The sequence below is a fragment of the Meriones unguiculatus genome, chromosome 2 (genome assembly GCF_030254825.1).
Source record: "Meriones unguiculatus strain TT.TT164.6M chromosome 2, Bangor_MerUng_6.1, whole genome shotgun sequence".
NCBI lineage: Eukaryota > Metazoa > Chordata > Mammalia > Rodentia > Muridae > Meriones > Meriones unguiculatus.
In genome coordinates this window covers 177,443,411-177,515,499 of record NC_083350.1, presented here as the reverse complement: position 1 = coordinate 177,515,499, position 72,089 = coordinate 177,443,411, and the positions used below count along the sequence as shown (strand labels likewise).

The window sequence follows — 72,089 nt, the reverse complement described above, 5'->3', positions numbered from 1 at the left end:
AGTATATTTTTGTAATGACCATAAAGCGATGAGGTTTAAAGACTTAACCAGATGAGACAGACCAAGCTGCCATCATTCAGGTGATGAACACATGCAGATATCTAAAGGCAACAAACCCATATTAAAACGTCCATAATATGTTGATTTTCAATTTTATTCTAATGTCTGTCATTTACATTAATGAATATTTTCATTATCTCCAGCAGTCACTGTTTTTGGAATTTATTTCCTTGTTTCATCACACCACAAATCCTAATTAACAACCTTTCAATGTTGTTGCCAAACCTTAGAATATTAACTAAAAATTATTTATGGGATTTAATGCTATCTCCAGTGCCTTTTCTTTTGCTCCAGAAACCCATAGTAAAACCAGAAGAATTTTTATCAAAGCAAAATGACCCAGGGTCCTCCGTCTCTCTAGACTGCTCTGAACTTTCAGCATAATGATACATGTCCCCATTTTAGCTGAACTAAAGATGCTGTAATTACTGAGGTGCAGGACAAGAAAAGAACTAGAGAATGAGTCAAAGGAAGGAAAATGAAGGCAACAGTTTAAAAGCGAGGACACACACACACGCAAGGCTCCAGCTGAGAGACGGAGTGCTAGAAAGAATGGGAAAATGTAAGAAGAATGGTGGATTCCTGAAATCTAACTTTTTGCCATTATATGTAGGCACTGAATCCCTACCAAATTCTTGCTGTGTGATAATGCATTTAGGTCAAGTCAGAATCATTGGATGATTTACATGAAAGGCTCAAATAACATTAGTACAGATAGCATCTTATGATAAGAACATTGAAATTACTAGTGTTACCTGAAGTTAAAAACTAAAATTACTTTGATATATTATCATATTTCAGGAAGACGACAGACATAAAAAGAGACTGACATGCACTTTACTATGTGCTAAGACTTCATTAGGTAATTTATATAAATTATAACATTTAATCTCACAAGGTAATATTAATAGAAAATCAAACTAAGATAACAAACAATAAAGCCAAAGTCTGAAGCTATGTGAATAGAAGTACAGCTGAAGTTTAAGTCCAAGATATACACTTTTGAAAAACATGTAGGCCTCAGAAGACAACCAGAGACATACCATTACAGAATTGTCTTAAATACATTTTGGGTGTTAACATTTAAATTAAATAACAGAAAACACTTAACAGTATCAAAATATAAATTCGGGGTACTATTCACAATATCAGAAACGAGAAAAATCATAGGCAGTGATTAAAAAACTGACTGAAAAAGAATCAAATAAAAGAAATATGAAGAAAAAACAATAGTTTTAACCGTTTTGCTTAGTGTTTTGTCCATTGCCTGTATTTGAAACTATAAATTAGTTGCTCTCAAATTTTATCAGATCCATGAGGAAAGCTTGTGAACAGTAATTACTTGGCTTGCATGTCAAATTTTCAAGTTAATATGTTTGGGAGAGAGATGGAAAAGTTTCATCCCCCAAAAGGTGTTTTGTTCTTGCTGCAGGCCCATGGATCTTTTTTTGAGAACATTGCACAGTGTATTTAATCTTAATGATGAGTGAAAAGATATGTATAAGTAATTTGAAGTAAATTAAAGTAGTAATAACTTTGTGAAATATACCTTTTAAAGACAAGTTCGAAAAGAATGAAAACACATATAATTAAATTTATTAGAAAGCACTATGCAAACTGTTTTCATGTGCAGCTAATGTTTCTCAGAAGGCCGTGGCTGTAATTCTGTTTCTTTCATTTTCTTTTTCTTTTTTTCTTTTTTATTTTATTATTATTTTTTTATCAGTTACATTTCATTAACTCTGTATCCCAGCCGTGTCCCGATCCCTCATTCCCTCCTAGTCCCTCCCTCCCTCCCTCATCTCCACCGTGCCCCTTTCCAAGTCCACTGATAGGGGGGACTTCCTCCCCATTCATCTGATCCTGTTTTATCAGGTATCTTCAGGACTGGCTGCAAAGCCCTCCTCTGTGGCCTAACAGGACTGCTCCTCCCTTCGGGGGTGGGGAGACCAAAGAGCCAGTCATTGAGTTCCTGTTAGAAATAGTCCTTGTTCCCCTCACTTTGGGAAACCAATTGGTTACTGAGCTACCACAGGCTACGTCTGAGTGGAGGTTCTAGGTTATATCCATACATGGTCCTTGGTTGAATGTCAGTCTCAGAAAAGTAGGAATAGTGCTTCCTCAAGACCCAGCTATACCACTGCTAGGTATATACCCAAAGTTTGTTCAAGTACACAAAAGGGATACTTGCTCAACCATGTTTATAGCAGCTTTATTTGTAATAGCCAGAACCTGGAAACAACCCAGGTGTCCATCAACGGAGGAATGGGTACAGAAATTGTGGTATTTTTACACAATGGAATACTACTCAGCAATCAAAAAGGAGGAAATCATGAAATTTGCAGGCAAATGGTGGGATCTAGAAAAGATCATTCTGAATGAAATATCCCAGAAGGAGAAAGACAAACATGGCATATACTCACTTATATAGACCTATAAGATATGATAAACATAATGAAATCTATACACCTAAAGAAGATAATCAATTGAGCAGACATGGGGTAAGATGATCAATCCTCGTTTAGAAAGACAGATGGGATGTGCATTGAACGTATGACAGGAGTCTACTGAGCGCATCTGAAAGACTCTAACTAGCAGTGTTTTCAAAGCAAAGACTCATGACCAAACCTTTGGCAGAGTACAGGGAATCATAAGAAAGAAGGGGAGTTAGTCTGATGGGGAAAGGATAGGAGCTCCACAAGGACCAAATATATCTGGACAGAGGGTTCATTTTCATTTCTTTTAATTTTATCCATGTGTTCTTTATTTACATCATTCCATCCCCCTCTCCCCCTTTCAACTCCTTCAGTGTCCCCATTTCTTTTCCTTCTCAAACTCACAGCCTCTTCTTCTTTATTACATACATCTATTATCTACCTGTCATCTAGAGCTCACTGAGTCCATTTAATGCTACTTATATGTACATGAGTTCATGGCTGACTCCTTAGGATTGGGAAATTGTGGCGGGAGAAAAACTGATTCTCTCTCACCCAGAAGCCATTGATTGCCTATAGCACTTCATCTAGGATGAGACTTATGACATTTCCCCCATCCTTATTAGCATGCCAATTGATGTTCTCATCATGCTAGCTTTGCTTAAGCAACCATTTTATTGTTGAGTATTCATGTGTGCAACTTCTCTGCCATCACTATTTCCCAGAAGGTGTCCTGGTCCTCTTGTTCTTACAACCTTTCCTCTTTCCCCTAAACCTTCCAGAATGTTATCTAAGCCCCAGGTGTAGGTGTCACAATGCGGAGGAAGCAATTAGAGTTGAGCCCACCATGGTAACCTATTCTCTGTCTTTTGACCAGTCATGAACCTCTGTGATAGGGTCAATTTCTTGCTAAATAAGATTCTTTGATGAGAAAGGAGCGATATGCTTATGTGATTGTATGAGCATAAGGATGTTTAGAAAAAGTTGGAAATTATATTGGTTTAAGAAAATGGCAGCACTAAGTTTATCTCTAAAGTCTATGACCTCTCTATCCATGGGTAGTTGACTAGGTGTTCAGTATCAGGCATAAATTTACCATTCCCAAGGGGTCCTTAAGTAAAATTAGACAGCTATTGGCTACAGCTAAAATGAAAGTGTCACTATTATACAACTGGGACTATTTAGTCAGGAGGATCATCATTGTGCTTTGCAGGCTTTGCAGATAAGTAGAGCTATTCTTTGCTTTTCTTCCTTGGCAGCTTGCAAGGGCTTTCCTACGAGAACCATTCCTCCATAAGGATAGCATCTGTCAGTTCCAACTCAATTCCTCCAAGTCCTGTGTCTGAAGTGGTGTCCTCAGAGATAGGGTCTTACCTTCATGATCTAGTGGACAACCAAGCACAAAAGATAATTACGTATTATGTTTGAAGTCTCTTAGACTTCCCTCACCAACAACGTAAATGGATGCTTCCCATGTTTCTCTCTCTCTGCCTCTCTCTGTGTGTCTCATTCTCCCTCGCCCTTCCCTCTCTTCTATGCATGTGTGTTCATGTATGTACACATATTATATTCTTCTAAGTAAAATTTGCAAAAAATGTTTTCCCAGGAGAGGAAATGAAGAGAGTTTGTAATTCAATTTATATTTGAAATACCAAGCACAACAAAGAATGTAAGAGACTTTTGGCAGAATTCTCTTTTAATGTAACTTATTTAAACAGAGTAGGCTCAGGCATTAAAAAGGAATGTTACTAACTGATTACAGGGCTTCAGGGAAAGTACTTAACATGAAAAAAATAGAAATCATTCGTCAATGGAACACCACTGTCAGTCACTGAAGTAGAGTGGGAGTGTGCTAGTATATACAAAATTAGATTATTCTGCTTGAAATGCCGTCATACAATCATATACATCACCAAATTCCAGGTTTAGTTCATACCTATTCAAGACTAATATTAAGAAAAACGAAGAGGGAGAGAAGGAAGAAATAGAGAGGGAAGGAGATAATGAAGGAGGATGAAGGAGAAAGAGGCAAAGAAGTTTAATATAAATTTCTGCACTGTGATGGCTGAGTGTTTCTGAATGATCTACCTCTGGAATCTATGTGACCCTCTTTTTCTTTGCTATCCTTGCTTTGAAGTTCATCCTCCATCTTGAATTTGTCAGTTCAGAGATACTAAAGCAAAACAGAATTTTTAAAATGCTAGGAAAGGCTACCATTCTTCTGATTCATAGAGTCTGCTACATGGACTCTGGCAAAATTAAGGCAGCTGAATATCTAATGTGGCCTCTCAAAGTTTTTGTTTGGTTGGCTGGTTTTGTGCAACATAGTCACACAATGTATCTCTGCCTGACCAGGAACTATGTGGACCAAGCTGCCCTTAGGTACAAACTGCCCTACCTTCCTCTTCTGGGTACTTGGATTCCACACCTGCACCAGCTGTCCACAGCAGCCATCTGCATCCTCTTAACTTTAATCTCTTAGAGAAAAAAAGGAATTCTTTGGGTGACAGTGTCCTCTGAGGGCTGTGGACGCTCCCTACTTATGCATTCTGTACAGCTGGGGAGGGAGACTGACAACTCATTTTCTAAATAAGAGTGGGGTATTAGTCAGAATAGCTTTAAGCTCTGCACACTCCTGCTAAATGAGCAAATTACACCTTGGAGGTCTTATAGCCGAGCCACTTTCAGTTCATGTCTTGTCAGAGAATAATTCTCAAGGAGCAGAGTGAGATGAGAGATCAAATGAGCAGGGAAATGAAAGATCATTTAAAAAGTCTTCTTATACTGGCATGGGCTTTAATCCTCTAAGCAACCCTGGAATGATGTGGCCAGTGCACAGGAATGTTAGATTAGAGTAAAGTTTAAAATCTCAAATTCTCCAAAACTGATGTTTATGTTGAATGAAACATTATCCAAGAAAAAAACAACTCCTAAATGAGATACCCGAAGCATCAGTGGGGTAAATCTCACAAGCTCATTGTCAGGTACTGATGCCATTAGTGGTTACTTTTCTTCATCATATTATCTACAAAAATAGTAAGGAAAGCATTGTTACTGTTTTAAAGGAGCCTGGTGATTTCATATTTAATGTATGACACAGTCTAGTTGTAAAAGTAATTATAAATACACAGACAAATGATTTAACAGGATTAGAATGATTAAAGATGGTCATTTGTCTTCAAATATTAATGTCCGAATTTTCTTTGAAAGCCTCTTTCTGCTTGCTTAAATAAACAAAACAAAACAACAACAACAACAACACTCAGGAAGTAGAGGCAGGCAGATATCTGAGTTTGAGGTTAGCCTGTTCTACAGAGCAAGTTCCAGGGCAGTCAGGACTATACAGAGAAACCCTGTCTCAAAAAAAAAAAAAAAAAAAAGAAGAAGAAGAAGAAGAAGAAGAAAGAAAGAAAAGAAAAGAAAAACCGAAAATAATTTCATATATATATGAAATTATATATATATATATATTGCTTTTTGTTAACATTTTTGGATGTAGTTAATAATGGAAAAGGGCATTTCATGCTCTCAAACATCTCTCTTCCCTTTAATGTGGCATGATAAGAGAAATGTATAAGAGAGATGCAGATGGTTTTGTTCAAAAGAAAAGACATTATTCTGTGTTTCATAACCTTCTTTTTGATTTGATATTCCATCTTCCATCCAATTTAGAACAGTGAACATAAGTTTCTCTCATCATCTTGCCCAGGACTCAGCACTTCTACATGGAGGGCCACCCAGCACCTTGTTTTTTTCTTTTGTTTTTAATTTTTAATTTTGTTCATTTTACATTCCATCCATAGGCCCCTCCCTCCTCTCCTCCCAGTCTCACCCTCTGTCCCTGTTTCATCTATCCCATCCTCTCCTACTCCTCAAAGAAGGGGAGACCCCCCCCTCCCATCCACACCAGCATTTCAAGTCTCATCAGGCCTCTTCTTTCTTATTAAAAGTTTCTTGCTGTATTTCTCTGAGATGATATATTCCGTTTTTCCATCCTGAACACTAAGATTCCTTATTCCAGAATACGTTCCTATCCCAGCCCACCCGATGCTACATATCTTTAAAATTGTCTTTTTCAGTCAGTGGAGGCCAACAAGAAAATACAATACATGAAACAAAGGAAGACATTCAAGAGCAGCTTTTGTTAGTAGCGTCTTGAAGAAAAACACAAGGAGGTGAAACAAGACTTTCAGCTATTTAAAAGCATTTGAAAATATTATTTCATATTTCCTGGGTGTTGAGAATTTATTATCTTTCAATTTATAAAGACAGACTTTGGCATTAGGGGGACACTGGTTATGCCCAAAAGTTTGTGTTACAAATTCACACTCCCTCCAAAGAACAACTGCTTCCTTCTTTAAATGTATTTATATTTGAGGAATATAATACAGAAGAAAGATCTGTTTTGTTTTGTTTTTTATAGAGTGGCGTAATAGGATACCTTACTCTACAGGATGATGTTTAGAATATCTTAGAGAAATGTGAACATCTCTTGTAAATCTATTCCCTTCACAAAATAATTGAATGTAACTTGAATTAGTAAGTAAAACCACTATTCTTTAAAGTCTTTGAAGCAAGGAAAAATAAAACAAATTATTTTGGTCTGTCATCCAAAAGGAACCAATGCTTGAATGAATAATTGTGGTGAAGTTAATTGTGGCCTAAGAGTTTAAAGACAAACAGACTTTAGAGATATACTTATGAATATTAATTAAGAAAAAACATAGCCACAATGAAGATAATGGATGGAAAAGTAATGAATCTCAGATAAAATGATTCTGGCATAGATTCTGGCATAAAACAGCGCCATTAATGAAATGATAATTGAAAATATGATGTGTGTTGCATGTACATTTTGGAAGGGGACAGAAGACTGTGGTGTAAGTTATAGTTTCAGTTTTATTTCTGTTAAGTCCCAGCAGAAACCAAGATTCAGAACACATGTCCGTAAGTTCACTCAGATATACACTTGTGAGGGGAAAAGTTAGGATGAGCTTTAAGTTTTCAACACAGGGAAGAAGAGGTTTGAGGCCACACAGTGGATTCGGTCAAAACCTTAAAAGCACAAAGAGAAAAAGAGCCAAGCATAGAAACCTCAGTGTCTACATACAGAAAACAGAGAGAGGAGGGAATCAAGTGCATTTATTCTTCAGCAATCACATGAGTGGACTGTCTGCTGTAGCAAGACAGCAGGACAGCAGCATTGCAACCACTTATTAGTCCATCTATCTCGTCTTAATGAAGCTCACAATTATTTTGAAGATATTAATAACAATATGTGCATGAGACATGTACTCATAAACTTCCAATTATGTGCTAAGTTTTCAAGGCACAAGGATTAATAAGACATGAATTTTACCTCCATGGGACGTTCTTCTTAGAGTGCTCAAACATTTTACTGTGACATGTAGTTATGGAGTGTGATAAACTTCCAAAAGAATTACAGTTTATTTACGAGGGTGATGAGGGCCTGTTCAGTTAGGAAAGTGCTTGCTACACAAGATGAAAGCCAGAGTTTGGACCCCTAAGATACACTGGGTTCTTGTTTGTTTCTTTGTTTGTTTGTGTCAGACCCTGTAGCTAAGCACCTGTAAAACTAGCCCTAGGAAGATACAGACAAGAAGTTTCCTAGAGCATGAAGCTCGATATTTTTGTACAGCCCATGAGCTCTAAAAAAAAAAAAAAATCCACCTCAAGAAAATAAGGGTTATAATTACAGAGGAAGACAGTAATCATCAACCTCTGGCCTCCTGATCACCCACACAAACCCACCCAGATATAGGATCTATATCTGTATTTATATCTATATCTATCTATACATACATATATACATATATACTGAGAGAGGGGGAGAGAGAGGTCAATTCTAAATAAAGAGTAGGCTTTTCCTCAGATCTGCTCATGAGGCATTCTTTTTTTTTTTTTTTACCAGTTTATGTTTTTAATTTTGTGGTTCCAAATTCATATAGTAGGAGTCAGGAATGCAACTCCTTGCCTAGCATACAATGTTCTTGATCCTTGATTCCATCTCCATTGTGTTTGTGTGTGTGTGTATGTGTGTGTGTGTGTATGTATTTGTGTGTGTGTAATTCAAGTCATATTGTATAATAAATACAAACATAATTACATTTAAGTGGCAACTACCATTAAGAATTTAGTTTTTCTGGGGAAAGTTCTTTACCAACCCTATATCTGATACAGGGTTAATATCCAGAATATATAAAGAACTCAAAAAATTAAGAACAGGAACGGTCTCTGACATGAACTCATGGGCTGGCTTTTTGATCATCTCCACCTGAGGGGGGAGCAGCCTTACTAGTCCATACAGGAAGACAAAGAAGCCAGACCTGATGAGACCTGATAGACTAGGGTCACATGGAAAGGGAGGGGGACCTCCCCTATCATTGGAGTGGGGGAGGGACATAGGAGAAGTTGAGGCAGGGAGGGTGGAATTGGGAGAGGATGGGGAGGAAGAAACATCAGGGATGCAAAGTGAATAAACTGTAAATAAAAATTAAAAAAGTAGACACCAACAAACCAAATAATCCAATTTAAAAATGGGGTACAGAGCTAAACAGAGAATTCTCAACAGAGGAATACCAAAAGGCAGAGAAACACTTAAGGAAACGCTCAACATCCTTAGTCATCAGGGAAATACAAATCAAAATGACTCTGAGATTCTATCTTACAACAATCAGAATTGCTAAGATAAAAAACTCAAAGGACAACACATGTTGGAGAGGATGTGGAGGAAGGTGAATGGTCCTCCATTGCTGGTGGGAGTGTAAACTTGTGCAACCACTTTGGAAATCAATCTGACACTTTCTTAGAAAATTGGGAATAGCATTACTTCAAGACCCAGCTATACCAATCTATGGCATATACCCAAAAGATGTTCCATCATTCAACAAGGACTTTTGCTCAACTATGTTCATAGCAGCTTTATTTGTAACACCCAGAATCTGGAAACAATCTAGATGTCCCTCAAAAGATGAATGGATTCAGAAATTGTAGTACATTTACCCAATGGAATATTACTCAGCTATTAGAAACAAAGAAATCATGAAATTCACAGGCAAATGGATGGAACTAGAAAAGCTCATCCTGAGTGAGGTATCCCAGAAGCAGAAAGACACACGCAGTATATACTCAGTTATAAGTAGATATTAGACATATAATATAGGATAAACATACTAAAATCTACAGGCTTACAGAAGCTAAACAACAATGAGGACCCTAGGGAGTATGCTTAAATCTCGTTCAAAATGGCAAATAGTATAGCGGTGGAAGAGGAGGGACAGAGACAGGAATCTAACATAGAGGTCCTCTGAAAGGCTCCACCCACCAGGAGATCTAAGAAAATTTTGAGACTCACAGCCAAAGTTTTAGCAGAGCACAGAGTATCTTATGGAAGAAGGGGGGAAAGGAGGTAAAAGAACCTGGAGGAGACAGGAGCTCCACAAGGAGACTAACATTGCTAAAATAAATAAATAAATACACAAATAAATAAATAAATAAAATAAAAATTGAGTCCAGGATCCCTGAAGAGCCTGATGCACCAACCAAGGACCATGCAGGAGAGGACCTAGACCCCCTCTTCATATGCAGCCCATGAGCAGCTCAGCCTCCATAGGGGTTTCTGAGTAAGGAAAACAAGGGCTGCCTCTGTCATAAACTTGGTTGCCTGCTCTGTGATCCCTTCCTCCTGAAGATGCTGCCTTGCCAGGCCACAGAGTAAAAGGATCTGGGGAGTCCTGATGAAACTTGATAAGATAGATGGCAAGTGAAGACCTCCCCTACTTTCAGTGGACTAGGGGACCAGGATAGGGGAGATTAGGGAGGTAGGATGGTACTGGGAGGAGACGAGGGAGGGGGCTGCAATTGGGATATAAAACGAGTAATTTTAAAAAATAAAATAAAAATAATTTAGTTTTTGTTGTATCTGTAGTTAGGCAAACATTTTTACCTACATATGCTACAAATTTATGTCTCATTTAAAAAGCATAGTAAAATATGCTAGAAATAGCATAGAAAAATAATCAACAAAATCAAATAAAAATATAGAAAAGCAATGAAGAAAAAACTTATAACACAACTCAGTACCATTATCTCTGAAGCAAAGTTGCTCATGGCATTGGTGGTAATGAGTTGTACGACTTTGTATTGTTATCATTCTGATCAGCTGTGCAGATGGTAAGAAAGTGGTAGCAACAAGTTGAGTGCTGAAATCATAATCCATGAGCATCTATCACATGCACATAGTAAGCTGAATAATGATACAGTTTAAAAGGAACAAATGAAATTCTTAATATATGATATGACATATAATTTGACAGAATATTCATGCAAGATAAAACTAATAAGCAGAAGGAAAATGTATGATGTGACTGGTAAAAGCACTTATGTAACAGTGAAGTATTTTAGTGCCTATGATAAAACTTAGAAAATGACAATTCATTTTGCTCTGGATTGAAGCGGTCAACCACGGAATTTGTTCAGTTCTTTGCTGTATAACTTAAGAAAGATATTTTAAATGACTGCAATTAAATTGAAAGTGCTCATGACATCAGATTTGTAAGATGTAACTTATGGGGGAAAGTTGAAGACATTAAAACCATTTAGCCAGGACACAAGAAAACTGAACCTTCCGCAGCCTTGGGCAGATTTATAAAGAATGTTTTGAGTTGTATCCACACACTTGTTTTCTGTTCTATTAAAGCAAACTTGGGACCAAAAGAACATAGGTAAAGAAATAAAAATTTGGGGTCAACATAATGAATTTGTTTCAGTTTGTAGCAGCATGTAACACTAATAATACATTAACATTTAAAGGTATCTGAAAATATGGTGGATTCCCTGAGTATATTTCAAATGACCAGATTAACCATTTGATATTGAATAACTAATTGATGTTTATTTCCTTAGGGAAGACTTTGCTTCCTGCTTTCACTATTCCTTAGTGGTCTGCAGTTCTTTGTGGGGCTCCCAGGGATCCAGCAACACCCATAGATCATAGACAATGTTAGTATGTCTATGGTTGCCCTTGTTTAACTCAGTGTTAGACAGTCAAGTCATGAGACTTATGTGAGTAGCTTCTTTCATTACTGGGATACAAAATCACATAATAAATGACTATGTATTTAGGAATATATGTGTAAACATACTTATGTGTACTATAAATACATATAAAACAAAAATTCATGGAAACGAGGCATTGAAATTGAAAATGAGTAGAGGAATGTATAGCATTCTTTGAAGGAAGTGAAGTGAAGAGGGAACCTTCTGATATACACCTTCTTGCTCATTTTCAAACTCATGGCCTCTTTTTTAAATTGCTATTATTATATGCATATATATACATCATAATTAAAAAAATAAAAGTAATATATGTTAAAGACAAGGCATTTCCTTCACTCTCTGAGCTGCCAAAAGCAAAGAAATAAAGTAACAGCCACATGACAATGTACATGTTTTTCCTTTGCACAATCTTGTATCTCAACATTCTCATGATTTCTGTTTCTTTCATTTAATGACTTATTGGTTTCCCCACTTCTATACAGGTATCATAACAGTCTTCATAGTCTGTATCAGTGGTTTTCAACCAGGGACAATTTTGTAGCTGTCTTTGGGAACACCGGGAGAAGTCTAGAGAGATATTGGCCTTTTGGTACAAGTGTTAAGGTGCTACCAACCTCTAGTGGGTAGATCCCAAGAGTGGTGCCAAAAAATTCACCATGAAGGAGGCAACCTTCCACAAAACCCCAGACCAGTGTCAGAAGGGCCAATGCTGGGAAATCCAAGGCTGAGAAACAATGCTCTATTTATTTGTGGAACAGTTAATAAAACCAAGCCAACTGACTTGAATATCAGAGCTGCCTCTTTTCTACCCCATTTCCCTCTTTTTCTTTAACTCATTTTTATTTCATGTATTAATTACAGTTTATTCACTTTGTATCCTAACTGTAGCCCCTCTCTCTTCCCCTCCCAATCCCACTTTCCCTCCTTCATCTCCTCCTCCTTCCCCTGTCCAAGTCCACTGAGAGGGGAGGTCTTCCTCCCCTTCCATCTGACCTAGCTTATCCAGTCTCATCAGAACTGGCTGCATTATCCTCCTCTGTAACCTGGCAAGGCTATTCCCCCATCAGGGGGAGGCAGTCAAAGAGCAGGCCACTGAGTTCATGTCAGAGACAGTCCCTGTTCCCTTTACTAGGGAACCCACTTGGAGACTGAGCTGACATGGCTATATATGAGCAGGGGTTCTAGGTTATCTCCATGAATGGTGCTTGGTTGGAGTATCAGGCTCAGAAAAGATATTTTGGTTCTGTTGCTTTCCTTGTGCACCTCCTGTCTTCTCCATTTCTTACTATCTCCCCTTTCTTTCATATGATTCCCTGAACTCTGCCCAAAGTGTTTTTATGAGTCTCAGTATCTGTTTTAATACAATGCTGGGTAGAGTCTTTCAGAGGTCCTCTGTGGTGGGCTCCTGTCCTGTTTATTGTTTTCTCCTCCCAATGTCCATCCCATTTGCCTTTCTGAGTAAGGATTCATCAGGTTACCCAGGGTCTTCCTTCTAGCTCAGCTTCTTTAGGTGTACAGACTTTAGTATGTCTAACCTATATTATATGTCTAGTATCCACTTATTAGAGAGTATATACCATTTGTGTCTTTCTGTTTCTGGAATACAGGGAAACACTTAAAGAAATGTTCAATATCCTTAGTCATCAGGGAGATGTGAATCACAACGATCCTGAGATTTCACCTTACACCCATCAGAATGGCTAAAATAAAAAACTCAAGTGATAATACATGCTGGATAGGATGTGGAGAAAGGGGAACCCTCCTCCATTGCTAGTGGGAATGTAAACTTGTACAACCACTTTGGAAATCAATCTGGTGCTTTCACAGACAATTAGGGATAGTGCTTTCTTAAGATTCAGCTATGCCACTCCTAGGCATATATCCAGAATATGCTCAAGTACACAACAAGGATATTTGTTCAATCGTGTCCATAGCAGTTTTATTTGTAATAGCCAGAATCTGGAAACAACCCAGATGTCCTTCAACGGAGGCATGGATACAGAAATTGTGGAACATTTACACAATGGAATACTACTCAACAATTAAAAACAAGGAAATCATGTAATTTGCAGGCAAAGGGTGGGAACTAGAAATGATCATCCTGAGTGAGGTATCTCATTTCCCTCTTAAAAGCCCAAGCATCTTGGCTGGAGGCATAGCTCAGTAGAGAAAACTCATAGAGAGGATGGCAGTCTAAAACACATAAGGCTCTGGATTTCATCACAGGTGCTACCTAAGTTGTTGTTAGGATTAGCGCCTGTAATTCTAACACTCTGGAGGTGGAGAGAGGAAAAGCAGAAACTCCAGATCAGCCTCACCTACATAGGAAATCCCAAGCTAGAGTTTGTCTGAATTTTTAAATAAATAAATAAATAAATAAAATTTAAAAGTCTCCCAGTATCCTTACATAAAGTTTAGGTACTATTTATTATTAAAATCACCACATTACTAATATCTCTTTTAAATGCGATAAAAATTTCAGATGCACCTTTAACTTTCTTCTAATTTCAAATTTTGTTATCTACTTCTTTCTTGTTTGGTTCATTTTTTTCTATTTGTGTGCTTTTTTTGTTTGTTTGTTTTGATTTACTTCTAAGTGGTCTTTCTGAATGCCTTTCTCCATTTCTATCACCAGCTCTACTGACAGTATTTGCACATATTTTCACAGCAAGAGAGTTTCGAATTCATCCCTCTCATTGTTGCCAGTAATATTTTTTCTAAACCTCTAAGCACCAACTTCTTTGACCCTATAGGAACCACAGATAAGATCCATTGTCCACTAAGTGCTGGGTTTTCTGCTAAGTGCCTGGAATCTCAGAATTCCAACATTGGTGATGGTTGTAGAATGATCACAAGTTCAAGGTCAACAAGGAAAACATAGTTTGACCTTGTCTGGACAAACAAACAAAAGCCTAAAAACTAAAATACAAGTAAAAAGGGTTTGAAATTTCTCATTGGCTTGCAGGGTTCTAAGCATCTTCACCCCAAGTTCTCACAGCAGTTTCATGCTGTGAAAAAGAAGCGTGTGCACAAGCCAAAGTACCCGAGCCTTTTCTATTGTCTTGGGAATTTGACGTGATTTATCCTGTTGCACACACATTCGCTCAGTCTCTTCCGCGTCTAAGTGGAATTCTTCCTACAAGAATATGCTGGCCAAGATCAGAGCCCGGTGTTCCAGGCAAGTGTATATGAATCTCCAGCCTAACATCCACAAAGCAGAGACTTAGGTAAATAAAGAAGGCTTTGCTGGGATGACTAAAGGCAGGGGCAAGGTCTGCCTTCTGCTGTATAAAGCAAGTCACCAGCTCAGTTCACACCGAGTTCCCAACTTACCCAGGAACATCTTTGCTTCAACCTGGTGCATGTGCAGGATGGAGTAAGTAGTCAGAAAATAGATGAAGACACTCTTTAAAGGGAAAATAAAATAACAAGGTTGAATTGAGGGAAGGAAGGAGTTAAACGTCCTTCTCTTGCATATAAAGAGCACCATTCTTGCCATCAGCCCTATGCCTAGTTTTCTTTTATTTGGATTTTAATACCTGAAAATTAGGTGTCATGCACACGTTATTGCTATTTGCTGTGGTAAATGAACTTCCGAAATGAAGCCCGGGTATCAGTTCCTCAATCTGTGTCATTACTGCTGGTCTAAAAACATCCTGAAGTCTTATTGCCTAAAATTCTCTCATTTCTGTCAACTTTATGTATTTACCTTTACAATAAATCAGATCTGATATAAATTAAGATCTTAATAGGCATCAAGAAAACTGGAACATTTCATTCTCTCCCTGACATACAGGAAATTTCCCTATCAACAATCTTTTTATAATAAAAATCAGATCAGTAATTGTTCTCTTTAAGTAGTGTTTTAGGCCAAATTAAGCAGAGCAATTTCTCAGCTCTGAAGAATGCTTATCAGGGCACAGTGAATTTCCAAAACTAGCAGGCTCGCTTCTTAGCAACAGTTTTCTCATCTAATGTCCTTATAAATAAACCTGGACATTTCGCTCTTCTCAACACTGAGCATCATTCCATCGGACTTGCAGTGTCCTTTTCCTGTCTCACATGAAAGCTCAAAGCACCATCTCTTTGTCCTTTTGCGATTTGCCCAACTTTGAATTATACACAAACAAAAGTAAGGACCATGTTCCTCTCTAAGTATTCAGACACATTTAAGGAAGCAAAGCAAACCATTATATATATGTTTGTATAACTGAAAACATACATTTTAAAAAGTAACAGTAAAGGGATGAAGAAATGCCACAGTACTTTAAGAACTTTTGCTGCTCTTTCAAAGGATGAATCCAGTTCTCTTCCCAGCATCTATATAGGGGCCTACAATGACCCATACCTTCAATTTCAGGGAATCCGTCAACATCTTCTGATATCCATGGGCTCCTGAAGACATTTGGTGCACATACATACACTCATGCCCAAACAGGAGAAATGAGTAAATATTATCTTAAAAGTAATATTCAATATAAAAATAATCATATGATTAAGACATGAAAATAATAAGTACATTTCCAAACCAATGGATGAAAATTACTTATCAATTTTAATAAATTGGTTCACATGTAAATGGTTTGTAAAGATCTATACTGAGTCTAATTTAATCTAATTTACTATATAAATTCACGGTTTCTATCTTATAGTCAATCTAGCATCCTTTATTTAAAAGCACCATATAATTAGCTCCCTTTGACATTGTTTAAAAGATTCTCTGTAGAAAGTGGCAATCAATTATATTCTATAAACCTTAAAACTTAAAAAAAAATCCATCGTTATGCCAGAATACAAGATGACTTAGAAACTGAGAAGTCGCAGGAAAGAAACATGGAATTCTTGCTAGTAGGAGCCACATATAAAAACTCAGAGTATAATCAGCACAGGAGATGACCATTCCAGGAGCAGGGACATAGTAAAATTTCTCAACCACAGGGTTGAAGAGGTTGTTTTAGTGAGGAAAAGGTCATCAATTAGAAATCAGTTCTGTTTTTCTTCTTGTGGAGTTCCTGTCTCCTCCAGGTCTTTCTGTCTTCCTCTTCTTCCATAAGGTTTCCTCCAGACTGCCCAAAGTTTGGGTATGAGTCTCAACATTTGCTTCAATACCCTGCTGGGTAGAGTCTTTCAGAGGACCCCTGTGGAAGTTTCCTGTCCTGTTCCTTGTCTTCTCCTATTTCTGATGTCTATCCTGTTTGCCCTTCTGAATGAGAATTAAGCATCTTCCCTAGGGTCCTCCTTCTTGCTTACTTTCTTTAGGTGTACAGATTTTAGTATGTTTATCCTATATTATATGTCTAATATCTGCTTATAAGTGATTATATACCATGTGTGTCTTTCTGCTTCTCGGTTACCTTACTCAGGATGATCGTTTCTAGTTTCCAACATTTGCCTGCAAAGTTCATGATTTCCTTGTTTTTAATTGCTGAATAATATTCCATTGGGACCTGCAGAAACTGATATTCTAAACAAGGACCATGCATGGAGAGGACCTAGACCCCCTGCTCAGTTTCCAGGTAGATTTCCTAGTAAGGTGGGTAAAGGCTGTCTCTGACATGAATTCAATGACCAGCTCTTTGATAACCTCCATCTGAGGGATGCAGCCATGTCAGGCCCCAAAGGAAGACAATGCAGCCAGTCCTGATGAGACCTGATGGGGTAGGGTCAGATAGAAGGGGAGGAGGACCTCCCCTATCAGTGGATTAGGGAAGAGGCATGAGAGCATGGGTAGAAACGGGAGGAGATGTAGGGGGCTAGAGTCAAGATACAAAGTGAATAAAATGCAATAAATAAATAAATAGAATAATAAAAGAAAAGAAATCAATTGACACAATCACCCTGAACATCCAGGAGTATTTTGTGAGCACCTGGGTAGCCATGTGTTAAGACCAATTGTCAGCATCAGGCATCGTCCTTGATTGTTTTAGACGTTATTCATCCATTTATTTAACTCCATGTGTGCGGTGTGACATGCATACAAGTGTGAATATGTGTTTGCATGTTTAATGCTCTGTATTCATGTGTATGGAAAGCTAAAGGTGGTTGACAGCTGCCTTCTTCATTCTCCTTCTCCAACTTATTTACTAAGGCAGGGTTTCTTTGTGAACCAGATCTCATGGACTCATACTCCATCTAAGAAGCTTGCTGCAGGCCTCCTGTCCTCGGGCATTATCATTTACTCCTCTTCCACCAAGACAGAAGATGGGAATTATAGTGTCTTTTCATTGGAAGCCAGGGATCCAACCTCTGCTCCTCATACTTCAATGACAAGTGTTTTGTCCGCTGAGCTGTCTCCCAAGCTCTGCTGCTCATGAAATTATACTTAGTTAGCACATAAGGTATTTGAAAGCATTATTCCACTTCTTGAGCAAAATATGTTTTAATAGATTCTCCTTTTCTCAAGTCTCTCAATCTTGCCTGTTGTCCCTAATTTTCCTTCACTCTCTTTTCCACTTTCATGACTCACAGGTTTAACCCACCCCAGTTTGTTTCTTGAGACAGTCTCTCAAGGAACCTAGAACTAGCTGATTGGCTAGATTGTCTGTCCAACAGGCCTTAGGAATCTCCTGTCCCCTACCTCTCCAATACTGGGATTACAGGTACAGGACACCTAACTAGCTTATTATATGGCTGCTGGAGATCTAAAGTCAGCTCTTCAGGGATGCAGGGCAAGCATTTCATTGACTGAACCACCTTCCCAGCCTCTGAGTAATACTGCTTACACTAGAGTCATTTCCATCATTAAAGGCACAGCAAGTAGATGATGACAGAGCTGTTACTTGGGATTAGACAACCTTCAAAATCAAAGCTGACTCTTCCTGTTTTTTACATCCTCACTGTTTGGTACTAAACTCTGTACAAGTATCTCTGAAACGTACTTAAGTCCACACAAAATCATACTGTGAACTTGCTTCTTACGGACTTAACTTTCACTTGTTTGTTTGTTTCTGAAGTTGTCTGGTTCAAAGAAGAAGGTGAACAGGCATGTGAATGAAGTCAAGAAAAAAACTCAAGTTAAAAAATAGTCAATTTGCATAAATCACAAAACCAAGGAAAATTTATTTTACAATTACAGTTTAGGAAGCCCTTCCTGCAGCTGTGTGGGATGCAGCATGATAGAGCAGAGGTGGGAGTCGCGGAAGCACTGGCAGTCATAGGCTGTCTGTAGTATTTTTGGAGGAAGGACTCAGTTTTTTCATATCTGAATGGCCAACTTCTCTTAATCTCTACATTGGTGGAGACATTTTAGGAAAAGATGTAAACAACAGTTGTGAAGCAATGGTGAGGGCGAAAGTGGGTTAACAGAGAAGTTGGACATGGGTCTTTTAAAAATGTTTTAAGAGTTGGGCAAAAGGCCTCACATGTAGAAATACTTGCCACCAAGTTGGACAATCTGAGTTCAACCCCACAGCAGAAGGAGAAAACCACTCCCAAATATAGTCCTCTGACTTCCACACAAGCCTTGATAGGAATATGCCTACATTCACATACTCCAAACACACACACACACACACACACACACACACACACACACACACACACAGAGCCACAGATAAATATAATACAATAAAATAAAGACATGTTTTGAAATTGTTAAGATTGTTTAAATTTCATTTTAAGTAACACATTCAAGCTATTTTTCAACCCTCTATATTTTAAAATTGCAGGTTAATATCAGTTTCAATGCTACTACTATGAGAATTTAATGATTATATTTAACCAGACCATGCTTTTCTAACAATCACTTTTTTATTAGAAAATACATTAAGCTTGTCCCAACTTTATTATTCAATAACAGATCTGCAAATATTAGTAGGCCTTATTTGAAATATTTTTATACAGGTTATGACACTTAATTTAATATCTTTGTTAATAATAGTAAATACATTAATGTCAGGCTGATTTTCAGCATTACCAGTATTTTCATCAATATATATTTCCCTATGGAAAGAAGATATGAAGGATCTTGCTATACAGCTCTGATTGGTCTCTAACTTACTCTATAAACCAGGTTGCCCTCAAACTAAAGAGTGAATTTCCACCTCTAGTCCATAATTAAAGCTGTTACAGGGATGAAATTCTATGCAGGTATATTCTGCACAGTGCTTACAGCAATACCAAACGTATATTCCAAAACAAAAGCCAAAAAGGTTAACCTCAAAACTTTGGCATCATTTTCCTAGAAAATACCAGTAATTTTTTTGTCATACAAAGAAAGCTTTTTTGATGGTATGAAATGTTTATAAAAAGGACAAAAAATAATGATGACATGGACTGAAAAGCAATTTATTTTAAAAAATTATCTACAAATCATTATTCTTAAATGACTTAAACTCCACCGCTCTTCATCCTAGTGTAACAGACAAGCACTGGTTTATCAATTGCTCCTCAGTGTGACATCCTAGAGGATTACCTGGAAAGGCAGAAAAGGAAGGAAAGAACTAATCCTGTAACATCCTGCTTTTAAAAATGTTAAGGATTATCTCAGTGGTAGGGTGTTTTCCCAGCCCACAAGAAGTCCTAGTTTCTATTCACAAGTTAACACTAGATGTGTGCATTTAGATAATAAGAAAATGTACATTAATTATGGTACACAAGCACAGTTGTGTCCATGCATTTATTTTCATAAACTTGCCACTCCCAAGCACATCCTACTTTCAAAAACTGTCACTGTCTGAAATTTCCATTCAGTTATCTTACTATATTTTTGATTTATTACAATTTTATATATTTTTTCCTTTTTTATTTTTATTTTTTATTAATTACACTTTATTCACTTTGTATCCCCCCATAAGCCCCTCCCTCCTCCCCTACCGATCCCACCTTCCCTCCCCCTTCTTCACGTATGCCCCTCCCCAAGTCCACTGATAAGGGAGGTCCTCTTCTCCTTCCTTCTAATCTTAGTCTATCAGATCACATCAGGAGTGGCTGCATTGTATGTAATCTGATAAAGTGAAGCCTTCAGGTCTTGAGTATTTGTTGTATTTTTGACGTTAACCAGGCATAATCTTCCAGCATAGCTCTGCCTATTTGTTTTGAGACAAGGTCTCATTCTGTAACCCAGGCCAGCTTGGCAGTAATGATGCAGGCTAGTAGGATCTAGAAAAGATCATTCTGAGCAAAGTATCCCAGAAGGAGAAAGACAAACATGGTATATACTCGCTTATATGATAAACATAATGAAGTCTATACACCTAAAGAAGATAAACAAGAAAGCAGACATGGGATAAGAATAGCAATCCTTACTTAGAAAGACAAATGAGATGTGCATTGGACTTATGATAGGAGTCTACCGCAGAAGGCATCTGAAAGACTCTACCTAGCAGTGTTTCAAAACAGATTCTAAGACTCATAACCAAACCTTCGGTAGAAGGAGAGTTAGTATGATGTGGAAAGGATAGGAGCTCCACAAGGACCAAATATATATGGGCACAGGGTTTTTTTTCTGAAACTGTTCCTCCAACCAACGACCATGTATGGATATAACCTAGAACCTTTGCTCGGATGAAGCTCGTGGTAGCTCAGTAACCAATTGGTTTCCCATAGTAAGGGGAACAGGGACTGTTTCTGACATGAACTCAATGGCAGGCTCTTTGACCTCCCCACCCCCCAAGGAAGGAGCAGTCCTGTTAGGCCACAGAGGAGGACTTTGCAGCCAGTCCTGAAGATACCTGATAAAACAGGGTCAGAGAAAGGGGAGGGGGTCCTCCCCAATCAGTGGACTTGGAAAAGGGCAGGGAGAAGCTGAGGGAGGGTGGGTGGGATTGGGAGGGAATAAGGGAGTGGGATACAGCTGGAATACAGAATTAATAAAATGTAACTAATAATAATAATAAATTTTTAAAAATGATGCAGCCTAGGCTTGCCTCAAACTGCGAGAGATCCTCCTGCCTCAGCCTTCCTGGGGTTGAAACTGGAGATGTGTGCTACCACCTCTGTATTAATCTCTCTACTTTCAACAGATATGTGGTAACTGGAAGACTGTCATGTCTCTTAAAACTTTCCTTACCCTCTCAGCCTCGTTTCCTAGTCATCTGTCTTTGTGATTATCAATCAGCATATTGTAAGTATCATGAATGGTTCTTGTTAAAAACAAAGACAGTGATCCTCGGATTCTGAATCTACATTTTCTGAGTTTGTCTTTGAGGAAACAGATGATAACAAACATTCTGTGAGTCTCTTAGATGTCTGGGAATTGACAGTCTCTTTTAAGTAATTTATGGGATAATTTCATCCTCAGTGTTGACACTGAGTAGTACTATAGTTCCTTTGGATCTCTCTATATATATTATTGAAGTTAATCATCACAAAAAGCCTACGTAGTAAGTGCCACTCCATTGGTGACTTTACTCACAAGGAAACCGAGGGCTAAAGCAACAGCATGCAGCAGTATGAGCATCGTCGCCACACTGTGAAGTCCACAATCAGGACACAAAAGATAAAAGTACACAGGAGTGAGACTTATGCTTGAATCCCTCAGCGGCACTAAAGCGACTTGATTTGGTCATGGGACTACTTTGAACAGCAGTTAATCACAGAAAAATGATGATTATAGTGCTGATTTATGTAGGTCACAGCAAACCATGATCATTAAAAAAACTTAGTCCATTCCTGACTCTAATTTTACTTTTACTGTATTATTTCCATAAGCACAAACCCACTTTAAAGTTCATTCTGTGGCCTGTTTATTGTTTACTCTTCATCACCTCCACCTTTAATAATTTTATTAATGGATGTGAATTAGTCATTTAAGATTAGTCATTAAGAGGCATATCTATTATATAAATCACCATAGCAAGCTTGTTCAAATACGTGAAAATCAGAAACAATGGAATTTCAAATTAGCAGCATGTTAGACAAAACCAAAATTCTTAAACAAAATGGTACGGTTATTGAGCACAGTATTGTTCAAAAATAAATAAATAATACTTTATGAAGATTGTGACAACAGAAGCACCACATGCTATGAAATTTACTTGCAATTTATATGTATATACTTATGTACATATGGTTATATATACATATAATTGCATATACTTGTGTCCAAAGCTGTGGAGAAGATATATTAGTACTATCAATCGTTAAGGGTTTATGAGTGATGCTATCCCTATTTTGCAGGTCACGGGTGTTTTTGATATATTCTCTTTAAAATAAAGATTTGAGAAAGGATAACTTGTAAATAAAATTTTAAAAATAAAGGTGATGTAAACTACTAAAATGAAGCATGCTGTCTTTTTCTTCTCTCTCAGGCTAAGACCCAACAAGAATGTATTTCTCATTGAGGGCTTCTTTTGTTTCTAACATGCCCGATTCTTGAGCTGCTCAAAAACAGATAAAGATCCTCTCAAGCTGTGTGTGTGAGGAATTTTAACCTGACCAAATATGGCTTTCATGGAAATTATTCAAATAAAATATCTGCAACAGAAGGCTCCGAAATCAGGGAACAAACTGTTTTTCACTGTGTGGGGGTTAATTTCCCACTTGCATGAGAACCAGCTTTCCTCAAATAAAGCCAGAGTAGCCCCATTCCTGTCTTTAGCACTTGCTTACTCTGTGGCATGTATGGATCTATCTCACTTACTGTCATTACTAATCTCTCTATGACCTTGGGAGTCAAATAAATCTACAGGTGCTTTTATTTCTAATATAAAGTGAGAGGATGATATTGCAGATACGTTTTTTTATTGTTTTAAATATTAGCTCAGTAATTAATTAAAACCTTATGACTAAATCCTCAGTGAATTACTCAAACAGTAATCATATGACACAAAATCAAATGATGTCTTTACTGAGATCAGAACATGGAGACAGAAATAAAAGCATTGGGTAACAGACCCTTCATTACTACTTCAAGCCTACTACAGTCAAGAAACAGACCTTCAGCAGAGTTGGGCAATGCTAGCTTTGCCTCTAGTCTAAGGAGGACAGGCAGAACTTTGGGTGGCAAGTGTGGAGAGTTAGAGACAAGAAGAATGTACAGAAAGGTGCTAAGTGCGTTCTAGAGAGGTAGGGCAGAGGAAGGAAGTGTTGCCTCGGGGAAGCAACACTTCAGCAGAGATCTGAGGAATGAGTAGGAGCTAGCCAGCAAGCTGGGCAGGAACAACAATCAGCTGGCATTTGCTCCCTGGTGCTCTGTGCTGGAGCTCAGGAGCTGCCAACACTAACTTCATGCCAGGTGACAAACGATCTGAGTGCCCACAGCTGCAGCTGTAGGTTTATATGCTCTCCCTCCTACTTCCATTGTTAATGAGCCCAAGATCTGGGAAAACACATCTCAGTAACCAAAAGCTCTTCTGTTGGTCTTTGGTCCACAGATACCAGAGAAGCATCTACATGCAGTTAAGAATACAGCTAAAAGCCTATTATCTACCTCTAACTCCTGCTAAAAAGAGTAGTTACTGCTCCTAACTTATTCTTACACATCTCCTGGCATGCTTATAAACATGCATATTATAAGAAATAACTGTACATTTTTTTTGAGGAACAGCTCAAGAGTACATCAATGCTTCAAAGTCTCCTTGTAGATAATTCTTTCTTTAAACTGCCTGTGTTCTTTAACATACACATACATAGTGCACAGTGATTACTGTAATCCTCTACCCTTCCTAATCTCCCTCTCACCCATATTAGTTCCTCTCTTCTCTAGAATTTTTTTTAAACGTTCAAATCTTATTTTTTTTAATAACTACTAAGCCTAGCCATGCGTGACTTGGGTTTGGAACTGTGCAATCTGTTGCTTTTTTTTTTTTTTTTTTTTTTTTTTTTGGTGTGTATACAACTGGAGACGATTATTACTGCTGCAAATTTTCACTTTCCTAAATATTATAAGTTATGACTTGGGACCATCTTAACCTGAGCTTATGCAAATCCTCAGAGACCACGTTAGTCTCTCTCTCTCTCTCTCTCTCTCTCTCTATATATATATATATATATATATATATATATATATCCCGTATCTAAATAGCTTTCTGGAGTCTAGATCTGTTTCATGTTATGTTTAAAGAGCTGGTAATTTCACATAATTAACTAACGACAGGGAAATGCCTCCTTCTGACGAGACTTATCAAAAGTGGTAAATCCCCAAACAGTCACTGGAGTGACTTCCATTATAACCATTAGAACCCATTGCTATGTGATTACACCACCTATTTTAATTTGTATTAACAATAAAGATTTAATCTTGATTTGGTTTTCAAAATGTAAGCAAATGTCTGTGTTTGGCAGTGTGTTTCAAACATCAAGTGGAGCCAAAGGAAGCACTGAATTTGCTTTCTGCCTCTATGGAGTGTATAACACAGTCAGAGAGGCTAAAGGAAAATCATGTTAAAGAGATTCAGTGACACTGAATGTAGAAAATATTGACATCAGGATACACAGAGAGAGAAGCAGTAGTTTCTGTCCATGGGAAAATAGGACTACAGCATGGTACCTGGGGCAGGGAGCCATTCGCTACTCATGGGTTTGCTCTCTTTGTTTTTGTTTGTTTTGTGTGCTTTTCAATATCAAACAAGATATCAGTTTTGTTACAGAACACTGTACTTCTTCCAACTGCTAGCTGATAGACAATGACGATCTTCTGAACTGAAGTTTTAAAAACTCCAAGAATAATCTTGTCAATGCTGTTATAATATACATATATATGCACATGCATATATATGTGCATATAGAGAATTTGTATTGTTTTAAGTCTAGCACAAAGGAGAATATCTACAGCACACACTGCTTCACTTTCTCGCGAACTGAATAGCCAGCACTATTAGCACAGTGCAACTTTCCTCATGCGTTAGTATCCAAGCCATGCTGCGCCCAGGGCTGAAGGTCAGGCAAATGAGTCAGGTAAGCTCCTAAGTCTTTCTGCTTCACCTCACACAGCTGATGATAAAGCATGAGTGGCAGGTCCAGCAAGATGGAAACCAGAGTCATTGTGGAAATTTGTCATATTGACACTGATGGGAGAAAAAGCCTGACTCTGCGCAGATTAGCTCAGGGTGAAACTGAAATTCTGTAGTTGATTTGACTGGCATTTATAAACTCTACTGACACTCAGGTCTTAACCTTAGAAATTCCACCTTTGTGTGTTTCTAGTTGAGTCGAAGAAAATAAATTAAGACAAATAAATCATCTTTGTAGAGGAAAGCTCTCTTTGGTGCAATGGAGCCAATTTTGGGTAGATTTTTTTTTTCTAAATTTTTTTGCTCCACTATTAATGGTTATTAATGGTTATTAGGCATTTTCATATAACATTATATAGATTCATTTATTGCTTTTGAGTGATTCCCATGCATAAATTCCTGTAGTTTGTTCTTTCTCACTTAGAGTCATCATCTCAATTAACCTATATTTATTTCCTAACTTTCTCGTACTTGAGTCTGTGTCAATACAAGGCACAGACACTGCTGATAAGTGGGGGGAGAATGCCCTTGGATAGGGGCTGTAATTCCAGTCATGCTATTCAACCTCCCAAAGTACAAGGAGACCAACTGTTAAAATCCTCCCAATTGATCACTTTATATCAAAATAATTATAAAGAATTTTAGAGAGTTCATTTAAAGTGAGTCATTTACGACCCAATATATTGAAGTGTTCTCATAAGTAAGGAAATATATTTTGGAATAAAGAATCTTGTAATTCTCTACCTGCTTCCCTGTATTAATCTCATTAACACGTGTCAGACCTCACTGTGACTTTGGTAGAGATATGAAGATAAACTGGTAAATTATCCCTGAATAAGTACATAGTTTACAATTATCTTCACAACACGTTTTTAAAAACTGAAGGCTAAACTTGTAAAAACAAATGAAGTTAAAATGGAATAAAATTCCAAATCAGTTATGGTGATTTCAGGAAACTGCTTGGGGCCACCTGAGCCATGAGTTGATTTTAATGAAACAATAACTCCAAAGACATGGACCTTGGAGGTTGTGTTTCATGTGTGCACATCAAGATTGAGGAGAACTAATGCAGAGTTGTGACAGTATCTCCATTTCACCACTTGTTCTTTCGCGCCTTCACTCATTTGGTAGGAATATGCTTTTTCAGGCAATTTCCAACCCCTGACAACATACATTAAGAAAACAATAAAAGATCCAAGATCTTGATATGATAAAAAAATAAATAAAACTTATAGTTCCGGAACTTTTCTTTCAGTTCCTGCTGTTATGTACCACACTAAGTAATTATAAGACTACTGAATGTTTACGTGGTTTACTGTATTGGGGGATAAACCTAATGATAACACCCTTGCAAAAACCCTGTGGCATATAAAACCAGCTTAGTACCTAGTTCCAATCCACCATTGGCGTGAAAAAAAAAAAGAAGAAGTATTTAGCATAATATAAGTGCCTGACTGGAATTCCTTTCTACTGCTTCATTACACCCACGCAAAGCATCCTTCACAGATTCTTTGAGATGAAATTCTTACTAGTTCCCCTAACCCAGGTATCTTCCTCTACTCCAATTCAATACACCCTATACCTGTGCAGCTCCTGTTAGCATTTGTTCTTAGTTTGGGATTTATTGTGTATTCCTATTCTCTAACATACCCAACTTAGTGATTTAACTGGCACCTTTGAAGGCAGAGTCTCAAAAGTCTCCAACCTGTCAGAGCACCTTGGGCTTCATCTCACACACATTCTTGCCTGTGTAGCTTTTTATTTACATTGCCAAGATCAAATAGTGATAATTCTTGTTTGTTTGTTTTTACTGCCAAAGTATAAAATTCAGTCACTGCTCAATGGATAAGTTTCTCAGGGAATCAGCAGCAGCGTAAATGTATTCTGACATCAGTGTTAGAGTAACGGTAATAAGTAATTCTCAGCCTCACTTGTTCCCGTGTATTTCTGAACCTTTGAGACTTTCAGTTTTCTGATTTGTTTGTAACAAAACTCCCAGTGGGAACTCTCCCATTCTTAAAACCATCAGGAATACAACATATAACCCTGGATGGAAAGAATCCATATGTATATGACTGTGCACCTTGCTCCAATACAACCAACTCAGACAATAGTTTACATCCAGAAGATAAAACCAATCTTTTCTCAGAATTTAAGAGCACAGAAAACTAAAGGCATAGCTGAATGAAACACGGGCAATTTAAAATACAAAAGCAAAGCAAGGATATCCTTTTCATTCACATTTAATTTCTAATCAATGTTTGACCTGCTTTCTAAGTTACCTAGGCAGAAATATAGTGTGACGTTACAAATGTCCAGCCATGTGCAGTAACTGTGCAATGGCAACTTGGCATCTAGAGCACATATACGTTAGTGTGTATACAAACACAGCACACCTTCTCAGGACACATTATTGCATACAGATGTACACGCATGTATATATTTTTCATGGTGATTTCACAGGTACACAATGGGTTTTCTGGAGCACATGTATGAAAATATATATGCTTTACAGGTGTGGTTAAGCCCACACCTGCACATAGAAATATTTCAATGTCTAATGCATGATAGTGAAATAATCCTTTCCATTGTCTTTTAAAAGTCTAGAAAAAAAAAAAAAACTACAGCAATACAATTTAGGTTTATTTCTTTCACTAAAACAATACTTAGTAAAGTATTTTAGCATCATTATTTTGTGTAGTTCAGACTATAACTTACATCTTCTTTTCCCCCATAAACATTTTTTTATAAAGCTTTCATTGTATCAATCTTGAAGAAAAATAAAAAGAAACCTTGTGACCCTGACAAGCTCCCATGATCTTAGGGAAAACGAAATTAATTTCTACATATAGGCACAATTCAGGACACAGACATTTGATACACAAAGGATGATCAGACGAGTTCATACCCGGCACAGTTCCATTGAGTAGTTTCTGTGGCTCATATCGGCTCCTCTGCCCACGGTCAGCGCTGCTTTGAAATACTACAAAGCCATCTACACTCCGAGTACCGCCTGGATAAGTTCTTTCCGTTCTCGGAAAAGGAGCGACTTTCACAGCTTGTGATGCCTTGCTGTCTTGGTCCGCCAGAGACTTCGGAAACCCACCTCTGAGCTGAGCTGGGTTAAGCCCAGACGCTCTAAGCTTCATTCTCAGCAACGGGCAACTGGCCACTCTCTGGGCTGAGAATGGACTCTCGCTCGCCATCTGGAGGCAGCTCCAGGAAGCTGCGGCGAATTTTTAACTGTGGGTGGAACAAAAATGTCAGCAAATTCTTTGTTAATAAGCAGCACACTGTTTTATTTACACACTACGCTAATAAGAAAAAAGAAATACGAGAAGTGAAGGACGGACGGACTTAGAGAGGAGAGATGAAAAGAGGAAGAGAGGAAGGGAGTTAGAGGGAGAGACACAGAGAGACAAAGAGACAGAGAGAAACAGAGACAGAGGAGAGAAATCAGAAGAGTTCATAGGAAACATCATTCTGTTCCTTGTAAATTTCTATGAATTCTATTACTTTCATTCTTTACATTAAAATGAAAATACTGTTATTTCATATATGCATAAATTCTTCACAAGACTACAATTTAATTTTTCACTTCTTGGTGATTCATCACAAAGTAAAATAATCATCCTAGACTGCTACCAGAGATTTCCACATCTTTGATACTTAACTCAAAGACAGCTTTGCAAAACAGAAATCTGGTGTCTACACTGAGAACAGAAGCATGTTAAAAATGGGCTTCTACTTAAAAACAGCTATAGCTCTTACCAGTAAAACTGTAACATACTTGCCAGCTTAGTATAGTAACCAGAAGGAGCTGTTTCACTGAGTTCCCGTGGCCAGGGGTTAAAAGATTTTCAGATTACAACAGTGTGTCCTCAGTTACCTCCAAGTCTCCCTTTAAAGTCTCTTCCATTAAAGGAGAGCAAGTTTTAAGCTCTGTCAAATGAATCAAATATTTAAAAGCTTCTTTTTTTGCCTTTACTGTCTATTTATAAATTTGATTACGGGTTATTTCTCTATTGCCTACAGATTGGAATAAGCATCCTATTTGGGTCCTATCAGGTATGTCCTACCATGGATCAGTATTTCCACAGTTTAGGTCAGGATTTAATGTTTTATATTAGAAAAAATACAGAATAAATTTGTTTTATTGATATTTCAACTGAGTTGTTTATTGCCATACCAATAGCAAATATGTTTTTCTAATGTACTTAATTAAATGTTTTAAAATAACATTTTCTATGCATATGTTTAAAACCATATCTTTTGGTAAGTTTGTACAAACACTAGAAAAAATGTTCTAATAGTATCTAAATATCATCAGTTCTTCATGTAGCTGTATCAACAACTCCTAGACGTTTAAGAATGGGGATTTCTTAGCTAGTTATATCCTAAATTTCATGACTTCTATGCTGCACTGTGTCTAGTGATAACATGGAAACTCTTAGACAACCAAAAGACTTATATTTCCTGCATAGCATTGCAGGAAGAACTGTTGGAAATATGTAAATGGCAAAGAAACAGTAGATAAACACAAATATTCATATTCATATTCAATATTCATCAAAACCTCTTACATGAACATTTAATAGAAGCATGTAGATAAGTTCGGGAAAACATTTTTACGTTTCTAATGTTTGGGCCTCCATGGTCAATGCTTATGCAAACATTCCCACAAATTCAAAGAATAATTTTATTAAAAGAATAAGTTATTTATTCTGTGTGTAAAGAAAACTTTTAAAAGATGGGTTAAGTTGTGAATCTCATAGCCAAAGAGAATTTTCCTGACTTCGTCTGGGGCAGAAGCTGGAAGGAATGTGAGCTGTTGTTTCTTACATAGGTGACTCTGTGGCTAAGTTCTCATGGAAGAAAACTCAAACTTTATTTTATGATACTCAGGCCAGAGCAAATAGAGTGAGATATTACAAATACCTAAATAGATATTTAGAAAACAGAGAAAGTTGTGGGTATTTTTCATTTTAAAAAATATTTTGATATTCATGCATGTATCTTAGTATTTGGACCAATATTCCCGTTCTCTCTCCTTCAATCCTCCTGTTCCTCCTGACTACTCCAACCACACTGAAACTCATCAATGCTCACTCTGAGTCTATGTATTTGCATGGGTATCATTTTAGAGGCTGAATCCTGAAAAATACACCCCAGTAGCCATTAGCAATAAATAGCTAATGGTACAGGGGTGAGACTTAACAGAAAATTATTTCTATTTCCATCAAATTTAAAGACAGTGTAAGATCCAAGTCAAAATCATATAGTGAGGCCAAAAGAACTGAGTTCTAAATGCCTTCTTTATTAATAAACTATGATATGGTTCTATATTAGATTTATATTGGTATATAACAAACTAACAAAAAAAAAAACTTACCGATTTAGACAAAATATATTTATTACATCTCACATTCCCTAAGCCAGGAATTGTTCTGGATTTATCTCGGATTTTTCCTGTCCTCATAGTTCCTAAAGGTTGTAGGCCAGACTTCAGGTAAACTAGAGATTTGACTAAGGAAAAGTCTATTTTTAAGTACCAAAAGATTGTCACAAAATTCATTTCCTTGGGATATTGAACTCATCATGGCTTGCTTCTTCAAGGTCATTGGGTAAACACCTTCCCTTAAGGAAGAGGACCAGCATTTTCTGAGGACATTTTCCCCATTAAGCCAGACCAGCAAGGAAAACAAACAAACTAACTAACTCAACATAAAACTTTCAGGGACTTTAATTATATATACAAAACCCTTTCATAGTTGCTGTGTTTTATTGGGAACAAAGAGTAGATTCTGCAGAGAAGATGGAGATAACACTGTACAAGATCAGGCTAGAATGTGTCTCAAAACCAGTATCTATATAAACATTCACATGGCTTCTTGCTATTATTTAAAGCTAAGTAGAACAGTTTGAGAGAAGTTGGGAGTTTAGTCTTAACCATGTACCATGCATTAATAATGTTTTCTTTCCATGAGATTATTTAAAATACTTGTCAAATTGTTGTCTTTGTAACAAACACTTTCTGCATCAGTGTTAGTTCACAACACTTAGTCTATATTTTTGTGTATTTTAGTAAACTAGCCAAGAGGTAATAGAATTTTGACATATTCCATTAAATATGTAATGGAAAAGGCTTATACAAAGGAAGTTAATTTCAACCTATTATATTGGTGAAGGTTGGTTCAAAGACATGGGCTAATAGAGGGAATTTGTAGATACATACTGTATTTGTGGAGGACCTGAGTGTTAACAAGAGAAGTTATTTGGTTAGCAAAGGAAAAGGGTGTAGAAGATACAATCATTAAATTGATACAATGAAAAGCACCGATACAGATATTTCTCCAGTGATGTTATACATGATACTCATGTCTCTCTGAACAAAGCCTCTCAAATCTAATGAACCATGCTCTCAGGTGGCTCAGCTTCATTCAAGTAGAAATATACACCTGGCCACAAAATTTATAAACCTTGTTCTTAGCCAGAAATCTGTGATTTGTTTGACCTTAATGAAAAAAAAAAATGTCCAATTAGAGTTTCATATGAAAGAGAAGTCCGTCAAATGGTTTCCAGTTCTGCAGCTAAAAAGGTCATGCAGTAACTATGAACTCTGTGCTTGCTGATGCAAAGAAAATTGATTTGAGGGAAGGAAAATAATGCAAACTCAGAAGGATGTAGTGACTAAAGGCAGCATTCATTCCTTTGATACTTCAGTGCATTCTCGTGAGTTTCCTGTTAGAGACTGTGCGACATTCTATGTGACAGGAGCCCCACAATGAGCTACAGTTCGTATTGTCCTGAACCTTGACTTGTAGAGAGATTAACAGGAACTGTACACCAACAGGTATATTGTGTGTCACTAGCATTGCAACTACGAGAACCAAAAGAAAGGAAATTATGAAGTCCAAGATTAATGGAGGAGTCACTCTTCGTGTGTTTTCTGTATGATTGCAGGAATCTGGTCCAGGTTGATGAGGACCTGGTTCTGGGGAGCAGTGCTCGGCTCATCTTGTAAAATGCTCCTGTGTGAACAAAACGTTACCACAAACTGACAGTGATGTTAGATGTGCACAGTACTTAGTCTATATTACTGTGTATTTAGGTAAAATAGATAAAAGATGCTAGAATTTTAACTTACTAGTTTGAATCAATGTTAGGAAAATCTTATAAAGCAGAAGTTAATTTTGATGGATTATATTGTTGAAAGCAGCTGTTTATCAATATTCTTGACTTAAGATCACAAAACCAAAAAAAAAAAAAAAAACGCTCATCAATATCTAAGAGAATACTCCTCAGTGATTCACAAATAACTAATTCAGCATTACTATCTGATATCAATAAAAGTGTATTGAAGATATATTTTAAGAAATGTAGTTCATTCCTATTCCTTATTTATAGCGAGTTATTTTGTTTCAGACTAACTATACTTTGTTGTTGTTACCAGATCTCACTATGGAGTGTTGCTTAGTGGCTGTGAACTTCAGTTCCTTCACCTTTGTTTCTGCAATACTGTAATTTCAGGCATACATCATTATACCCATTAAGACATTTAAAGACAGAACAATGAAAGCAAATATTTTACAGGGGTCAATTTATTTTACATTTTGTATCCTCACAACACACACAGAGAGGGGCCATTATACATAGAAACCTATGTACATATAGTTTTGAAGTCATTTTTTTTTCAAAATGGTAGGCTAGGAATTGCTTAATGGTCATTTCCCTAGTTCCGTTTGAATAAAAATGTCCGAATAAGTTAAAAAACAGGGAAACAAGTAGTTTAGATCAGATTATCCTTTGAATATTTAAAGCTGCAAAATTAAAACTACGTGTTAAGAAATAGAGGTAGTATTTTGCATTATAATTAATTATTTTAATGAAATCTTTTACAAGAGGTTTTATGGTGATAACAGGTATTGATAACAGGAGAAATCACATATTATCTCATTAAAGTGAGCTGCCTGAAATGCACCATGTTGTACTCAAGATAACATTGTCTTGATAATAACTTGACTTCAGGTATTAAAGTAATGATTCTAATATTACGTAATTGATCATATGTCAGTGGTTCTCAACCTTCCTAATGTTGTAACCCTTTTAATCCAAATTGCGGTAATAATATATGTTTCTCATGCTGTAGCGACCCCCAATCATAGTTATTTCATTGTTGTAATTTTGCTACTGTTATGAATCATAATGTAGATATATGACGTGCAGGATGTCTGATAGGCTACCCCTAAAGTTCTTGTAACCCGTAGGTTGAGAACCACTGTGATAGGCCATTCTTTCCAGTTCCTTTAAAATGACTCCGTGATTCTATAAAATCTTACCAGACTGATAAGATGGCTCAGCAATGGGTAAAGCCACTTGCTGCCAAGCTTGATGATCTAAAGTTGATCCTCAGAGTGAACTCGTGTTTAAGAGAAATATAACTCCTTTGAGTTGGCATTTAACATTTATGAGTATAACATGGCACGGGCCACACTGAACAGATAGTCTTTTATTCTCTTAAGAAAGTTCAACTTTTTACCTTCATACACTTATCTACTTGTTAAAAATAATCAAGTTTTATTTAATGGAAACCTACCAAGTGCTGAGATTCTTGTCTCTGTGTGTGTGTGTTTGTTTTGAGATTCTTCAGTGAAATAATTTAAATGATGAATGAGTAATTGAACATATAACACTTTCTCCACAATTAGGTTTATATATAAAATTGGTAATATAGCTACCAAGCACAAATATATCCTAAATGTTCACTAAGTTGTCATAAAATGCTTTTGAGAAAAAGAGAGTATGAATTATTTTTAAACATTTAAAGGTATTTCCGAGTGCTCTTCTGTGAAGGTTCAGGGAGATCGACAGAAATAAGCAGTTCTCTAAATACCTAGCCCTTAACCATGAACTTTGAAATTCCTCAAATTTATTCATTAAATATTGATATCCACCAACAATTCTATTTCTCACGTGTATATTTGCTTAATTTTCACAGGTTACATTCTCACTTAACACATTATTTATAACTGCATTTTCAGTTGTTTCATTGGTGGTAGCTCAAATAAAGTGGCAGTTAGCTTTTTGCTCACTTAGTGTACAAAAATCTTTAAGATATGAAAGTAAAGAAAAGTGGTTGGCTTCATGATTATTTGTGTAACACCTTAAAGCAGGGGAACAGGACTTGTCCATCACAGCTTGCAACATACAATCTGGGCATGCTGTGACTACATGTAGGTAGGACTTACGATCAAATATTCTATTTCACAATAAACCATCAGTGTCACACATGTCAAAAAATGTGTTTACTTTAAGCCTTCTGAGGCAATAACATATAAGTTAGCCAAGAAAAATATGCCAATGCTATTCATCTTAATTCCATTGTTTCTCTCTGGAGAGATGACAGAATAATTAAAATGGAATTATTCAAAAACACATCTTTATGTCTTAAAAATTTGTGATAGATAACATTATATGGCTTTTTTGTTGATCTGAAAATTAATTACATTTTATATATTGTTTTTATGCTCTACCTTTACTTGATATTTCAACATCAATAAAAATATCATATTTCAAGGGAAGATTTCTTCTTTCCACAGTGTGAATGTTTCATTAAGTTAGCTATAGCTAAAGCAACAAATATCTTTATAGTAAACACATAGAGCAAAGGAACATGAAAGGTGTTTAACTCTGCATATTTTTAAAAATCTAGCCTGAAATGCTCCCATGGGTAGTGTCCCCTTTTAATACTAGCAGCCCATTCTATCAATTCAACTTCACGATGCTCCTTAGAGCCAATAAATATGTGAGTGTATTTGAAGTTCTCTTATCAAAAAATAAGCATGAAAATCAAATGAGGTAAAAATAGATCCAAAAGTCAAAGAGAGTCAGCTAATTTAGAGATGATGATCATGTGAGATCCTTTACGGCTCTATTCCCCAGCCCTGAAGCAAAGGGGCATGTGTGTGATTTCACACTTGCCTACTTGGAATATGGCAGCCCCTGGAGTTGTGCAACCATCCAGCAAGGCCTGAAGCTTCCTTCAGCCTATTACAGCAGTTTAGTTTCTCTTAAATTTGACTCTTTTTTTTTTTCCTTCATAACATGGATACAGTCTGTTGGCAGCCTTTCCTGGATAAAGCTCTTTGAAACTCAATTTGGAAATCTCATTAGGGAAACTGCTATGACAAATGTCCCTTCCACACCCAAGTTGTCACACAAAGAAGACTCACAAAGAAGGCATTATTGACCTAGAAAACACTTGATAAAAGTTTGGATTTTGCCCCATAAAACTGAAACACTATATTTAAAAAGAACAGGCTTGATGTCACAGTGCTTTGGTCATGTTCTGGGTCACTGAAGATACTTTATTAATAATCTTAAAGGACATTGAGTATTTTGAAGAACAAGCTGAAACATTTTAAGTATGACACTATATCCCACTTTACAGGATATTAACATGGTTACCAAACTGAATCAACGATGATGTTTGTGTGCCTATGTGTTCCATGAATCTGAACAGGGCCTTTTTTTCTGGGCATGACCAATACTATTCTCTTTTAATGACAGTATTATGGGCACTAGACTGTGATTGCATATTCCTGTAAAGGAAAGTGAACAAAACCCTACAAGATAAGGGGCAAAGTATCACTCCATGCCTGTCTCATAAAGGTTGTCAAAGTATAACTTAAAAGAAAACTGTGCTTCTTTGCAAGAGATAAGCTGGAGTTCCCATGAAAACTTCTGAAAACAGGGTCAAGTTCATTTTATACTCACAATGATAATGCACACATAATTTCACTTCTTTTGGTCAATTCAATGTTTTCACATCTAAAAGGAATGGCTACAAGAGATGTCTCCCACAGAACTCACTCTATCCAGTTTGGGAGTTAGTGGGAATGCTGCCCTTTCTCCAAAACAGTCGCCAATGAACAGCATCTATTAAAAAGAACTGCGTTGGTTTGCACTGCAGATTGGATGGGGGAGCATTGAGCGACTGCATTAGCAAGTCTGCAGTGGGGGCAGTGGTCCCTGGCTCCTGGAGCACTTTTACATGTGTGCAAGGATTTTCCTAATGTCCTCATCTCATTTGTCACGATTTGGTTTCTGGCGCCTCTCCCTCACATCCCCACCCCCTCCAGCCATGCTAGCATTTCATCACTCCTCCCGCCCCTCATACCCCCACGTTAGGAAGAGTAAAGAGATGGGGAAATATGTGTACTTTCACATTGTCACCTATGTTGCAAGACCGTTGAGCGATTTCTACAAATCACTTGGAAAGGCTCCTGGTAGGCATTTAAGGATGCCGCCCCCATACAGATACAGTTCAGATGTTCTTAATTTGATCATCTCCCCCACCCCACCCCCTTCAGTTTGGGCTGTAATTTTCCAAACAGCCATCTCTCATTTGCAAAAGTTAAAAATCAATCCACATATACAGAATGCTGACTTCCTGACAGGATCTCTCTTAGTGGAGCTGGCAAATTGTGACCAATAAATAGAAAGGAGGAGAGAGAAGAAGAGAGAGGGAGGGAGAAAGAAAAGGAGAGAGGGGGAGAGAGAAAGAAATAGAGAGGGAGAGAGAGGAGAGAGAGGAGAGAGGAGAGAGAGAGAGAGAGAGAGAGAGAGAGAGAGAGAGAGAGAGAGAGAGAGAGAGAGAGAGAGAGAGAATCACTTGCTTCCTAAGCAGGGATTTGCCTGCGATGCGCGGCGAGAGGACTGCGGCGGCTGATTTACACAGTTGGCGCGGAGGAGGGGCCGGGGGTGCGGGGGGGACAAGCTGGCGGAGGCTCGAGCGATGGGCTGATCTGGGGGCTCCGGAGCGCCGCTCCCTCGGTGCGCTATTTGGGGGCGGCTGATGGCTTTGCATTCGGGTTCCAGCCCTGCGTTTTCTATATTGCCTTCTAGTCCCCGACCTGGCGCTCCCAGTTTAGAAGCAGACGTTTGGTAAGTAACGTGTAATCTGATTTTAGTTATTTCCTAGGCCATCAAAGCGGTACTTTTAAAGCAGGTCAGTCTTAAAAAGATGCGGTCGCCGCCACTGTCGCCGCTGCCGGGAGCGTCTCCTTGGCCTGGAACGCTCGGCCCCCTCCTCTGCCCACCTCCCTCTGTCCTCCGGCTGGAGAAGTGAGGGCGCTCGAATGGTGGGCTGTCAGGGGACTCACTCTCCGCCAACGGGAGCGCATCGCCTTTCGTGTTCTGCCCGAGATTTCACGACGCCGAGTGCAATGTAGTGTGTACAGCCATACTGTTGTATCTGTGTCCTCGCCCCCACCCCCCACCCCGCCACCTGACCAATGCTGGGATCCGAGATCTAGTCGCCCCCTTCCTGCCTCCTCTCCTCTCTCCCCACCCAGTCTTCTCTCATCTCCACGCCACCGACCCCCACTCCCACCCATCCAAAGGGCAAAGAGCAAAGACACTTGGAAAAGGCAAGGGCTAGCTGCATCTCCTCGTGTAGACCGAGGCCGCAGGCAGGGATTGTACTGTGAGAGAGACAATCTTTCGGCGAGAGAAAGAGAAATCCAGAAAGGAACCCCGGCTCTCGGGAACCTGGGAGCTCGCCACTGAAGGGAGAGCACCAAGATTGTCGATCAGAGGAACCTGGTCCTGGGACACTAGAACAGCCAGCCTGCCACCCTAGGCAAGCACGGAGAGCTGTGGTCCTGAGACCGGCTGCCAGCATCCCCGCGCTAGGTGCGCGCCCGCCCGGCTCTCCCATCGCTATGCAGCGACCATTTCCCTCTAAGTCTCAAAGGTGGACCACTCTAAAAGGATTACAAGCGTGATTTGGTAGCCTTTCCGAAAGTTGGTGGCCAGAAGAGGGGAAGATCCTGGGCGACAGGATGACGGATACAATGCAGCCTAGCGGAGAGTTTGCCCCTCCCGCTGGGAAGCCCCTCGGAGCGAACCTCGGAGATCCTGAGCGGTCTGCACCATAGGTATTCATCGCTATCTGTTCCTACTTTGCCTGATTGAAATCAGTGTGTCTCTTATGTAGGATATGTGCTGTAGAACGTATAGACTTTGGCCGCTGGATCTTCCGTACACTCACAGGTGCTAGGATTTTTTTTTTTTTTTCCTAACTGGATCCTCTAGATAGAAGGACATTGATGCAAAAAAGGGCTTCTGGAGACTAATATAACCTCAAACCCCTTCTTCAGGGGAAGGAAATCTTAACTCTATCATATAGGCCAGGTGGCCAAGGGGAGAACCCCTCCCCCCGTGGAGCACTGGGTTGTATTTTAAGACGGAAGGAAAACGGATATATATATATATATATATATATATATATATATATATAATTTTTTTCCTAAACAGACACGTTTGGTGTCTTGCCTGCCGGCAGTGGATTAGAAAAGATTCTATAGAAGGCTCATAGCTCTTCAGAAAATGAATGATGCAGCATTTTAATTATTTGTTCCAGGGAGATCGTTTCGCTTCCATATTGGAATATTTAATCTTAGATCTGGAATGAAGAGGGAGCACTGAGGAGGAGGAGGAGGGAGTGGGAAAGGGGCTCGCTGGGTAGAAAGAGCTTCTTGTCCTTCTCTGGGAGAATAAATGGTGCCTGCGCTCCCAGCAGGACGCAGAAGAAACCAGCCCCAGGGGCCCAGCATCCCCTAACTTTGAGAACCCTTCCCACCCTTTAGACATGCTACGGTAAAATAAAGGAACAGGAGCTTCTCAAAGGGCCTTCAGGGCATGGCCAAAGTCCAGCACTTAGGATTGTAGTTCGTGAGACCACTGGGACTCGATTGCAGAGGCCATTTACCCTGTTTGGGAAGCTCAGGACAGCCTCCTGATTACCCATTCATTTCTTTGGAGCCTGGGTTCCCACAGGATCCCTGAAACAGCTGCTGCCTTTGCAGGCTGGTGACCAAGGTGCTGGGCTGGGGCCCTGGAGAGGGAGGCGGAACTGCTCTGTCCTGAGCACTGGCTTTCAGTTTAGGATTGTTTCCAGACAGAGACCTCTCTGAGAAAAGGGTGGGTCTGGGATGTGAAGGGTGCAGGATGTTAGAGAATCTTGCAGTCTCCTTACTGAGTCTGATAGCAGTTTCCAGTCTTAGTTACTGTGGGGAAATGACAGATGCATTAAATGCAAGCTATCGTTTAGATCTCTGACTGACTTTTAAGAAATGTTTTGCTGAACTAGATGAAATAGATTTTAGAGTGGTAAGAAATTCATTCCTATGTCCCTCTTCCTCCTCCTCCTCTATCTCCTCCTCCTTCTTCTTCTCTTCCTCCTCCTTCTTTTTCAATTTGGTTTTGTAAAACACTTTAAAGAAATCATCTTCACCACCTGCTAACTTTGAGGCCCTGCCAATGGAGTTTGGTTGGGGTACCCCTCCCCACCAATGGACACACTGCACAGTTCCCATTTAGCAGATCTCCTTGCTGTTTGATTGGAACTCCCCAATTTCACCACCAACTTGTGCTTCCTCCTAGCACACAAGGTCTTTGAAAATCCCTTTTAGAGGGAGCCTGTGAGACAGCTGGTTGCTTCTAACCTGTCAAATTTTCATTCAATCACCTTTCATTTGGATAGTCATTATTATTTTTGGGGGAATAATAGAAAAAAAGAGAAGGAGAGAGGGAGAGGAAGAAAGAGGATGGAAGAGTAGGGAGCATCAAGAGGAACTAAAGGAGAAACAAACAAACAAACAAACAAACAAACAAACAAAACCAATGCCAGAAATCTCCCTCCCCTGAGTTCTCCAGAGGATAAGTGTGAATTGCCCCATAGGAGAGAGATAGGGGACAGGGAATGGGAAAGGGAGGGAGAAAGGAAGGGAGGGAGGGAAGGAGGGAGAGAGAGGGAAGCTGGGAAGGAAGGAAGGAAGGAAGGAAGGAAGGAAGGAAGGAAGGAGGAAGGAAGGAAAATCAGAAAGTTGGAAAGGAATTCATGGCTGTTGGATTCAAGGGAAATCAAAGGCTTGGACAGCAACAAACGTTTCTGGTGCAAAGGGATCGAAACAAAATACAGGAGAAAGTCAGTCTAAGTAGCTGAGGATGCTTGAGCTCTTATTTGGGACACCCAGCTATAACTAAGAAGACTCAGCTCTTCCACCTGCGGGATTGGGAATCTAGTTCATCCTGGCCTTTTCAAAAAAGGCCCATTCTAAACAGGGTTTTAGTTTCTAAAGCCTGCAGGAGAGGATAGCTAGAAAGCACAGGTCCAGGGACTGATACTAGCCCCACACCGGTCCAGGTCTTCTCAAAGGAATGTTTCCCTCAGGTCCTCCTCTTTCTCGGTTTTGCTTTATTCTTTTGAGCATCTATACTATTGACTGTTGTACTTCTTTTAGCTCCCCTTCATGCTCCCTCGAGCACACGCATATGCGCGTGCACTTGTGCACACACACATACACACACACTCACAAAAACACACAACTGTATAGCCAGGGCTTCTTAGTGCTTGCTTGTAACCAAAGGCCAAGCGTGTTCCCTTCCTTGGAGCCCGTTTTCATGACGTGAAACGCTGGAAGCTTTTCAGCACACATTAAAAAACAAACAAAGAAATACATGGCGAAAGAAGTCCAAATCCTGCGATGTGATTTGAGCCTGCCTTCCCCTCTGCCTTCCCCCCTGGTGCCCAATGGTGTTGGGTTACCGAGAGCAGCCACGGAGGCGGCTAGCCCAGCGGCAGCCTGAGCTGGAAGCCTGCTGCAGCCTCATCTCCTCCCTCCTCTATTGAGGGTGCCAAGCGGCAGTCCTGCATTCTAAAGAAGCCCATTGAAGAGCCCATTGCATTCTCTGCACGTCTCAAGCTAGCTTTTTAATTTATTTTTTAGGGCCTCTCCCTTCTCCTCTAGCCCCCCTAGACTTCAGCTTCAGCAAGAGGAGACTGGACAAGAGAGAATCCTTAAACTCAAGCTTTGATTTCTTCGTGTTTTTCGTTTTTTTTTTTCCTTAATTATTTTTCTTAGTCAGTGCTAAGAAACAAAAAAATAAAAAATAAAAACCAAAATCAAAATCTCCTGCGAAATAGGTAAGTCAAAAATATCTGGTGTAGCCTGATGACCTAAAACCCAGAGGTGTAAAACCAAGAAAAACATTTTCTAGAATTGGTGAGGGATGTAAGTAGAGTCTAATACTTTACAAGGAAGCCAGGGGAAGATGAAGTGACACTGCAGTGTATCCTCATCTGCTTTCTCTGTCTCTTTTTCATTTAATTGTTTCTAAAAATTGACTATTACATGCCGGAGGCAGATTCCACTTTGCTTTCTCAAGAGTTTCTCCTTGCAGCTGTGTTCATGATATGCCAGTAGAATGTAAAGATAAACTCTTCCCACTTTCCCTATAAATTATCTCCTTGTGCTCCTTGGGTTTCAAGTTAAGGAACATTTCCATGATATACTTATATTATATGGGAAGAAAACGTACGTTGGAGACTCTGATTTAGTTTTAGTGATTAAAGTCACCCACTCGAATTCAATTGATAGCTCACTGACTTGGGAAAACTGAATAAATTGGAATATTATGATGTCTTTCTGTTCACATTCTCAAATGATGATGACACTAAGCAAAGCAAGAAAACCTTTGATGAAGGCAAAACAGAGCACTGAATTCATTTCTCTCATTGGACATTTCTGAAATATTTGCACATGCCAGGCAATTTATCAGCAAGAGCTGGGATTTCCATCCTTTACAGCCTTTAACCACCTACTTCTTTTCTAAGCAGATACCTCTTCTCACCTCTTTTTATGGTTCCTCGGTTGATCCCCAAGGCACAGATCCTGGCTCCAAACTAAGCTCTTGCAAGTGTTTTGCTTCAGACACTCCCAGGCTTGGCGACCTTTAGCTGTCACTATCTTTAGCTCTGACAATTGCATGGGCCTTTTCTTCAGCATATCTCATCATTCTAATGCTTTAAACAGCCAAATGAGAATATATGTAGAAATTATTCATTTGACTAAAGAATACTTACATCTTCTGTGCTTGGACCAAAAGGTTAGGGGTTGAATATAGAAGTGGGGACACATGGTAATTAAGTAGCAGTTCATGGCTCCTTAAGAGAAACCTTTAGTTTTTTATATCTTTTTTTTTTCACATCTCAATATCTGATATTGGGCAATAGGTTCACCTTTTTTCATATTATTTAATATCATTTGGTTATACCATATTTTTAAATAACTAATGTATACAATTGGAAGAACGTCTTTTTTTTTTTCTATGACTTCCAAAAAGATTTGTAATGGCAAATCTTAGTTTAAAGAAGCAAGTAAGTGTAATGACTAAGTCATTGCCTTTATGGCTAAATCTGCCTGTTACCATAAGGCCAAGTCAGGTTCCAACTCTGTTTTTGTTTTTGTTTTGTTTTGTTTTTGATTTTTTTTTTTATGAGGAAATCAGTGCAAACTGTTTTTGTTCTTGTCATATAATACTGAACAGAGTTTGGTTCAGGAAAATGTCATTGCATGTTGCAATATGTCAGTCTCTTAAACTGAAAATACGAGGCACACTTTAAACAGTAAGCATTGTTGCGGCCTCATTTGGAGCATCAGTTCAATACCTGCTGATGTTTTCATACCACTATTTAAGAAAAAATACCCCAGACATAGGAATTAATTAAAGTAGTACAAAAGCTAAAAAATTTGCATCTCTATTTCTATTGCAGTCTTGTAATCAACTCCGAATGATGAAGCCAGCCATAGCTGAGAAGCTTCCCAGAGGGAGGATGCTGTGGATAATTCTTCTAAGCACAGTCGCTCTAGGATGGACTACCCCAATTCCCCTGATTGAGGACTCAGAGGAAATAGATGAGCCCTGTTTTGACCCATGCTACTGCGAAGTTAAAGAAAGCCTCTTTCACATACATTGTGACAGCAAAGGATTTACAAACATTAGTCAGATTACTGAGTTCTGGTCAAGACCTTTTAAACTGTATCTTCAGAGGAATTCAATGAGAAAATTGTACACCAATAGTTTTCTTCATTTGAATAATGCTGTGTCCATTAACCTTGGGAACAATGCATTGCAGGACATTCAAACTGGAGCTTTTAATGGCCTTAAGATTTTAAAGAGACTGTATCTCCATGAGAACAAACTAGATGTCTTTAGAAATGACACTTTTCTTGGCTTAGAAAGTCTGGAATACCTGCAGGCAGATTACAATGTCATTAAACGTATAGAGAGTGGGGCATTTCGGAACCTAAGTAAATTGAGGGTTCTAATCTTAAATGATAATCTCATTCCTGTGCTTCCAACCAATTTATTTAAGGCAGTTTCTTTAACCCATCTGGACCTACGTGGAAACAGGTTAAAGGTTCTCTTCTACCGAGGCATGCTGGATCACATTGGCAGAAGCTTGATGGAGCTCCAGCTAGAAGAGAATCCTTGGAACTGTACCTGTGAGATTGTACAGCTGAAGAGTTGGCTGGAGCGAATTCCTTACACAGCCCTGGTGGGAGACATCACCTGTGAGACACCTTTCCATTTCCATGGGAAGGATCTCCGTGAAATCAAGAAGACAGAACTCTGTCCACTGTTGTCTGACTCAGAGGTGGAGGCCAGTCTGGGGATTCCCCACTTATCATCAAGCAAGGAGAACGCTTGGCCAACCAAACCTTCCTCAATGTTGTCTTCTGTCCATTTCACTGCTTCTTCTGTTGAATATAAATCCTCCAATAAGCAGCCGAAACCCACCAAACAGCCCCGAACACCCAGACCACCTTCTACATCCCAGGCTTTATACCCTGGTCCAAATCAACCTCCCATTGCCCCCTATCAGACCAGACCACCCATTCCCATTATTTGCCCTACTGGGTGCACATGCAATTTGCATATCAATGACCTTGGCTTGACGGTCAACTGCAAAGAAAGAGGATTTAACAACATCTCTGAACTCCTTCCAAGGCCCTTGAATGCCAAGAAGCTGTACCTGAGCAGCAATCTGATTCAGAAGATATATCGCTCTGATTTTTGGAATTTTTCTTCTTTGGATCTCTTGCACCTGGGGAACAATCGCATTTCTTATGTCCAGGATGGAGCTTTCATCAACCTTCCCAACCTGAAGAGTCTCTTTCTCAATGGTAATGATATAGAAAAGCTGACTCCAGGTATGTTCCGAGGTCTACAGAGCTTGCATTACTTGTACTTCGAGTTCAATGTCATCCGGGAAATCCAACCTGCAGCCTTCAGCCTCATGCCCAACTTGAAGCTGCTATTTCTCAACAATAACTTGCTGAGGACCCTGCCAACTGATGCCTTTGCGGGCACATCCCTGGCTCGGCTCAACTTGAGGAAGAACTACTTCCTCTACCTGCCAGTGGCTGGCGTCCTTGAACACTTGAACGCCATTGTGCAGATAGATCTCAATGAGAATCCTTGGGACTGCACTTGTGACCTGGTCCCCTTCAAACAGTGGATCGAAACCATCAGCTCAGTCAGCGTGGTAGGTGACGTACTCTGTAGGACCCCCGAGAACCTCACGCACCGTGATGTGCGCACTATTGAGCTGGAAGTTTTATGCCCAGAGATGCTGCATATTGCCCCACTTGGACCATCTCCACCCCAGCCTGGAGACTACCACCCTAACGGGGGACCAACAAGTCCATCACCTTATGAGTTCTCTCCTCCCGGGGGCCCTGTGCCACTTTCGGTGTTGATTCTCAGCCTGCTGGTTCTGTTCTTCTCAGCGGTCTTCGTGGCCGCGGGCCTCTTCGCCTATGTGCTCCGTCGGCGTAGGAAGAAGCTGCCCTTTAGAAGCAAGCGGCAGGAAGGTGTGGACCTTACAGGAATCCAGATGCAATGCCACCGGCTGTTTGAGGACGGTGGAGGCAGTGGTGGTGGGAGTGGAGGCGGAGGTCGACCAACTTTGTCCTCACCTGAGAAAGCTCCTCCCGTGGGTCACGTGTACGAGTACATCCCTCACCCAGTTACACAGATGTGTAACAACCCCATCTACAAGCCTCGAGAGGAGGAAGAAGTGGCTGCTTCAGCAGCCCAGGAAACAGGAGCGGCAGAACGTGGAGGTCCCGGGACACAGCCTCCAGGAATGGGTGAGGTGCTCTTAGGAAGTGAGCAGTTTGCAGAGACACCCAAGGAGAACCATAGTAACTACCGGACCTTGCTGGAGAAGGAGAAGGAGTGGGCTCTGGCCGTTTCCAATTCCCAGCTCAACACCATAGTGACGGTGAACCACCACCACCCTCACCCTCACCACTCGGCAGTCGGTGGGGTCTCAGGTGTAGGTGGAGGGACTGCGGGCGACTTGGCTGGGTTCCGCCACCACGAGAAAAACGGTGGGGTGGTGCTGTTTCCCCCTGGGGGAGGTTGTGGCGGTGGCAGTATGCTACTAGACCGTGAGAGGTCACAGCCTGCTCCATGCACAGTGGGATTTGTGGACTGTCTCTATGGCACAGTGCCCAAATTAAAGGAACTTCATGTCCACGCCCCTGGCATGCAATATCCAGACTTACAGCAGGACGCCAGGCTCAAAGAAACCCTTCTCTTCTCGGCTGGAAAGGGCTTCACAGACCACCAAACCCCCAAAAGTGATTACCTCGACCTAAGGGCCAAACTTCAAACTAAGCCGGATTACCTCGAAGTTCTGGAGAAGACAGCGTACAGGTTCTGACGGAACGAAGAAAATGAATTAGTGGCTTTGTTTTGATTTTCAAAAGAAAAAGGAAAATAAAAAGAAATATATCCCCGGCTCCCATTATAATTGTCCCAATAAGTCCATCCTCACAATTTCCCCCGCCCAGGACAGAACTGAAACAAACGCATGATAACTAGAGAATACAGAAGTGTGCTCCCCCCTCTCAGATGCGATTTTGAGGAAGGGCCATACTCAGATCATTAATCAATGAAGTGCCTTCGCAGACTTTTGCCAGCAAATGTTATCATTATTTTTTATACTGAAACTCGAGACTTTGTGCCATGTGTGAGGTATAACGGGGATCCTTGTACTGATCCTGAATGAGTAAAATTCAATGTGTCTTTTTATTTTCAGTAACTTTTATTCCCTTTAGTTGCAGTTTTGTTTGAAAGGGAGGGGGAGATTGACATTTACAGCTTTCTCTCCTTTTCCCATCATGGCACAGATTCTGTACATGTATTAACAATGCAGTTTGCTGCATGCTTGAAAACTGCAGGACGGGGAGGGAGGGGCGGGTCTTGCTCGAATGTTCTCACACTGTTGTCTCTATCTCCCACACATATTCATGTGCACACAACAAACCCTACATACACTTAGGCCTCTCAGCCTTCGCTGGGTGCAGTACACATGCACACACACACACACACACGCACACGCACACGCACACGCACACACTCCTCCCACGCAACTTAATCTGCTTAGTTCGGGTTTGATCTATTTCTTCCCTCCATAGCTCCACGTGCACTTCACTCCTTGTGTACAGCTCACAGCGTCTCTCCTACCACCCTGGGAAAAGTCACATTGGAGGCTGGATCCTACTGAAGTGAAGGCTTCTTGCTCTGACAGCTGGAGACACACCTAGGGTTGAGTACCCTCCTTGTGACATTTCATCCTGATGCCAAGATTTTTTGAGAACATCTGCACTTTCTTATATATATACGATATTAAAAAATAAAAAAGCAACTGGGTATATATCACTAACAGCTTTGTAGGAAGCACTTTTAATGTTTTCTCTCTCACACACAAAGATTCAAAAGAAATGTGCATATATTTATTCTGTAATTTCAGTGATTATAAATTGTAAAGGTAATGTTTAATCATTGTATAGTGATTATGCGTCCGGTATAGCTTTCCTAATAAAAAGTTTTTGAAAAACATAATACATTATATATAGAAGATACAAGGCTTGAATTTAAACTTCAGCTATGCCATGCCTTTCGTACTCCCATGTAAAAATATTTATTTTACTTGATATACAGACAGCTAATTAATTAACAAGTTTGATGCACTGTGATATTGATAAATATCATTATACATTATCCATATCCCACATCAGGATTAAATTGGGGCTTGGATGTGCTGATCTACACTTCAGTTTTTCATGGGTTGTAAATTTTAAATTCAGTTCCCCAGTGAGGCACTCTTCCATAGGTGGGGTGTGAGTGGGAGAAAACAAAGTGGCTGAAGGAACAAATACAGGATTAATCTGGATGTGGTCAAACAGGAGATGACATGAAGGAACAGAAAAACAAAACAGCTCTCCTTTAAATCAAAACAAGCACTAAAATTAGATCTGTCAGCAGCTTAGGTACAGCAACACTCTCCATGCACACGCACAGCCCCAGAAAAGTCTAGGACTTCAAGCAACCATAGAGTATCTGTTATCTGAGAAAGTCATCATTTTTATGTTTGGACATTTTTTTTTTCCCCAGCGACTCGCTTCAAATGGACTCAGACATGCTTGCACTAAGATGTTTGATTCTAATTGTTTTATTTTTCTGTATGACATTAAAAAGATGTTTCAAAGTTAACTTGAAGACACTTTAAGTTATGATCCAATTTCATTTGAGCAAAACCAAAGAAAATTGAAATTTAGGATGCAAGACACGAGAATTAGAGCCGCTTACCCAGTAGGACCAGTAGATGGTAGCAGAGCTCCAGTGATCGCCAGATGCAGGCACTATTGACTGGTGAAGTGAGGCTTTCCTTCCTTCAAGCTGCCCTTAGAAATGATCATTACATGCCGAATGGACTTCACCTCCAGTTGCTGAAGCCTTACATCACATCATTTCCCAATAGGAAATAAAAATAGCACCGGTTTCTAAGGCAGTGTGGTACATACATTAAAGCATTGTATTTAAAAGATGGAGGAAAAGTGAATGTCTAGAACATGTTTATGTAACCATTAACTACATACAGCTGTCAGAGTAGATGTGCATACAGATAAAACATACAAGTACATCAATATAAAAATGCTCTTTTCAGGGTTTCTTTGCATTTGATATATGGCATATGTAATTTCTGTCCTCCATCATTCAGTCTATTTTGGAGTTATTTTAGAAAGTCCATAAAACTAACTACTGTCCTGTCTCTTTATGTAAAATTTTGAAATGAAGCGCTCTCTATCCAAGAGAGTTGGACTCGTGTTATAAAGCAGATGGACTTTTTTTGTTTGTTTGTTTTTTGTTGTTGTTGTTTTTTGGTAAACTTTCCCACATGTCACCTTCTCTAGATATCTTACCTTCCATATTCTTTCTAATAATTTTCCCTATTTACTGATATTTTTAAGAGAATAAAATGACAATAGTGTTCTTACAGGTTTTACAACTTAACTTGAGGAGCCTCTGTAAGTCCAGTGACTATCAACCTTCCATTTCTTCCTGATCATTCTGTTGAATGGAAGAAAAAAGAGTGAAAACCTAGATTTTTCCTAGAAAACCATCATTCATGCAACACAGAATATTAAACATTTCAGGTTAAATGTCATCACTAAGGACCCTGGTGCTTTGACATTGGAAAATAAGTCTCTCTAAACCTTGTCTAATTAAACTATAACTTGATAAATGTAATATTTATATTTTTATTTATCACATATTGAAGTTAGACTGTCTTAGCTTAAATTTCACCCTTGAATAAAGAATAAATTCATTTATTTAGTGAGAAAAAATTTATATGAGAATGAAATTTTGTATTTAAGAGGACAATGTTTTGCTTTCATGGAGTTTTCTCTCCCCTGACTCAGCCACTTACTTTAATTTTGCACTAAAACTGAGTTAACAAACTTTAGTTTATAACAACAGGTATTATTTCTATTAAATTACATTCATATTTATATAAAAATGGTTTAGCATCTGCTTCATATTTCTTATTGAAGTAAATTATTTGTTTTTTTTTTTTACAAAATAGATAGGTAGTTCCATTCATAGCAACATCCTGCTGCTGAGATCGACTGAGATCTGACAGATATTTTCTTTTATTTCTAACTATTTTTAATTACTAATTACAATAATCGTGCTTGAAAATAGAAAATGCATTGTGATGTCCCTTCAGCTCTGACATGATTAGTGCAAAAATTATTGAAGATGGTCAGTTTAATTCAGAATAGTTTTCAAATGTTATATATCATTATATGGAATTATTTATGTAGATGATTTTATATTTTGACTAGAAAGATATTATTTTATTAAATTGCAAAATTATTTAAAATAGGATGGTGAATACAATATTTTTAATAAACGTTCAGAGAGAAAATAACAAGGGAAGTTTAATGACTGGTTTGGAAATTTTCTTTTTTTAACTTGGAAATTTTAGTTTGGAAGCCTTCTCGTCTAAGAGAACCTGTTTGTATTGAAGGTTCTGAAAGTAATAATGCTGCGGCAGAAGGATGACCCTTCAGCTATCTTAGTACAGCGTCAGGCTCATTCAGCGTAACTCCAGTATTCCCACACTCCTGTCCTGTTGCAGGTGTTGTCATATTTATTATTTATTATCTCATATTTATTGGTGTTGTCCACACCAATAAATCTGGGCTTCTTTCAAATGACCTTGATGAAGGGAAATCCCCCTCAAGATGTGTCAGACAGGACCTTGACAATCAAGGGCACTGTTCAGATGTAAGAACTTTCCAGCTTAAATAACTGAACATACACATTTGTAACTTACACTCAGCTCTCTAATTCCTCAAATATGAAGTTTCAGGTGAACAGAACATACCTTCAACTAAATTCATTGCGTGCATGTTCTGTCTAATGTATTACAGGCCTTGAAAAGTGACTGGAGCAATAACACATGAAAATTTGGCAATCATGTGTACAAACATATACATAGTACTATTACATATATACATACATTGTATACACATGTATGTAGCTTAGATATGCAGAATTATATGTAAATTATGCATTTTCTACATGTGTAAAGACTTCAGTTTTATGCACTTATTGTTCTGGTAGTCTTTTAGCCACCAACCAAGTAAAGCTGGATGAAATAAGTCTTCACTCTGGATTTCTTCACATGTAAAATATAAAACTGTAATTAAGATTTCTGAATTGAAAATTTTTTTACCTCCCATTTTGTTTCATTTTGTTATTTAAATCACAAGAAAAAAATCTCAGTTAAAATGGTGATTCATTTTAAATAAATATTCACAGTGAGGGGACTTATTTCTTATCTGTATATAACACAAGACACTTGCTGTCTCTTCCATTTGTCTGCCCAAAATAAATTTTAGAGGTGAAAGCAATTTAAGTAACCCTATTAATTGGACTAGCTCTTTGAAGTTTATCAAAATACAAAGCAGGACTGAAATTGTGAAATTATAATAAAAAGCCTTAAAAAGCAGTTTACATACATAGAATTTACTGTTTAGAACACCAGTTACTATTACAATTATTAAAATGCTTAGTAACAAGTACAGTCACGGAGCAGGGGCAGCCATTTTTATTTTGTTCTTCCATCTGCATCAAAGACACAGAGTTTTTACATCAGAAATTGGAGTGAATAGAAGTCACTCCTGGTGCCAAGGTGATGCTTTAGCCTATTTGTCATTTCTGATGATATTGGCTTCTGAAAATAATATGCATATTTTTGAGAAACTGTATTTCTTTTCCATTGCATATGGCTATTCAATTATCTTCAAAATCTTAATAGATAGTACTTATAGTATAGTTCACAGATCTATGGCCATAGGGTGAGAAAAGGGAGTGTGGGTGGGACTGGGAGGAAATGAGGGAGGGGGCTCCAAAGGGGATATAAAGGGAATAAATTGTAATAAATAAATAAATAAATAATTTAATTAATTAATTTAAAAATAAAAATAGGTAAAAAGTGAATTTGAAATAAAAAGAATTTATGATTTGACCCAACTCTTATCTTTAAATACTATTAAATAATAAACATTTCTGAAAGAAAGGTTATTTCACTGCCACTCAGTTACGTTAAGGCCCAGCCTGTCTAAAATGATTTTTTTAAAAACTCTATCATGCTTGATTATTATCACAGAATTAACTGATAGGGCTTGTAATTACATTGTATCTAACCAAGTAAGTTCCACCAGAAAGGATGCGCTGTTGACCATATTCAAGTTTGAACACTTTGCTTCAATCAATTTGCAATGATCTCTATTTTTATTTTTATTTATTTATTTTTCGGTTTCTTCAAATAACATCCTACTTAGAAGCTCAAGCTATTTTTAAACTCACTGAGTAGCCCACACTGGCCTTAACCTCATGATAATTCTCCTGCCTCAGACTCTGAAGTTCTGGGATTAGAAGTTTTAAGTTACCATACAAGGCATTACCTTAAGTATAATATTTCAAGACACGATTTTTGCACTTTATACAGTTGATTGAAGGGATAGTATAATGACTGTAGATAGCTTTAATACCATAATTAAACTTCCCCTACCAAAGGATGGCAAACCTGGCCCTAAAAATAGATTTAAAACAAATATTGCACAGCCTTGTACTTCCACTATTCCTGACTGCCCTTCACCATCATTGGCACTGACATGCAATTCAACTTGAAGAGTAGCTAAACTAAGTATACATAAATTAATTTCTAATGTGAAAACATCATTGGAAAAATAATATAATTTAGATAATATAATAAGATAATAGTGAAGATAAATAATTTAGCTTTGTTTATGTTACAAGTATATAAAATGAATTATGGTATTTTAATATTTTTATACATTTAACATTTTCATTTTTTGGCAATTTCACATATGTATACAATCTATTTAATCACATTACCCACTGTTAGTCCCCTGACCTTTCTTCTGGATCTCCGATACAAACATGCCCTCCTAACTTCATGTCTTTTTGTTTGTGTAAAATTACTGACGGAGTCTAATTGCACTGCCTAAAGCAAAGGATTTAGCAGTTTTTTTTCTGTATCAACTTAGTTTATTTTGGGGTCAGTTTAACACAAGTCTTTAATGAATCCTGTACTAAAGTTCATTTAATAAACACACCCTATTTACTTTTATCTGTTTAGGAAAACACTAACCTTTAAATTCTGCAATTCATCATCTAGTATATTTAAGAACCATGACTACTCCAGATCATAAATACAAATATTTAAAGAATTTTTGTTTGTTTTTTTGTTTGTTTGTTTTGTTGTTGTTGTTGGTTTTTTTGTTTGTGTATTTGTTTGTTTTTTAGACAGGGTTTTTCTATGTAGCTTTGGCTGTCCTTGACTCACTTGTACACCATGGTGGTCTTGAACTCACAGTGTGATCTGCCTGTCTCTGACTCCCTGAGTGCTGATATTAAAGGCATGTGCCACCACACCCACCTTCTTCTTCTTCCTCCTCCTCCTTTTCCTTCTCCTCCTTCTTCTTCACAGTGGAAACCAGGAACATAAGATTTATTCAGTGTGGCCACACTGGCAAGAGGGTCATAGAGATCTAGCAAAGCCCTCAAGTTTGTCTTTGGGATCCTAAAATAAGATCAACGTTTAAATAGACAGCAAGATTTGAACTTCTAATGAAGAGATTCTTGTTAACTGTGGTATTTGGTTCCTATTTTAGTTTGTGATTAGAATTCTAACAATATGAAAGATGTTGACTTGTTTCTTTTTTTCTTTTTGTTCAGAAAAACTGCCAATACCTGATTTCTCTCCCCTGTTTTTCCACTCACATTATATACTTAGGTACCTTTTGACCCCATGGAAAATATATCTAACTATAGATAACAGGAAGAAGAGGGGAAAAAAATTTTGGAGAATGAAATGTTTCCCCTTACAGTGGACTGTTAAGCTCATTCCCCGAGTGTGCAGCGTGCTAGCTGGATATATGTTGGCATAACTGTTACACATCTGGCATGGATAGCACACAGGTTGGTATCTTCAAGAAGGCCAGCCAGATAGGCCTCACTTGCCTCCTCCTGCAAAGCACCAATAGCTGCACTCTGGAAGCACAGATCTGTTTTTAAGTCCTGAGCAATTTCTTACACCAGACGCTGGAATCCCGAGGAGCTTGGGAATGAGGATTTTGTGGATTAACATTTTGATGAGGCATAATGAGAAACCATAAAGACTATATAAAAGCTAGATGTAATTTTTCCTTCCTGGTTGATGTCTAGCACTTAATAGTACTCAGTGTAATTTAAACATGGCTAAGCAGATCTGAGATTCTCTTTCCATTGTTCTCGTCCTATCTCAAGAGACTGTAAATTAGAACTTCTGGGTTTCATTATGTCCTGAATGAAGGAGGAAGAGTACAGGTATTTATTCTGAGGTGTTTCTTAAAATTCCTTCCTGCTTAACACAGCCACAAGAATATGCTTACCATAAGTGTATCCTCATTCACTCATTGCCTATCTGTGCCAAGAATTCTGGGGTTGCAATGATAGTGTAAGAATTTGAAAGTATAGTCTACATTAACATACTTCTATATTTTACAGCTATATGTGATCTTATTTTAATGGTTTTGTGCTTGGTTTTTGAGCCAGAGTCAGATCTAGAGTAGACAAGTTTCAGCTGGACTATTTATGTAGCTCTATCTGACCTTGAACAACTAATCCTCCTCAGTATGCTCCAACACATTTATTTCTAATCAGAACTTCTTTCTTTTATCTTTTCTGTTCTTTTTCTTTTCTTTTCTGTTTTATCTTATGCTTCCTGATGTTCATTGTAAGTAAAATCTACGTAGGCTGTGATAAGAAAGACTGAGAGAATTGTGTCTGACGTTTCTGGGAAGAACCTAGTGTAAATAAAGCAGAAAATTAAAAAGATGAGCTACCAAGTTTAGTTCCATCATCCTTTGTAGCAAAATGTATAAAAAGCACAGAGTTAGACATACTGAAGAAGGGTAGAAAGAATTTAAGATCCAGAAACCTAGACATCTACTTCAAGACAGTTTTTTATACAGGACAAAAAAAAAAGCTGCACTAATGAACTCTCAAAAATACAAATATAGTTGCTGGAATGACCCCTGCATTATGACAATTGACATGCCAAAGTTAAAGAGGGGAACTCTCAAAAGACTTTTTTCCCTAGGCAAAGATCTACAGGTTTTTACTAAGAGAGAGGATATCAGTCTTCCCCAGGGATGAATACCTAATAAATTATCTAACCCAAAGTGATCAGCCCTAAACACACACAACATGGAAGCAAAACTGAAGAGACTAAAAGGCAGCATGTTGTACTAATGAATTAATATATGTATATTCTTCTGTATTTGCATGCATTTATACAAGCACTATTTCTATTATGTGTATAATACATAGAAATATAAAACTAATGATTGAAGAAGGTGAAATAATGAATTTTAAGGGAATGAGTAGACAGAGGAGTTAGGGGGAGAGATATAGGTAGAAAACATGTAAATACAGTATGCATGTATGGGATTTTCAAACAATTAAGTTTTTAAAAGATGTGGATAACTTTTTTAATATTAGTTACAGTTTATTAACTTTGTATCCCAGCTGTATCCCACTCCCTCATTCCCTCCCAACCCCATCCTCCCTCCCTCATCTCCTCCCTGCCCTTTTCCAAGTTGACTGATAGAGGATGACCTCCTCCCCTTTCATCTGACCCTAGTTTATCAAGTCTCATCAGGACTGGCTGCAATGTCCTCCTCTGTGGCCTAGCAAGGCTGCCCCTCCCTCGGGGTGAGGTGAGGGAAGGTCAAATAGCCAGCTATTGAGTTCATGTCAGAAATAGTCCTTGATCCCTTTACTAGTGTATCCACTTGGATACTGAGCTACCATGGCCTACATCCTAGCAGGGGTTCTAGGTTATATCCATACATGGTACTTGGTTGGAGAAACAGTCTCATAAAAGACCCCTGTGCCCTGATATATTTGGTTCTTGTGGTGCTCTTGTCCTCTCCAGGTCATACTAACTCCCCCTTCTTTCATATGATTCCCTGCTGAAGGTTTGGTAATGAGTATTTTTATACAATGGAATATTCAGAAATTAAAAACAAGGAAATCATTAAATTTTCAGGCAAATGGTGGGACCTAGAAAAGATCATTCTGAGTGAGGTATCCCAGAAGGAGAAAGACACACATGGTATATATTCACTTATATAGACCTATAAGATATGATAAACATATTGAAATCTATACACCTAAAGAAGATAAACAAGAAAGATGATCAATCCTTACTTAGAAAGACAAATGGATGAACATTGGATGTAGGAGAAAACAAGTAACAGGACAGGAGCCTACCACAGAGGGCCTATGAATGACTCTACCTAGCAATGTATCAAAGCAGATACTGTGGATAACTTTTAAAACAGATAAAATTCAATGAGACTAAAACACTAAAATGGTCCTAGAATATGCAAAATCAAATATCAGTCATGGTACTTGAAAGTCTTTTTTTTTTTTCTATTGCTTCAATTCTTATACATAAGAACTGTGATCTAGTAGGCTTTGTTGGTTTATGATCTCCATGGTTTCATCTCAGTGAATATTCTGCTGTAATGTCAACGAAGTCAAATGTTGCAGTCAAACACAAGACATAGACACACACTCTATCTGCTTTGAGGTTGATGCCAATTCAGTTACATTTTCACATGTTCAGTATATGCATATATATATATTTCATAATTGGAATGACAAGATTGATGTGTCTCTTACTTCAGTTTCTGATCTGCTGTGGGCATAAATAAGATGGAATTAGATTATGACAAAGAATCACATTGGTAATCATATGTGTGAATATCTGACATATATTTTTGAAGGATACAACTTTCAATGCCTGTCAATCACAACGTCATTTGCAGGTAACACGAGGCCTTAAAAGATGACACATCATCTCTATTCTTACTAACGTCTGAATGTTGAAATGCTGCAGTCATGTTCTCCCCTATTTTACTAAAGTATATTATTACGCACTGTTTAGCAGACAGAGAATTTTTACAAACAAGAAACATTTAAGGATGGTGTAAAAAAAACTGTTTATTAAAACATATACTTCTGGCATTCTTTTTCAGCAAAGCTCTAGATATGCATGTCTTCAGAATATTCTTTGTTACCATGTTCCTACACTTTAGTTGTCTTGGCTTTTGAGTTTGTGCTAGAATTTTTGTTAGTTTTGAAACATATGAATGTTTGACAGATCCATATTCTGTTTAATAATCCTAAACTATTCAATATCCGTAGTTGCATTTAACATAAAGTTTAGTTACTTTAGAAATTGTACCTAATGCATCACAGAATTTCAAACGTGATAAATCAGAGTAAAAAGCAGCATATGAATCAGTTATGCCAAAGCACTATAAATAGAATCAGGGACAATCAGATAATAAAGTCTACACATAAGGGGTAGACCTCAGTAAAATATAAAAATATTTGTATATGTAGATGTGTGCAACAATATTTCACATAGTTCCCTTAATATTTCCATTAATAAAAATGCAATGACAAAATATAAAATGTTGATATGCAACTTATAATAGCTACTTATAAATTTTAACCTACTACAAAACTTAGTAATTTTATGTGAAAATTTATAATTTTATGTAGGTGTCAGAGTGCAGATAGGTTGAATGGAGGTTCCAAAAGAGGTTTCATTCCCATGCACTTAAAAAAGTAAAAAAAAAAAAAGTTTTAACCACAGATTATGGAGTGTTCATCCTTAGAAAAGTTAAAAGCCATTTGTACTATGCATTAACGTATATTTTCCTGATTGTTTATAGTTAAGACACTAGAATATCAGAATTGTTGACAGTAGTTAATATTTCCCCACCACAGAATGGTTCTGATTTTGATGAGTTGATATTATTGTGAAGTAGAATATCTACAAAAGGAGATAATAACAAGTAAAAAGTAGAAGAACAAATAGCTTCGTAATAGCCAGAAATGAGAAACAGTCTAGATGTTTATGGACAGATGAATGAAAAATGAAAATGTGGCACATTTAAACAATGGAAGACTATTCAACTGTTTAAAAAAATCATGAAATTTGCAAGTAAATGGATGAAGCTAGGAAAAAAATTCATTCTGAGTGAGGTAATCCAAAGGTCAAAATGAAAACGTGATATGTATTCTTTTATTGGGAGAAGTCAGCTTTTACATCTTCAATAGGAATGCTACAATCTTTATGATCACAGAAGTAATTAATTAAGTAAAGGACTAGGTGGGGATGTCTTCAAAGAAAGAGAAAACATAATATATAGTTATGGTGAGACAGGAGGCAGACTGAAATGGAAGGAATAAATGAAGAGGATGTTAGCAGGGTCTAAGGGAGGAAGTATGGAGAAGGACACCAAACACTGTGAAGGTGTTCCCCATAGGCTCATGCTTTTAAATGCTTAGTCTCTAGTTAGTGGAACTCTTTGGAAAAGATTAGAAGGTGTGGACTTGTTTGAGGAAGAGTGTTACTGAGAACAGGTTTTGAGGTTCCAAAAGCTCATGTCATTCTTTCTCACTCTCCCTCTACATCCCTCTCTGCATGCTGCCAGCAACCAGTATGTAAAACTCTTAGCTACTGCTCTAGCACCATTCCCATCTGTTTCTTACCATGATAATGGTAGACTAACTCTCTAGAACTGTAAGCAAGCCCTTAATTGCATGCTTCCTTTGATGAGTTGCCTTAGTCATGATGACTCTTCACATCGATAAAACAGTAACTAAGACAAATGCTAAAGGCCATTTAAAGGGTCATATGGAAACCAATTACTGTAGACGCTTCTAAAAATACATATGCATATGAAATAAATCTAATTAGACTCATCAAATATCATCCCTTAAACATCTTTCTACAGCAAGTGAAATCTATAGTGTCATGAATGCGTTTCATCTGATTGAGTCGTTGACCAAAAGCATCTAATGGAAAGTCCGGGACAATACCACCTATTGTGAAGGCTATTGGTCACTCTTTGCAAACTGATGGTAAAGTCCCATTGCTGAAGACAAGATCTCATTGAACACAAAGTTCAGATAATGCCTGACTAGTCTTCACCTCTGCCAACCAGTGCTCATGTTACTGGCAAGTGAACTGCACACTACCAAGAAGAGAACCACTGCAAACACAAATCCAGTGAATTACAATGGTGTCTCGCCTGCAAAATACACTGGAGGAACAGTGGCACATGGGTGGATAAGTAACCAAACACTCTCTGATTGTATTTAAAGCCCACTCCTTAAGAGGAAATCCATACCTGATACCCCTCAATCTGCAATAGTGTTTCACTTGGTATATAGACGACATTTAAATGTAAGTTCCTTTTTTAATAGTAGCTAGCCAACACAGAATAAATTCAGTGGTGTTTTGTAGACTTTTTGATTCATATTGTTTTATTTTTGCTTTTTCAATTTTAATCTTACTACTCTTTTCCTTGTATGTTATGATTTCCAATAGTGTGTTTACATGTTTTGTTTGTGTGTATGTGGGTGCACATGTGTGTGTGCCTCTAGTGGCTATTTTTTTTTTTTTTACTGTTTTAAAATTTATTTTTGTTTGGTTACTTTGATTTTTACATTTATCTACTTTCCTCTAAGGAGAGAGAGAAAAAAGGTGTGGAGTTGAATGGGTGGGGAGGATTTGGAAGGGATGGAAAAGGGAAACTGTAATCAGAATATGATGTAACATTATTCAATTTTTTAAAAAAGGGATGAAACAAAGGGCAAGAAAAAAAGGGCAAAGAAAAATAAAATTTCAACAACTATTAATGTTTCAAGTGATTATTTTAAGGGTTAGATTTCCTCAGTCTCTTGTTATCAGTTAACAACATTACAGTAGCATTTGCAATGCAAACCCTTTGTCTGTCTTCTCCACTAAAGCTGCAAAAGACCCACCTAAAGAGGATCTTGCATCTAGTCAGAGCACACAGCCAAAAAAAAAAAAAAAAAAAAAAAGATTTTAGAGACTGATGCTTCAGTATTGGTGGCCTTGATTTTTATCCTTGTTTGTTTGATTTTATTTTGTTTCCAGTGTTGAGGGTGGGACTCTGTGCCTTAAACATGCATATCAAGAGCTCTGTCACTGAACTGCAAACACAGCCTCATTCTCAGATTAAAAAGAGTAGAGCCACTGAAATATGGCTGGAAATTTCTTCAAAAGTTCCAACAGTTTAAGTTCTCCACTATTCTCCGAATGTGAGCTACTAAATTTCATGACTCAGCTACTGCTTCCACAAAAAAAAGAGAATGAAAATCCACATTCAGAATGGCCGACACGTGTTGTGCTCGTGAACATTCTGATGGTCATTCCCTGTCAATCACAGTTCTGGAAGACATTACACTGAAAGTAATTGTACCTGTGTCAATGGCCTCATAGAAAGATATTTTCTCCTAACCTGGGAACATCTCAAAACCCTAAGATATTTAGAAGCATTTACAGTGCATATTAGTAACCGGCATAAAAACCTTTGTTACACTCTGATAGTTTAGTTGATATTTAAAGACCTCTTGTTTGAGTGGGTAAGTGATCACACATGTATAAAATGTTAATGCTGGTTTAAGACATCATCTATTTCTTCATCCCTGAGCCAGGCACATGTGGGCCTTTTTGTGTGGTCTCCCATCTTGAAAGAACGGGAAGTAGGTAAGATTTAAGGAAATGTTTGCTCACCAATCTAGATGCGTATGACTTTTTTTCTCTCTTTCAAAGCTTTAACTTCCCTCTCATGATTCTTAAGTGCCACAAAGCACAAACACATGATTTGAGTATTTTAAAATTACTCTTTCACTTTCAAATAGCAGTTGAAAATTATTTTAATGTATTTTAAATAATATGTCCCCTGGGGAGAGCCTGTGAGTGATGGAATATTTCAATGAAAAAAATGTAAAACTAATGGAAGTTGATAGAAATTTAAGGAATAAAAAAGTAGAAGAGTGTTCCAGTATTAAATAAGACATTTTACATTTTCACTCAGAATTTTATGTTCTTATGGAAAAAAAAAACATTATTAACGCATGGTACATGGTTAAGACTAAATTCCCAACTTCTCCCAGACTGTTCTACTTAGCTTTTAAATAATAGCAAGAAGCCATGTGAGTGTTTATATGGACACTGGTTTTGAGACACATTCTAGGCCGACCTCGCACAGGGATATCTCCCTCTTCACTGCAGAATCTACTCCTTTCTTTCCCAATAAAACACAACAAATGTGAAAGGGTTGTGTACATATAATTAAAGTCCCTGAATATTTTATTTTGAGTTAGGATATTTATTTCTTACAGATCTGGCTTAATGGAGCAAATGTCCTCAGAAAATGTTCATCCTCTTCCTCAAGCTGCCATATCACCTGGAGCTGTAGTAATAGGCAGTTGTGAACCACTGAGAAATGAACTCAGGTCTTCTGAGAGAGTAGTATAATGATCACTCAGCTATTATTCCCATATTTGTATAGTTTGTAAGCTTTGGAATAGATTAAGGGCCAAGATGGTAACTAAATAATAATTTAGGTTGTAAATATTTTTTGTAACAAATCTAGATATACAGAAATATGGTTATGGTAGTAGAGAAATAATTGTGTTATCAGTATTCTGTATCAGTTAATAACTTATATTAATATGATGATATTTTTTAAATGAGAAAAAAACACTAGCTATACACTGAAATCATTTTAGGCTATAGCTTTTTTTATAACTAATATTCATTTTATATTCTAGGAGCCAATCCAGAATAGTATATTTTCTTTATTTAGTCTAAGGTAACAATAGCAGAATGGAGATATGGTGCATACATTGAAGACAGAAATAATAGGATTTGCATTTATTGACTGCATATGATCAACAAAGCAAAGAAACTTCAAAAATTTTGGGGTCTTTAAGAACTCAATAGATAATGGTCAGTTTTATTGAAATATGTTAACTTCAGGACTGGATGAGAACATTAATGGTTTCATCTTTGCCTTGTTAAAAGGTGAGTGCAGAAAAAACAATAATGAATGTGAAACATTTAAGTTAATGGCTACTACATGCCATATGTTCACTAAATGATAGCCATTAAGATATCATTATTATCAAGAAGGAGTTTTAATGTTGCTTCAGATGGCACGGAATATTTCTGTGAATCATCAGGCCTTTTTAAGATTGTAGGGTAAGTTCAAGGCTTTCTTACCCTCCTCTGGCCTGCATTTAGTCCTTCCTCAGAATTCAGCGAGCATCAGGGAAAGAAGCCAAGCTTATATGGGCATCTGTTAAAACTTGACAGAAACAAAAAGTATGTAAGGCAAGGAATGTTAAGAAAATGAAAAAAAATGTTTTATTAGCTCCTGGTAAAGGTTGAAATGAGATTAACATGGCATACTTGTACTAACCTGAGAAGGGCATACATGTAAGGAAAGGATTTTAAAATCGGTGTAGAGCAGTGGTTCTCACACTGTGGGTCACTATTCTTTTGAGGGTTGAATGACACTTTCACGGTGGTCACCATGGCAAACACAGATATCTACATTATGATTCATAACAGTAGCAAACTTACAGTTATGAAGTAGTGAAAAAAAATTCTTTTATGGTTGGGTCACCACAAGATGAGGAACTCTATTGAAGTGTTGTAGCATTAGGACTGTTGAGAGCCACTGGTGTAGAGGAAAGAAGAAAACAACTTTACAGTATCAAAGTACTATCAGTAGAAAAGCTACTCTAAGGCCATAGGAGAAACTGGTTGTTAAGAATCTGGAATGACATGGCTTACAATGTTCAGGCCATTCCTATCTCAATTTTCATTGCAGAACCAAAAATTGATGCCTTGAATGTAATGGCAACTTATCACTTAGTTAATCTTTGTTAGTATAAATTATCTGTAGTAGAATCCTATTCTGAAAAAAAGGTCCAGTGTACCTTAAATTTTAATTGTTATGTGCCTCATCTTGTTTGATGTTAAACTATTTTATGTTTTATTTACTGTTAAACTATTTACACCTCAGAGAGGATGGAAAGAGTAGTGAATAAAAATGAGATATTGCTCTCTTTATTTCCTATGAAAGAAAGGTATAATATTTTAAATTTTGTGTGATTTTGCTGAAAGAAAGCTTATAAGAGTGGACTATGGATGATCCAATAAAAGTGGAGTAGCTGCAATGTGAGGGCTGGGAATCTTGTCACAACGCTGTTGAGTTCTTTTCAGTGATGGATGTACTCAAATGACCCAGCTCTTGCCAAGTGTGTGGTTCTGCAAGTGGCAACATGCACCTAGTTTTATGTCAACGGTAAGATTTTCTGAGTAAAGTTGTATACTGAAATGCATTCAATTTATATGTTCTGTGCCTATCAAAAAGGGTCAATAAGGCAGTGTTGGTATCATGTCAGATTTGAAAATGGGGATCTATATTTCAGGAATATTAATTCATTATAAAATATGTTAGCCGTCTATTCCCAAGACAGAAGATAAACTTATGTCAATTGGTAGAAGGAATTCAAACAAATGAATAAAAGCTGTTTCAAATTCTAGAAGAATCCTTCTGACACTGATTATGTTTTCCTGAATATGGGCATCATGAGGCATGGTATGCCTTGCATTCAATTAAGTTTCCCAGCGAAGACACAGATCCTCAGGCTCACTCCTCTCGATAGGCTCTAAATGAGCAATGTAGAGAATACTGGACCGTTTTTCACTTACTCTTGTTTCTGGTAATTCAGTGGATGTAGCTTGCTCTGTGGGCTCCACATATATCTTCGACTTATTTGATCTGTTTATATGTTATTTTTCTGAAAATTTTTACAGGCTAAGTAGTAGGCATAACGAATGATGCTTAAAGCATTCACAAACAAGAGAATGCTATTTAGAAAATGAATGTTTTCATTCAGAGCTAGCATGGCAGAACCAGACATGAATCCCATTAGAAGATTTTGTTCTTTAACTGTAGCCCCAGGGGACAGACAAAATGGCAATGAAGACTGACTTCATGTGGACAAATGAATAACAGATACTTATGTTGGTGATATAAACCCTCCCATTTCTTCCTTTAATAATGCATATTAAATTATAATGGTGTTCTTCTAAAAAGTGTCCAACTACCCTTTGCTTTCTCTATACAGAATCAAACATCACAGTTTGGTGTTTCTGAATTTATTTATTTTTTATAATTTCAATAAGGTGGAAATGAAGGAAAAACTCAATAACATATGTATCTTTAGAAACCCTCTGAATAAGCTTCTAGAGGCTTCTTTCTTAATTTAAGAAAAGTAACGAAGCAGTCTCAGATTTGAATGTTTTTACCATGGCTGTGCAAGATACTAAATGTCTCAGTCTTTTTTTAAAACTTTATAAAGATATATTTATTAATTACAGTTTATTCACTTTGTATCCCAGCTGGAGCACCTTCCCTCATCTCCTCCCAATCCCACTCTCCCTCTCTCATCTCCTCCCATGCCCCTCCCCAAGTTCAAGGATAGGGGAGGTCCTACTCCCTTCCTTCTGACCCTAGCCTCTCAGGTCTCATCAGGAGTGGTTGCCATTGTCTTCTATGTGGTGTGTTATGGTTGCTCCCCACATGGGGAGGTGATCAAAGAGCCAGCCCCTGAGTTCATGTCAGAGACAGCCCCCTTCCCTCTTACTAGGAGACCCTTGTAACAGGACACTGAGCTGCCATGGGCTCTATCTGTGCAGGGGTTCTAGGTTATCTCCATGAATGGTCCTTGTTTGAATTATCAGTCTAGGAAAGACTCCAGATTTTTTTGGTTCTGTTGCTCTCCTTGTGGAGCTCCTGTCCTTTCCAGGTAATATTAACTCCCCCTTCTTTCGTATGATTTCCTGCACTCTGCCCAAAGTTTGGCTATGAGTCTTAGCATCTGCTTTGACACCCTGCTGGGTAGAGTCTTTTAGAGGCCCTCTGTAGTAGGCTCCTATCCTGTTCCCTGTTCTCACCCTCTTCTGTTGTCCAGAGTCCTCCATTAACTTTATTTTACAAAGAAGAAAAACAAAACAAAACAAAAAACAAACAAACAAAAAAACCCCCAAACCTCTAGGTTTGCTTCAGTTGGTTACCTGCTTCAGTGGCAAAGCTTTGGCACCTTCTCTCAGAGTATTACACAAAACAGGGTACACCAAAGGTGGAAGGCAAAAGTCTTTTTGGTAACCTAGACAATGAAAACAACAAAATATCGCCAGGCCCATCTGGAAAACGTTAGAGGTTTAAGTAACCTTTTGAGGTGTCTTTACTGTACTCCTCAGCGTTAATGTCCTCACACATTAGGGGGAGGGGTTCCCATTTCTGGAAGTGCTAGGAGACAGGCACTTTCTCTTGCAAGCACTGTTGTACACTCCAGAATCACTGGAGTGTCAAGATTTATGGAAGGGGGGGGGATTTCTATCCAGGAGGAGCCAATTTCTTCTTAAACATTATCCTCGGCAAGCTGATCTTCTGGAAACACTGGTGGGCTCATTCTGGATGCCCATGGCAGTCCAGCTACCATCTTCCTCTGATAAGCTCCTGGGCCTCCCCACCCTGACATTGCAGGGAACATTGGGTCAGGGTAATAGCCCAGGGCATGGGATGTTTGGAGGGGCAAGGACTTAATACCATATGGGATCAAGGTTCTGGAAGTGTATTCAGACTCATAGGCCCCGATGACTAGCTTCTTGGTCACAGGTTCCTAAAGGACATGACAAGTCACAGCTGGGGAAGGTTGTTCACCTCTTAGCTCTCCAGGGACAATTTGAGGGATCATGGCTGTACTGCCTTGAACATAATTGTATCGCCATCTTTACATATTTTTCTGAATGTGATCAAAATTATATACTTTATGATAGACAAAAAAAGGTGCTGCTGTGATAGGTGGGTGAAGATTAAGGCAATTCTACAGTATGGTAGGATTTCCTCAAATTCTCCAGGTGCAGTCCTTGTTGACATCCTACATACATTCTGCCAATTTCAACAAAACTATTATTTAAAAAATACTCACTCATAAGTGGATATTAGATATATAATATAGGATAAACATTCTAAAATCTATACACCTAAAGAAACTAATCAAGAAGAAGGACTCTGGCTAAGATGCTCAATCCCCATTCAGAAAGGCAAAGAGGATGGACATCAGAAGACAGGGAACAGGACAGGAGCCTACCACAGAGGGCCTCTGAAAGACTCTACCCTACAGGGTATCAAAGCAGGTGCTGAGACTCATAGCCAAACTTTGGGCAGAGTGCAGATAATCTTATGAAAGAAGGGGGAGATAGTAAGACCTGGAGAGGAGAGGAGCTCCACAAAGAGAGCAACAGAACCAAAAAAAAAAAAAAAATCTGGGCACAGGGGTCTTTTCTGAGACTTATACTCCAGCCTAGGACCATTCATGGAGATATCCTAGAACCCATGCACAGATGTAGCCCAGTTCAGTGTCCATGTGGGTTCCATAATAATGGGAGCAGGGACTGTATCTGACATGAACTCAGTGGCTGGCTCTTTGATCACCTCCCTCTGAGGGGAGAGCAGCCTTACCAGGCCACAGAGGAAGACAATGCAGCCACTCCTGATGAGACCTGGTAGACTAGGATCAGAAGGAAGGGGAGGAAGTCCTCCCTTATCAATGGACTTGAGGAGGAGCATGGGTGAAGAAGGGGAAGGGGAGGGTGGGATTAAGAGGGGAGGAGGTCAAGAAAATCATAGAAGAAAATGTTCCCAACTTAAAGAAAGAGATGTCCATAAATATACAAGAGGCCTACAGAACTCCAAATAGACTAGACCAAAAAAGAAACACATCACGTCACATCATAGTCAAAACACTAAATCTACAGAACAAAGAAAAGATATTAAAAGCAGTAAGGAAAAAAGGCCAAGTAACATATGAAGGTAGACCTATCAGAATCACACCAGACTTCTCATCAGAAACTATGAAAGCCAGAAGGGCCTGGGCAAGTATCATGGAGACTCTAAGAGATCACAAATGTCAACCCAGACTACTATACCCTGCAAAGCTTTCAATCAACATAGATGGAGAAAACAAAATTTTCCATGACAAAACTAAATTTACACAATATCTACACAGCAAACCAACCCTACAGAAGATACTAGAAGGAAAACTCCAATCCAACGAAAACAAATTCACCCAAGAAAACAGGGCATACAGATAATATCCCAACAAAAGTGAAAAGAAAACAAGCAATGAAACAAGGTTAGATCACTGACTCCATTACAAAAGGAACTAACATGCATTGGTCACTATTATCTATCAATATCAATGGACTGAACTCACCAATAAAAAGACACAGGCTAACAGAATGGTTACGGAAACAGGATCCAACATTCTGTTGCATCTAAGAAACACACCTATGCAACAAAGATAAACACTACCTCAGAGTAAAGGGCTAGAAAACTGTTTTTCAAGCAAATGGTTCCAGAAAACAAGCTGGAGTAGCCATCCTAATATCTAATAAAATAGACTTTCAACCCAAGTTAATCAAAAAAGATAAGGAGGGCCACTATATTCTCATCAAAGGAAAAAATCCACCAAGAGGACATCACAATCTTGAATATCTATGCCCCAAATACAAGAGCACCAACATTTGTAAATGAAACATTATTAAAGCTTAAATCATACATTGATCCTAATACCTTAATAGTGGGAGACTTCAACATTCCACTCTCACCAAGGGACAGATCAACTAGACAGACACCAAATAGGGAAATAAAAGCACTCACAGAGACCCTAAATCAAATGGACCTAATAGACCTCTACAGATCGTTTCACCCAAACTCAAAAGAGTACACCTTCTTTTCAGCACCACATGGAACCTTTTCCAAAATAGACCATATAGTGGGTCACAAAGCAAGCCTCAACAGATACAAAAGGATTGAAATAATTCCTTGTATACTATCTGACCACCATGGATAAAGCTGGACCTCAACAACAACAGAAACAACAAAAAGCCGACACCGACATGGAAACTAAACAATTTACTACTCAATGACAGCTGGGTTAAGGAAGAAATAAAGAAAGAAATTAAAGACTTCCTAGAATTCAATGAAAATGAAGGCACAACATACCCAAATTCATGGGACACATTGAAAGCAATGCTCAGAGGAAAATTTATAGCACTAAGTGCCTGCAAGAAGAAATTTGTAACATCACATACAAACAACTTAATGGCCCAACTGAAAAACCAAGAAAAAAAAAAGAAGCAGATACACCCAAGAGGAGCAGATGGCTGGAAATAATCAAACTAAGGGCTGAAATCAATCAATTAGAAACAAATAAAACTATCCAAAGAATCAATGAAACAAAAAGCTGATTCTTTGAGAAAATCAACAAGATAGACAAACCCTTGGCCAAACTAACTAAAAAGGAGAGAGAAACTATCCAAATCAGCAAACTCAGAAATGAAAATGGGGACATAACCACAGACACTGAGGAAATCCAAACAATTATTAGGTCATACTACAAAAGCCTATATGCCACAAAATTTGAAAATCTAAATGAAATGGATAATTTTCTTGACAGATTCCATCTACCAAAACTAAGTCAAGATCAGGTAGAAAGACTGAATAGCCCTATATCTTCCAAAAAAATTGAAGCAGTCATTAACAGTCTCCCCTCCAAAAAAAGCCCTGGGTCAGATGGCTTCAGCGCAGAATTCTACAAGACCTTCAAAGAAGTGCTAACTCCAATTCTCTTCAAACTATTCCACAAAATAGAAACAGAAGGAACACTACCAAACTCATTCTATGAAGCCACAGTCACCTTGATACCTAAAACACACAAAGATCCAACAAAAAAAGAGAACTTCAGACCTATCTCTCTTATGAACATTGACGCAAAAATACTCATTAAAATACTTGCAAACTGAATCCAAGAACACATCAAAGATATCATCCACCATGACCAAGTAGGCTTCATCCCAGGCATGCAAGGGTGGTTCAACGTACGGAAATCCATCAATGTAATCCACCACATAAACAAACTGAAGGAGAAAAACCACATGATCATCTCCTTAGATACCGAAAAAGCATTTGACAAAGTCCAACACCCATTCATGTTTAAAGTCTTGGAGAGATCAGGGATACAAGGCACATATCTAAACATAGTAAAGGCAATATACAGCAAACCTATAGCTAACATCAAACTCAATGGAGAGAAACTTAAATCAATCCCACTGAAATCAGGGACAAGACAAGGCTGCCCATTGTCTCCATATCTCTTCAACATAGGACTTGAAGTCCTAGCCAGAGCAATAAAACAACTAAAGGAGATCAAGAGGATACAAATCTGGAAGGAAGAGGTCAAAGTGTCACTATTTGTAGATGATATGATAGTATACATGAGCGACCCCAAAAATTCAACCAGAGAACTCCTTCAGCTGATAAACACCTTCAGCAAAGTGGCAGGATACAAAATCAACTCAAAAAAATCAGAAGCCTTCCTATATACCAAAGACAAAAAGGCTGAGAAAGAAATTAGGGAAACAACACCCTTCACAATAGCCACTAATAACATAAAGTACCTTGGGGTGACTCTAACCAAGCAAGTGAAAGACCTGTTTGAGAAAAACTTCAAGTCTCTGAAGAAAGAAATCGAAGAAGATATCAGAAGATGGAAAGATCTCCTGTGCTCATGGATTGGTAGGATTAACATTGTGAAAATGGCCATCCTGCCAAAAGCAATCTACAGATTCAATGCAATTCCCATCAAAATACCAACTCAATTCTTTACAGACCTCGAAAAAAAGATTCTCAGCTTCATATGGAGAAACAAAAATCCCAGAATCTCCAAAATGATCCTGTACAACAACAGATCATCTGGAGGTATCTCCATCCCTGATCTCAAGCTGTACTACAGGGCAAGAGTAATAAAAACTGCATCGTATTGGCATAGAAACAGAAAGGAGGATCAATGGAACCGCATAGAAGACCCAGAAATAAACCCACACACCTATGAATACTCGATATTTGACAAAGAAGCCAAATCCATTCAATGGAAAAAAGACAGCATCTTCAACAAATGGTGCTGGACCAACTGGATGTCTACATGCAGAAAAATGAAAATAGATCCATATTTATCACCCTGCACAAAACTAAAGTGAAGTGGATCAAGGACCTCAACATAAAACCAGATACTCTAAATCAATTGGAAAAAAAAGCTTAGAACTCATTGGCACAGGAGACAACTTCCTGAACAGAACACCAACACCACAGGCTCTAAGAGCAACAATCAATAAATGGGACCTCATGAAACTGAAAAGCTTCTGTAAAGCAAAGGACACCATCATCAAAACAAAACGACTGCCTACAGATTGGGAAAGAATCTTCACTAACCCTTTATCTGACAGAGGACTAATATCCAGTATATACAAAGAACTAAAGAAGCTGAAAAGCAGCAAACCAAGTAATCCAATTAAAAAATGGGGACCAGAGCTAAACAGAGACTTCTCGACAGAGGAATATCAAATGGCAGAGAAACACTTAAAGAAATGCTCATCCTCATTAGCCATCAGGGAAATGCAAATCAAAATGACCCTGAGATATCACCTTACACACATCAGAATGGCCAAGATGAAAAACTCAAGTGACAACACATGCTGGAGAGGTTGTGGAGAAAGGGGAACCCTCCTCCACTGCTAGTGGGAATGTAAAATGGTACATCCACTCTGGAAAGCTATCTGGCGCTTTCTAAGACAATTAGGAATAGTGCTTCCTCAAGACCCAGCTATACCACTGCTAGGTATATACCCAAAGTTCACTCAAGTACACAAAAGGGATATTTGCTCAACCATGTTTATAGCAGCTTTATTTGTAATAGCCAGAAACAACCCAGATGTCCATCAATGAAAGAATGGGTACAGAAATTGTGGTATTTCTACACAATGGAATATTACTCAGCAATCAAAAAGGAGGAAATCATGAAATTTGCAGGCAAATGGTGGGATCTAGAAAAGATCATTCTGAGTGAAATATCCCAGAAGGAGAAAGACAAACACGGTATATACTCACTTACATAGACCTATAAGATATGATAAACATAAGGAAATCTATACACCTAAAAAAGATAATCAAGAGAGCAGACATGGGGTGAGATGATCAATCCTCGTTTAGAAAGACAGATGGTATGTGCATTGAACGTATGACAGGAGTCTACTGAGCGCACCTGAAAGACTCTACCTAGCAGTGTTTTCAAAGCAAAGACTCATGACCAAACCTTTGGCAGAGTACAAGGAATCATAAGAAAGAAGGGGAGTTAGTCTGACAGGGAAAGGATAGGAGCTCCACAAGGGCCAAATATATCTGGGCACAGGGTCTTTTCTGAGACTGACATTCAAACAAGGACCATGTATGGATATAACCTAGAACCTCCACTCAGATGTAGCCTGTGGTAACTCAGTAACCAATTGGTTTCCCAAAGTGAAGGGAACAGGGATTATTTCTAACAGGAACTCAATGACTGGCTCTTTGGTCTCACCACCCCCAAAGGGAGGAGCAGTCCTGTTAGGCCACAAAGGAGGGCTTTGCAGCCAGTCCTGAAGATACCTGATAAAACAGGATCAGATGAATGGGGAGGAGGTCCCCACTATCAGTGGACTTGGAAAGGGGCACGGTGGAGATGAGGGAGGGAGGGAGGGACTGGGAGGGAATGAGGGATGAGGACACGGCTGGGATACAGAGTTAATAAAATGTAACTGATAAGAAAAAATAAAATTAAAAAAAAAGAGGGGAGGAGGGAAGGAATTACAGGAGGGCCATAAAGTGAATAAACTGTAATTAATAAAAATAAAAAAGTAAAATAAAAATATTTTTATTAATTATTTGAAAATTTTATACAATGTATTTGATAATAGCTTAACTTCTTCCTTTAACTCTTCCGACATACACCCAATTCCCTATACTCTCAACCTCTTTTCATATAGTCCACCAACTCCAATGTGTGTTGTGTACATAGTTGTGTGTAGTAGCCAACTACTGGAAGGTGGACAAACCAAGCAGGCAAACCTTATAGGAACCTGATTTTCTCTTACCCAGAAGCCATCAGTTCCTCATAGTTTTTATATCTCCTCAGTGAGAGATGAGGTTCATGTTTCTTCCCTATTCTAGAAATTTGACTTGCTTTTGTTCAGTTCTTGTGTGGGAGACTATAGCTACTAAGCTTTTAAGTGCATCAGCTCAGTTATGGTCAGAAGACATTGCTTTTTTTTTCTTGTCTGGCTCTAACAATCTTCCCACTTCCTGTTCTGAGGTGGTCCTAGACTGGAGAGGGGACTGTGCTGTCGATGCCCCGTTTGTGGCTAAGTACTCCATAGTCAATTATTCTCTGCACTTGGACTTTTTGTGAGTTTCTGTAAGTTTCCAAGCCAGATGAAGGATGGTAGAGCTTTGTCCAAATCCTGGATATCTCTCAGCAAGCACAACAGGAGTGGAGAAGCTCCTTACCCGAATCAGTCTTGGGCCTACTCAATTCCATACAAAGTGTCATAGTAAAGACAGTTAGGCTTCTGTTTTTCTCACCAGAGAAACGGCTTCTCAAAAATTGTGTGATTAGCAGCCTACTAATCTAACTGCTACACTTGGAAAGTTCCTGCCTCCTCTTGTAAGCTTTAGTATTTGAATTGATGAGTCACTGATATTTGCCTGTCTTCAGTGAGGAATGCATATGCAAATTAGGTACATTTTCTCCCTCATCCCTTTTCCTGTCTCACCCCCTGAATCTAGCCCCATCACTCAGTAAACCAGCTGTCCTCTGGTTATACTCTCAGTACTCACTGGAGCCGGAGACCTGCTTCCTAGCTTCTCCACACACTGACAGCAACAGTGCGCAAGAGTCAGAGGTCAAGGATACACAAATTCTGCATTAACCATCACTGTGAAAATAAAGTTCCATGATGAGGTCTGAAGGGTTATATTAATCCATAACCATA

At 38.3% G+C, this 72,089-nt stretch overlaps 1 protein-coding gene across 2 annotated transcripts; it reads left to right on the top strand.

Moving 5' to 3' along the window:
* The first annotated feature begins 36,916 nt into the window (after positions 1 to 36,916).
* Slitrk3 (SLIT and NTRK like family member 3) lies at positions 36,917 to 56,589 on the top strand. Of its 2 annotated transcripts, none has more exons than XM_021627537.2 (2): positions 36,917 to 37,411; positions 43,086 to 56,589. In XM_021627537.2, exon 2 carries the CDS (start codon positions 43,104 to 43,106, stop codon positions 46,044 to 46,046), a length of 2,943 nt encoding a protein of 980 aa, XP_021483212.1. In that variant the 5' UTR covers positions 36,917 to 37,411; positions 43,086 to 43,103; the 3' UTR covers positions 46,047 to 56,589. The 2 variants fall into 2 exon arrangements, with proteins under 2 accessions (XP_021483212.1, XP_021483211.1); XM_021627536.2 differs by lacking the exon at positions 36,917 to 37,411 and adding an exon at positions 37,423 to 38,406.
* Positions 56,590 to 72,089: the final 15,500 nt, after the last annotated feature.

Coding starts and splice junctions, on each gene's coding strand:
- Slitrk3 (XM_021627537.2), top strand. CDS start 43,104: ATGATGAAGCCAGCCATAGCTGAGAAGCTTCCCAGAGGGAGGATGCTG.